The sequence below is a fragment of the Mus musculus genome, chromosome 8 (assembly GCF_000001635.26).
Source record: "Mus musculus strain C57BL/6J chromosome 8, GRCm38.p6 C57BL/6J".
Taxonomy (NCBI): Eukaryota; Metazoa; Chordata; class Mammalia; order Rodentia; family Muridae; genus Mus; species Mus musculus.
The window spans coordinates 123,703,874-123,770,689 of NC_000074.6; the positions used below are offsets into that span (position 1 = coordinate 123,703,874).

Sequence of the window (66,816 nt, forward strand, 5' to 3'; positions counted from 1 at the left end):
CTGTCAGTGAACTCGCTGATTTTGTTACGTTTCTGTTTTGGTTTATTTTTTCACCGCAGGCTTGTCATACTGTGATATACACTTCCTGACACGGTGCCCTCAAGGGCCAGGCTCAGTCAGTCGTTTCCAAGAGCCATGGGTGCTCTGCATGGCTCTACGTGGCTGAGCCTACCCAAGCATCTTCAGACAAAAAGCATCGAGCTATTAATAACGATTTTCCAGCATGAAGCTCTCAGGAGTCCCCTTGCTAGTGACTGAAGTTACTGAAGGTCCTTGCCAGGCCAGGGGGTACCTTCAATCAGCAAGTTCTCTTGCTTTTTGGCAGGGCGGGGTCCCTCCACGGTAGGACTGTCTGCATCGTAAGGCTTCCATCCATACAAAGGAGTATTTTATTTTATGTGTATGATTTTTTTTTTGCCTGTATGTGTCCATGTACCATGAGTGTGCAGTACCCACAAAAGTCAGTAAAGGGGGCTGGATCCCTGGAACTGGAAGAATATTGTCAGTTGCCCTGAGAGAGCTGGGAACTAAAACCAGGTCCTCTGTAAAAGTAACTCTTAGTAGCTGAGCCATCTCTCCAGCCCAATACGATAGGGGCTGGATCTTCTGAGTAAGGCTGAATTGCATGTGCTGTTCTGTCCTGTTGGGGCTAGCTTGTGTTTGCTTCTGGATACAACACTGCTCTTGGAAAAGGGGGGGGGGGGTCAACATCACCCCTCTCTCAAGACTCCTTTCACTAGTCCATCCCAGTTATTCATGGAAGGTCTGAGCAGTAAACAGGTTAAGCTAAGTCATGTTTTATAACTGTCTCACTAAAGCAGAGAGCATCAGGGTTCTTGGGTTGAGCCCCTCTCCCAACATAAGTCACATCAAGATGTTCCAGGCTGAGGAAAGGCTAAACCAATGCCCTGGCCTTTAATCTGGGGGAACGTGATATGTGAACTGGGAAAGTCTTATCAACAACGTGTACAATCCTAACCAAAAATACCAACCAACCGCAGGTTCTAGGCTGGGTGTATATGAGACTCATTTGTAGCATTTCGGAGGGCTTATTGTGGTAGGGTTTGATGTTTTCTAGATTGAGCCTGTTTGTGCAGGGCATGCGACTCAGGGGGAGGGCGGCACAGAGATGCAAGGCTGCAGTAGCAGAGGCAAGTAAGTGACATGAGACCCCAGGTCTGAAACACAGGCATCCAGGCCCGAGTTGCTGCGTGTATAATTTACTGCTAATCTAGGTGCTTTTGATTGGAAAATATTATTTATGATGATGACCCAGTCAGTCAGAAGTGGGAAGAGAAAAAATCGTGTTAGCTGGTCTGACTGGTTCTATTCAGTGAATAAAAACCTATTCTGTGTTACTCTGGGCTGTGACAGATGCTGGGAGCCAAAACTAGAACACCGGGCCCTGACGGCTCACAGTCTGGAGGAAGGAAGGAAGGACGGGTAAAATGTGCCCCAAGGACCTCCAGAGAGGGGAAGAGAGACCAAGCTGGCCCTTGGCAGAGAGGCCCTCACCTACATTGCCCTGAGTCTGAGTCTGGGCTGGGCTGCAGAGAGCAGGATCCACAGATGCAAGGTTGTGAGGTAAAGCAAGATCCGATTTCTGGGGCAAAGTGTGCAGACTCTGCAGGAAGGGGCCAGAAGCAGTGCAAGAGCCAGAGAAGCTGGACTCCTCGATGCTTTCCTCATACTCTCTAATGAATAACCTACTGCAACAGAGGCTGACAGATGACCTCACGGGCTTGGCAAGAAAATGTTTGCTCGCTCTGTCAGGTGACAACTTGGTTGGGTGGCACAGAAAACTCCTCTGGCTTCTGGGCATCCCTTTCCTACTTTGGGTTCTCCTAAGGATTTGATATTAAAAATAAAAGAGGAGGGGAAATGTTGTTTGACCAGAGGCGAGCAGATTCGGAAGGAGGAGAGGCTCACTCCAGATGGGCAGGAGCTGTACCCGTCAGTCATCCCCCGGTTAAGGGGACGTTTGGGTGAAGACAGTGAACACGTGCTTGAGAATCTTGGCAGAAAGGGCTGCTTAACGCTAAGCTAGGCAAGAAGAGTTGCCTTGTTCCACAGAGGGGCGGACAGATAGAAAGATACTCATGTTTCCACCTCTGTGTGACGGGTCCTCGCGTCAGGGAAGCTGACCCTGGGAAGCAGCTGAGAAGGCAGACTGGCTGTTCCTGTGTCTCAGGGAAGAGCATCTCTGTTCTGGAAACTGATAGCGAAGAAATCACAGTTAGCCAACAAATGCAGCCCCGAGAATAGAAATGTCGGGGGCGGGGAGCCTGTTTTGTTCAATCAGTTTGCTAGAAACAGGGAGACTGGTGTGTTCAATGAGGATATTCATTTGTCAATTATCTTGGCCAAATCTGGTGGCACATACCTGTGATCCCAGCTCCTGAGAAGCTGAGTTGGAAGGATCACTGTAGTTCCAGCGTAGGCACCATAATCAAACAAACCAAAACTAAGCACCAAAGAAAAAACTCATTATGTTGACCATATTCTACCAGTAAACACGCGGGTACTACAATGTATTCCTTTTTGCCTTAAAGCTGCTTCCGGGAGATTTCCAAGGACTTACTTCTCATTCCTTCTCCACTCCAAATAAAGGTATGCATTCACAGCAGGAGAATCGCTGACAATAATTGTGAATGACTTTGCAAGTTCTGGGGTCACAGATAGCTGGAGACAGAGAGATGAGAAAGCAGGGAGAAGGTTGCAGATGGCCTGATAACTTAGACCCAGCAAATGACATGCCGGCGATCTCCCAGACTGGCCAGTTTGTTCAGATTCTGGTTTGGGTTTTTTGGTTTTTTTTGTTTTTTGTTTTTTTTTTTTTTTGCCTTATAAACCCCACGCGTGGAACTGAAGCCAGCAATGTGGAAAAGCTCGTGAGTACAGACCAAAATATCCCCACCAGAAGCTCACTCTCTCAGTCAAAGGGCACGAGATGGTGATCGCCAAGGCTTAGTGATCTCACTGCCTTAGGCATGGAAGAGCGCTGTGGCCTCACCCCTCCCACAAGAGAAGCCAAGCAGGGCCTCTAGACCTCACCACAAACATGCTGCCATGGTCATCAGCTCAAGAACCCACAAGCCCCCAGAGTTCGCCTGAGCCTTTGTCCCCAGCATCAGGCAGGGCCTGAAATCTGGCTTCATGGAGTTTCCAGAGTGGTGACTGCCCAGGGCTGACAGCTGCTTGCTCCCCATGGCTTCTCCTTAGACTCTTGGGCCCTTCAGTCATCTTGCATCCTTCAGTGACTTTCTTAAACATGGACAGTGAGTTTTAAGGTTCGATCTCCAGCTTTTGAACAGGAGCCCAGCCTCTCCTCCGGTCCTCAGTGCTGAAAGCTGAGGACGGTTTCTCAGAGTTCACGGGACAGCATCAGGCACGAGGCCTTCGTATCAACAGCCCATCCCGCTATCACACATCCCACGAGATGGAAATTGTGTTAGAAGAAAGCGGTTAGCCATGCGGTGTGAGTGGGATGCTGCCTGGAACGTTGGCTCTGCCACTCACTAACGGGGTAACTCTGTGCTTTGTAAATCTCATCTGTAAAAGGAAGATGTCAGCGTACCCATTTAAAGGAGTTGTGAAGACAAAATGAGGTGACGCAGGTAAAGAGGGTAGTGTGGTACTGGACGCATAGTTCGCAAAGGCAAAGTTGACAGTCAGCATTTAATACCAGTGTTCTAAATAAATCTATGTGTAATCAAAATTTTGCTTAACCCATAGACACATTAAGCTTCTTCCTCCCTTTCTTTCTTCCTCCCTCCCTCCCTTTCTTTCTTTCTTTCTTTCTTTCTTTCTTTCTTTCTTTCTTTCTTTCTTTCTTTCTTCCTTTCTTTCTCTCTCTCTCTCTCTCTCTCTCTCTCTTTCTTTCTTTCTTTCTTTCTTTCTTTCTTTCTTTCTTCCCTTCTCTCTCTTTCCTCTTCCTCCTGCTTCTTTTGGTATGTGTATGTGTGCCTGTTTGTGAGAGGGTGGGTGTTTAAGAATGTGTATGTAGGGCTGGTGAGATGGCTCAGTGGTTAAGAGCACTGACTGCTCTTCCAGAGGTCCTGAGTTCAAATTCCAGCAACCACATGGTGGCTCACAACCATCCGTAATGAGAAACAAATAAAGAACCTATGGGCCAGAGCAAGTGGGGCAGAAAGGTAAGGGGGAAAAGAGAAAAATGAATGTATATATAGAGCTGGGTGGTAGCACATCTTTAATCCTCCCCCCCCCCCAACACACACACACACACAGGAGGCAGAGATCAGGACGATCTACAGGTCTACAGAGTGAGTTCTATGACATCTAGGACTACATCCTGGCTACACAGAGAAATCCTGTCTCAAATCCCACCCCCATTCCAAAAAGTGTGCATGTGTGGGTATATTATGTGTGAGTACCAAGGCCATGGCCAACTTCTAGTGTTATTTCTCGGGGAAACACCCAGCTGTATTTAGAGACAGTTTCTCATGGGCTGGAGCTTACTAGTTTAGCTAAGTTAGCTGGCTAGTGAGTCCCAAGGATCTGCCTGTCTGCCCCCCTCGTGCTGCAGTGACAAGCATGTACTGACTTCTTGTGTGCGTGCAAGGGACTGTGGCAGGCAGTTTACCAACTGAGCTGTCTCCAGCCCTTCTGTTGTCTGTCTTTTTGGTTTTAGCAGCGTCTTGGGCGCCCAGGCTGACCTTGAACTTCTACCTAGCTGAGGATGACCTTGTCCGTGTGTTCCTCCCGGATCTACCTCCCAGCTGCTTTATGTGGGACCGAGGATCGAACCCAGAACTTCATGCAGGCTAGGCAGGCATTCTACCAACCGAGCTCTGACTCCATCCCCTATTGGTCTATTTGTGGCTTGTAGGTCTGATTTTACTTCCACCAAAAAGCCCTCCATGTACCAGGCCCACTTCTCACTGAACCCCACAGCACCTTAAGGTCGGTTGTCATCAGTATATTTCCAGACAGACACAAGGCAGGCAGAGTATCACCTGTTGTCATAGCAACCAGTAAACTGTGCAGGAGGACACACCTGCTCAGAAGAAATCAAACAGAGCCGCGAAGAAGGGAGGCGCCCTGCAGACTGAGAAATCTGTGCGAGCACGGGTGTCATACAGTGGGACACACCTGGGCAAGGAAGAGAGTGTGCCTGTACCTGGGAGTGCTAGTCCTCTGGACTGTACTTGAGACTTTTACAGCTCTGTTCACAGAACAGTGATAACGGAGCCAGGCAGAGCGCCACTGGGGAAGAAAGTGTGATTAGGCTCTATCTGGCTCCTGTCTTCTCTGGTGGTAGATGGGGTGAATGGGAACGGAAAATCAAGCAAACCAAACTGAGACTGGCAGCCCTTCATTGCCTACCAATACCAACACAGGTGTCTGCATTCAGAGGACCACAAGGATTTAAGCTTGCAAACCCAGCATCTAGAAGCTTCAAGAGAAACATGGGGGTGGGGGAGGGTGGACAGAGGGCAGGGGGTTCAGAAGCAATCTCAGATCCTAGTTCCCAGTGGGCTGTTTTGTCCAATGGGGAATTGGCCTGTCGAGTTTACATCTTCATCTCTATAAGCTCAAAATAACAAGGGGTCAGGACACCGATTTTTCTATTACACCACAAATAGTCATGTGGAGGTCACTGAAGTGTAGCTACTGTTGTCTTTCAAGTAGCGAATGTATTTCATGGGAGCTGGGAAAACATCTGTAGGGTTTTTTTTTTTTTTAAAGCTTGCTTTACAGCAGATACCAAGTAGTCAATGCAGAGGGATGAATTAGAGAAATCACTTCCCTGAACTTCCTACAGCAACTATCATCAAGTGGTGACAAAAGGGGGACTGGAGTCGGGGAGAGCTGTCATTTGATCATTTACTCTAACGCCAGGCTTTGCTCGAAGAGCAGGGGCTATTGATTTTAGGGAATGACAGTCCATAAAGCGAGGTGTCCAGGTATGCAGACTCGCCATGGGAGGGGGAATCAAGAGGTTTTAAGGAAAGTGGTTACTGCCCAAGAGGCCCTGTAAGAGGCAGAATACACGTTGTGGCCTTAGAAAGTGGGATAAGAAAGTGGCAGGAAGCTTCAGGAAATTTGAAAGGAAAAGCCTGGGTAACATGGAGGGGGGCGGGCAGGCTGAGGAAGACAGGAAGCAGGGTATTAAGACACTGAGACCCAAGTCCATGGATGGGTCACTGGGCTGAGCCACTGGTCTCGATCAGCTTGGCCCCAGAACCTCTAGGCTGGTTGCTGTGCCCTGGTAGTTACCAGAGGATGGGCAACTACGCACATCCCTCTGGCTGAGGAGAAATCACAAAGACATGCTGCCTTGGGCTGCCTCCCACCATAGCAGGTCCTTCTGTCCATCCTGGCTCTGCCTCTTACCACGGAGCTCACATGACAGGAAACCTCCCAGTTAGATCCAGAATGCACAGACTTCATTGGAGAGTCCTGCACTCCTGCTCTGGGCCCTTACAAGAAAACCAACCGTGAGGAACTGTGTGACCCACCCTGTTGCGGGGGGCCTAGGAAAGTCAGTGGGGGACACTGTTGCCTCCTGGTACGGAGGAGGGAGGCCTGCAGCTCTTGGCACTGTCTGTCCATTGAGGGCAAGCCAGTTATGCTTGAGGTATGACCATGTTTGTCAGCTTGGAGCACAAAGGCCCTGCCCTGCTGGGTTTTGCAAATAGAAACCTAAATAAACACTGTGGGGTTGGGGCTGGGCGGAGCCCTGATTCTGAGTTAGTTCCCAGGTTCTGAGCTACAAGCCACTCCAGAGAATCTTAACTTTTGTACTGTTTGAGATTCGCCAGCCACCATTCTTCCACTTTGGGATTAGGCGAAGGAAACAGAGGATAGACTTAGTCCAGTCTAGAGTTCTAATCTCAGCCATCCAGGACCCATGACCAGCAGAAGGACTCCACAGCTTCCTGGGAAGCCAGGCCAGCCCTGGGACAGCTATCCTCTGTGGAGAACTCTGTCTCATGTCCTTGTCTGGGTTTTATGAGATTCCAGTTCAGAACACCCAGATTGTGGTTAGCAACCCAAGTTTTATTGGGTGAGAGGCGTGGGGCCCCCACCTCCTCTCTGTCTTGTAGCTCGGAAGTCTCATCACTATTAACTCTGTGCCTTTCCCTGAGGGCTGGGAAAGCTGCAGCTGGACACTCTGCCCTTTAATGTCAGACGCATCTCATCTCGCCACTCTGACCTTACTGTGACAGCAAAACCATTATTCCAGTGTTTAAGGTCTTTTCTGTAGCTGGGCCGTGGTGGTGCATACCTTTAATCCCAGCACTTGGGAGACAGGGGCAGGTGGATTTCTGAGTTCGAGGCCAGCCTGGTCTACAGAGTGAGTCCCAGGATGGCCAGGGCTACATAGAGAAACCCCGTCTTGAAAAAAACAAAAAACAAAAAAAAAACCTTTTCTGTAGATATAAAACTATTTCAGAGTTTCAGATTTACAGAAAGTTAAAGGCATCATATTTCACTTGCAATGATTTTGACCTCTCAAACAGAAAACACCAGTGACCACGTGGCCACACTGTTAACCATGAAGCCTACACAGTACAGGCCTCTGGATTCTTACCTCCCATCTTTACTGAATTCATCCTGTGTGAGTATCCACGGTCCGTCTTCATGATCTCACCACCTCATGTCCATTTTTAGGTCCTCACTACGCCCAGTGTCCATCTTCAGGTTGGCACCGTGTCCATTTCTATCCTCATCACATTATCCAGGGTTCATCCTGATGTCCTCTTTGTGTCCTGCATCTATCTTGGTGTCCTCACTGTGTTCAGGGTCCATCCTCATGTCCTCACTGTGTCCAGCGTCCATCTTCATGCCTTTACTGGGTCTCCTGTTCATCCTCAGGTCCTTACTGTGTCAGATCTCCATCACAAACACATTGAATTCGGCAGTCCTCAGGCCAGAGTCAGAGGCCTCCTCCCGTTCCTCACGCCATGAAAACTTCTCAAACTTTTTCTGGGTTTTGATTACCTGGCCCGGTTTGCTCCTTTCCCTTTCCCCTGCCCTCCTCTCCCCTCACTTCCCTCTGCCCCTTCCTTCCTTCCTTCCTTCCTTCCTTCCACCTTCTGCCCTCCTCTCTGTCTCTCTTTCAATTACATTATTCCGATCTGCATTTGTTTCTAGTGCTACAGCAGGCAGACACACAGGCAGCTCTGGTGAGCTCTCAGGAGGACCTGGAGGGCTGGGCCCCCCTCTCTTGCTGCAATACCAGGAGTCACACATCAGCTGGAAAAAGCTGAAACCTGCCCCAAAGCAGAGAAAGAAGGAAGCATTATCCTGGTCCTGCAAGCTCCTCTGTGTAAAATGTTTCTCCATTTTGGGTCTAATCTTGTTTGTACTTCTGTCCCTGGTTCCCCTGGGCACATTTGCAAGAGCAGGATCACAGCTGTCCGTCTACAGGGACCGATGCCTACAAGACTTCCTGAGGGCAGTTTGCACCACAGAGACTCAGTAGCTCAAGCCATTTTTGCACTGTATCAGGGCAGCTCACAAGTAGGCACGGCTCTGGGTGCCCATGGCTGGTTTTCTTCTTTGTATGCAGCTGGGTTCGCTTTTGGTTTTGTTTTTTCATTTTGTTCATTTGTTTTTGTTTTGTTTTGTTTTATCTTTCTTTATCTTTACATTTATTTATTTATTTATTTATTTATTTATCTATTTATTTGAATAGGGTACTTGAGGAAGGACAAAGACTGGACTGTCAGAACCACCAAACACCTAACAAGGCAGGAACAAACAGCATCCACCAGCATTCCCCAGAGCTAAAGCTTTAGGAAACAAGAGAGACATCCACTCCTGTGTAAAATATAAGGAGCAGCAAAACCTCAGAAATCCAGATTAAATACCATCTTAGTCCAATCTTTGAAAAGAAAATGCATTTTATAATAAAAGTCAAGTTCCTGATGAGCCCAATATTGAAGTTATCTTTAAATTTTTATTTTTATTTTTATTTTATGTGTATGTATGAGTGTCTGCATGTATGTTTGTATATTATGTGTGGATCTGGTTCCCGTGGAAACCAGAAAAGGGCCTAGGCTTTCCTGGATCTGTAGTTATAAATGGTTGTGAGCCACCATGTGGATTCTGGGAACTAAACACAGGTCTTCTACAAGAGTGGTACATGCTCATGACCATTGAGACACCGTTCCCTCCCCACAATATCAAAATCATAAAGAAAGACAGCCTTTGTTCTTTGTGGCACAGCCTGACTTACAACAGTCATTTTTCAATCAGGCAAGGGTCAGGCCATGTGACTATGTGTGATGGTTGATCTTGTCAATTTGATGGGATTTGGAATTGCATCGGAAACACACTCCTGTGTGTGTCTGTGACAGAATTTCCAGAGAGGTTTAGCTGAGTGGCATGGAGGCAGCTTCCTCTCATGCGCTGGGATCCTAACTGCAGAAAACAAGAGCTGATGAGCATCATCGGTTTCTCTCTGCTTCCTGAGTGGAGATGCTGTGGGACCAGGCTCCTCAGCTCCCACCATCCTGCCCCCCACCATGATGACATCACCACACAAGTGTGAGCCAAACACACCTTCCCTTCCTCTACTTGCTTTTGTCTTGCATTTTGTCAGAGCAGCGAAAACGGTAAGTAATGTTCCGTGCACATTTCGCCAGCAGACATGCAGGACTGTACGGGCAAACACCAGCTGTGCTGGCTTACCGGCCTGGGGTGGACTTATGCTTTCAGATTATCCAGCTTCCGTGAACTTTTTGCCCTAGCTCAGGATTTGAGGATGTTTCTGCAAGTTTGTCCTGCTTTTTAGCTCTTCAGAGTCGGTCTCTCAGCTCTTAGCCTGAGAATCTCAAGAGCACCAGTCATGGAGCTAGCTGGGCAGTTCAATATTCCCCAACACTCAAACCTCTAGTCATAGGCTATTGCTGTCCACACTGAAGAAAGGCCTTCCCTCTTCAGTCACTTTGCTCTGCAAGCTCACAGGCCCGAAGGTATCCCCATTAATGCCGTAGACGTTTATCAATCCAGTCAATGGGAATTAGCTGGCCCAGCCAACTCAACGCATACTGGCAGATAGATTACTTCCGTAGATGCTGCTGTACCTTCTGCCTACACCTCTGTCTCCGTTACTTCCTCGGTTGGGTTCAACACTAGCAGAACACTCACCTGCGTGAGGGCGTGTGCTTTTGTAGTAAGAATGTGCATGTTGTACATGTGCATGGGTGTGTTCAGACTGCAGGAGGATTCGAAAAAGAGAGAGCATGCTGCATGCTTCCTTGTGCTTACACAAGTGTATATAAAAGCATATGTACTCATACAAGCGGGTGTGTATGCATGCATGTGTGTGCATATGGCAAGACATTGCCCCCAAAGAAGTCAGAGACCGCTCTGGACCATTATGTTTGGCTTCTTTGTCTTCTGACTAGTGGGTCCTGACTTTGTCTTCTGACTAGTGGGTCTCATGCTGAGGCAGTACAGGGCTGCTCGAGGAATGACTTATGCTTCGGTATCAAGTGAAGACACAACCCATCCTACCTGTCCTCCTCCCCTGCTTCAGAAGGAGGCGCAGGACCTTTGCACATGACATAGCTGTTGCAACTCTGAGGCAGGAGGGATAAGCTTTGGTGTTGTTTTGGTAGAGCCTGGCTTGTATTTTCTGGAAGGAGATCCTGAAAGCCCGGCATATGTGCAGTGGAATTTCCAAGAGAGATGCTAGGATCGCTTCCAGGGACGGGTTACCTGAGATGACATCTCCCCAGCCCACACCCGGCATAGCCACCAGAGAAGCTGCTGGCCTGGCTTCAGTGCTGAACAGCTTAATGGAGGTCTCCAAGCCAGAAACTCTTGGCACTTTCCCAGCTTGTGTGCCTTAGACAACTTTACTTACAGAGTCCTAATGGGAAAGGACAAGGCTCTCCGTTGCTGGACAGTCTGTTATATTGTTGAGTTTCCTTCAGTGTACATGTTCATGGAGCCTACAAGACATTTTTGGGGGTATGTTGCTTCTTGACCAAAGATTTCTAGCACACAGCAGCTAAGCCAGGCGAGAGTGGCTGTGGTGTCCTGAGTATGGGGAGAAGCCAGTGTGAAGGTCGACACAAGGCTGCTCAGTAATGTGAGGGGGTTTAGTGGTCACCTCAGGTCAGGCCCTGGAGCTGCGCACATGGTCAGGGTGTGCTGATCCTCAGATGCTTTGGGAGAGTTTTGATGAGAGTGAAAATGTAGGCATACTTCAGAGAAGGAAGGCCCAGGAAGGCAGCTGGGGAGAGCGGTAGCCATAGCCTTTCAGGCCAGGCTTCTCGGAAGGTTCTAGAAGGTTCTGGATGGGTGTACATGCCTTTCCTTCAGCCAGCCATGCGGATTTCTGCGTCACTTCATTTTTAGCCTGCTGTAGTGACTGAAAGGGAGCTGACAATGATCAGCAACAATTTGGACCATGTTTACTTCGAACTTTCCGCTGGCCAAGTTTTATTGAACTTGATACAACAATGCCTGTCTTCTAATAGGAAGGACTACTTCCCTGCTTCGTTAGAGCACACCGTGCCTACTTCTGGTGTTTTAGGCCAATTTAACAGAACACAACACAAAAAAAGGTAAAATTCTGCAAGTTTCATGTCCTCTTCTTCCCTAAATAAAGTCCCGAGTCTTGCTAATGTTTGTATTCCCACTTCTAGGCTCTACGGTCCGACAAATCTTTCTATGCGAAGAGCCTCCAGGGCTGTTCCTGTAGGCTGCTGCTTAGATCCTGACTGTCCTTCAAAACCAACCCAAATTCCACACGCCAGTGATAACCTGGGACAGTGTCACTGCTACTGTAGGTTTGCCAAATCGCAGGTACGTGGTAGGGTGCGTGTTCCACGTGGCAAGACCTTGATACCCGACTTCCTTCCTGCCTGTTCAGTGAGGCTCCAGCCTCTTCCCAGGAGGCCTGTACCTGGTACGCACTGTTGAGGTTTCGGCTTTCCAATCTAACATCCCACACCCAAGCACTGGGGCTCGCTCGTGGGGCCTGTAGTGCCACAAGTCCCCACTACAATGCCTACCCAGCCATAACTCTGGATGTGAGTGTGTGGGACACGTGGAGCAGGAAGGTCAGGGTTCTGTACATTCCTCGCTAGGCTCAGCTTTGTCTGTCTCTTCCAGAAAAGGGAGACTCCCCAGGGGCAGTAATCCAGTCCATTGTTCCCTGTTCCTCCTCTCAGCTTCTGTCAGCTCAAAGGTCCTGATAAGCTGGGCGCCTTTTAATGACCTAGAGCCCAAGGCCCTGCCAGGCAGTAAGAATGGCCTGTATCCAGGCACACACTCACCCTTGGGTTTCGGTCTGCTTGATGAAGGCTTGGCAGGCTCAGCGCAGTTTCTCAGAGGCCCCTGGTGTTAACAGGAGCACACAGTTCCACGTGGTGGTGCGGCTAATGAGCACACGTGGTGTTTTATTGGGTAGTCACAGGTCATTTTGGCCTCCATTTGTTTTGGACTGGGGTGGGTGTCAGGACCACCCAGCAGCAGTGAGAAGCTCCCCTGCTGGGATCCCACATCGCTAGACGCCCCATGGCACAAACAGCATCAGCAGGAGGAGGGGCAAGGCGACAGCTGGGGACAACTGTGCTCTCCCGATTTCTTGGAGCTGCGTTTTGCTTTCCTGAATGGCTACATTCTGGAGGCTGAGGCCTACCTCACAATGGGTGTGGGAAGTGGAAGTTCCCATGGCAAAGGCCTTCAGCAGTGCTGAAGATGTGCGTTAAGAGACAGAGATTCCCATAAACCCTCACGTCAAAGAGAAGCCAACAGAATGCTGGTTTCGGGTCAACAGGTTACTTCCAGGACAATCTTGGCCTTTTGTTCAGTTGTCCTGTGGGGATCCTGGGAACTGGTTGTACCCTTCTGTGACGTGTGGGTCCTGTGAACCTTCAAGGGGTTCCAATGCTGGGAAAGATGCTCCTGCCAACAGAAGTTGGGTGCATGACAGGGCCTCTTCAGGGCAGGAGGCCTACGGGTTCTGACAGAGGGTACAGAAACCTGGCCTCCTAGCAAGATGTCCCTCATGCACGGTGGTGGGGGAATCAGGCTCCACAGGTGTCTCAGAGATGGGAAATCAGAGGGCTGGAAGGTTAACAGGGAGCTGAGGCTAGGCTGCTGCTCCTGCCTCTGGGCCTCATCTGCTGGGTGAAATGGACCTGCCTGTTAATCAGAGATAGGGATAGAATCATACATACAGGACCATGCTGAACCTCTGAGCCTCAGGAGAACCCAGGGGCCCGCACTTTAAAGAGTGAAGACTTTAATGCAAGGAGGGGGGGTTGGATGTGGGGCAGTTTTAGGTTCCCTGCAGATTTGCCCCTGCAAAGGAAGCAAGGTGGATAGAGAAATAATCGGTACAGGCACAAAGGAGAAGAAAGTCTTGGGGAATCTGCTGGTCACATTCCCTCTGCAAACCGCTGAGCACACTGGCCCAAGCATACAGTGAGGACCAGGCCTTAGTCTGTCACTGCTGACTGGGCCTGGCCAGGGGATGCCCACCCTGTCACTGGGCTGTCTCAGCAGCTTGGCTTTGCTCCTTCTCTTTCCTTTCACACATTCCTCCTCCCACCTCCCCCTCCCCTCCCCTCCCCTCCCCACCCCTCCCCTCCACCCTCTCTTGCTCCCCCTCCCCTCCCCTTCCCCTCCTCCTTCTCTTCCTCCTCCCCTTCTCCTCCCCACCCCCTCCCCTCCCCCTCCCCTTTCCCCTCCAACCTTCACTTCTCACCTGATACGCTGCTCAATGCCCTGTTTACTTTGAGTTGGAGCCAAAATGACCTCAGGGACTGGTGACTCACTGCTGGCCAGAGAACACAGCCCAGTGACCCTGATGTAAGGCATTCCTATCATCTGAGGGTAGGGCAGGGCCAAGCCAGTCCATTCTCCTCTTGTTAGAAACACTCTCTGTGGGTTTGTTTGGAGTCCTGGAGCTTAGGGTACTAGAACCCTGGGCAGAGAGAACCGGCTGCTTTTATCCTCAAGGCCGAGTGCTCCCCTGGGGTCACTCAGCTCCAACTGCACTGAGTGGAGACCATGGCCTCCTGCCCCCTCCACACAGGCCTGCCTACTCACTGTCCCTTCGGGACGTCAGCCTGCTCATGATGACAGCCATTACCAGACAGACACTCACTGGAAAAGATAGCTTGGGAGATCTGAGGTCTCTGTGTCTTCCTGGCTTCCTCCCAGTGTGGGACAGTCACTGCTCTAATGACCTGACCTGGCACAGGCAGGGGACAGGAGGTATCCAGGCCCCATTTTCTCCCAGTTCCATGGCTCAGTCTGTTCCACCCTGTGCTCTATTTCTTCTTACCTCTTCAGCCACAGGGTCAGGGATAAGGTATTCTCAGTTCCAGAGCATAGGTGAAGGCGCTGAATCTCAGGGCTTGAGCAACTTGATCGGGACGCATGCCACAGAGTCAGCAGAACAGGGCCCATGGCTCCCGTCTTACAGTGTGCTGGCTGCTCCAGTCCAGACCTCTGGCTATTCGCTGCTTGCATAGTGTGGGTCCAACACAGGAGCTGGGCCACGACGCTGGGCAGAGCTCAGTGCCCACGGTGGGAGGGGTCAGGATAGCCTCGTGAGTCCTCTCTTACCATGTCGAAGGGCTCAGGGCCAGTGAGTGGGCAAAAGGCACTTGAGAACCACCTGACCAAGTATGACTGACACGTCAGCCTGCAGGCCCAGTCGTAAGCAGAAAACGCCCAGCCCAAAGCCCCCCATGAAACTCTTCAAAGGCCCCTCAATCCAGAGCTACCTATGTAGAGGCTTGGATGTACATGCAAGCATGCACACGCATGCATGTGCCTGTATACATGTGTGCATGCCTACATGTGCACACATGTTTTTGCAATTCTATAATAATTTTTTAAAAATATATGTGTGGTCTACATTCTAGGCCCTGACACAGGGCTTCTGAGCCCTAGTCAGTTCCTGATTGATGAATGGAAGGCATGTCTTTTGTTCTGATGAAGCATGCTCACCCCACCCCCCTACACACACACACACACACACACACACACACACACACACACACACACACAGAGTACCATCAATGCTTTGGCCAAGCTGGTTGCCAAGGGAACCAACCATGGATCTGTAAGTTGGATTCCAACCCTAACCTATTAGTCACCGGTCCAAGGGGTGTTACCCATCCCAATGGCACAATGGAACTTCCATTAACATCCAAAAACAGGTTCCCGGTGCCTTCCATGGCTGGACAGTGGCAGTTTCCACCAGAAGGGGAGACTCCTTGGAATTCTGCTTCTTCTCTTTTACCTTGACCTCAGCATCTTTTCAGTAATATTCTTCATAATGCTCTTCTCTCCCCCCACACCCCAGAAAGGAATGAAAGTAAGCAAGGGCTTCTCTGAGTTCCCTATCAAATTAATCAAACCCAAGTTGAGGGTGTGACACCCCCCCCCTCCTTGCTTAGAGCTGCTGACCAGAAGCTCGGGCAAGACAGGAAACTTTCAACTGGTGTGTAAGGTGCTGTGGTCTAAGGGTGAGGGCACAGCCTGTGGGTCTCACACCACCTCCAGGTGGACAGAATCAGGACCGAACTGAACCAGAGAACACCAGCGGGTGTTCAGTGGAGAAGATGGAACGGCCTGTTGATTGGGTGAGCCCACAGAGGTGACCACAGACTCTGCTGTAGAGAAGAGTGACTGTATCTGATAGTGGCTGACAGGAAGTCATGGCCCATCAGACTTCGGCCTGCAGAGCTGGCCACAGCTGCCACTCCCCACAACTCTTCAAGCCTTGAGATTTTTCACTGTGCTGTCAAATTGAGATGACATCACTTGGGGGCGACTTTCAAAGATTCTTAGGATGATATTTCTCTCCATCACTGCTGATGCTACAACACCGGGAACAGGGGTGTGTGTGTGTGTGTGTGTGTGTGTGTGTGTGTGTGTGTCTTACTGACAAGTGAGTGTCTTCCTGAAAGTTGAGCCAGACAGCCTGCTTGACGAGGGTGTTTGCACCAATCATGGTGGTCCTTTATGGGGTTGTGCTTGTACCAATCACATGGCTCCTGTGGGACACAGGGTACACTCTCCCCTCATGGCCTGGTGAAAGGCTGCTGGAGCTCACACAGGCTATGGTGGCCGAGAGTTTCAGTACAGCTGCTTTGCAGAATGGCTGCCACAATGCTGTCAGCTGCTTTACAGAATGGTCGTGGCTGCAATGGTGCCATCTGGAGCTGGAGCTAGGTGTCTGTGGCAAGCAGCTAGGGTCAAGTGTAGCTTCCTTGAGGAATCCCTGCAACATTCAAAGCAACTGGGCTGCCCCATTGGCAGTCAGGCTGGCTGTGTGGCAGACTGACCTCTGCTTAAGGTGGCTGAGGTACCGGGTCTAACAGCGGTCAATTACAGAGTCAAATCTCTGTCTCCAACATCTTAGTATATATGTAAGTGGAAAAGAAACATTTATAGGGGTATTTACAGCAAAGTCTTGCCATTAACAGTACCACGACCTTAATAACATCCTGCTCTTAGTCAAATGCACTGGGGGAAACTGGGTCACTTCCTTTGTCTCAGAGTGGCATCTGTCCCTAAAATTATTTCTGTGGGTGCCTTTTTTCTATTTTAGAGACCATTGTGTTCAAATGAGCTTTAAAGTGTGTGGGGGTGGGAGGAGCCTCATTCCTCTGAAAACAAGTCTTTTTCACCCTGATGGGAAAATACAAAGGCGAGAAAATCGTTTTCGTCAGGAAGATGGAGCCGCCGTGAGCCCTTCCCACGCTCAGCTGCTCAGCCAGGCTCAGCTTGGCCAAGGTAGGAGCCCCGCTCCTGTTTCTTGTTCAAAGACACACGAGTGCAAAGGTCTCTTCTGCTTGATGGATTAAAGCAGGCAAGGAAGCAATCCCAAGACTGCTTAAAGCTGGGGAAGGGCAAAGGAGCTAAGGTCTCTCAGGAGCCAAAGTTTAGGAAAGAGCAGTGGAACCAGCAGAGCTGTCATGAGTGAGAACCATTGTCATCGATAACAGAAGCCCTGACCACACCCTTACTGGAGACTGAGAGTCGAAAAGGGTGTTAAAGGAGCTGGGGCTAGGCAGATACAAAGGCGCCTCCCTCTCCCACACAGCACCTCCCAGGAACCGCCCCTACAGGTTGGCCAGGAAAGAGCCCAGAGTACTTAGGGATTAGAGACAGCTGGAGAAGGAAGTAGTTTCTCTAACTGCTGGGGGATTGGCAAGGTCACATAAGGCTCTTCTTGCTGCCTAGAGTTCAGTTCCTTCTCACTCCCTTTCACATCTGAGCCTCTGGGAGGAGAGACCGGCTTTCTATGGGGCCATCCAATTTAAGGGTTTTTTCTCAGTAACACAGAGACCCCAAAGCTTTTAACTGACAGTCAGGGGCAGAGACAAGGGTCGAGTGCTCTGGGTAAGTCAGTGGGGGTCTGTTCTCCTGTCCTGTGGACACCCTGTCCCATAGCTCCTGGACTCTGCTGTCTTAGGGACCAAGATCTCGTAATTCATGGAAGACACCTGTTAGTTGTTTTTTTTTTTTCATTGTTGCCACAAAAATACCCAACAATGGCAACCTTAGGAGGAGAGGGCTAGTGGGGTTCACTATAGCCATGGGGTGATGGGAACAGGAGCCAGCGTGTTACATTGTATAACAGTGAGGAAGCAGAGGGAGAGATGAAAGTTTGTGTTCTTCCTAGCTCATTTTTACACACTCCAGGACCCAAGCCCACAGGACGGTGCCGTCCACAGTTAGGGTGGCTCAGTCCACCTCCATTAACTTACTCCATAATAATGGTTCTCAACCAGTGGGTTGTGACCCCCCCAGACCATCAGAGAGGAAAAAGATATTTACATCACAATTTATAACAGTAACAAAATTACAGTTTTGAAGCAACAATAAGAAATATGTTGAAGTGTTTCAGCATAGGAAGGTTGAGAACCACTGCTCTAGACACTCCCCCACGTGTCCCCCGTGGACATGCCCAGAGATTTGTCTCCTTGATGACTGGATCCCATCAAGTTGACTATGAACATTAGCCATGAGGTCGACTGTGCTGGTTTGTCTCGGCAGTCAACTCAACTGTGTTAAGAGATGCCTGGAGAGCAGGGGAGAGGGCTGGAGAGATGGCTCAGTGGTTTCGAGCACTGACTGCTCTTCCCAAGATCCTGAGTTCAAATTCCAGCAACCACCTGGTGGCTCACAACCATCTGTAATGGGATCGGATGCCCTCTTCTGGTGCTGTCTGAAGACAGTTACAGTGTACTTACATATAATTATAAATCTTCAGATTAGAGTGAGCAACCACATCAGTACAGCCACAGTGTGCCCATATACATAAAATAATAAATAAATCTTAAGAGAGAGTCAGAGAGAGAGAGTCAGAGAGAGAGAGAGAAAGAGAGAGAGAGGACCAGTGAGGCACACTGCTGCATGTATGTGGTTGTTTGCAGATGGTTCACTTGTGGGACAGTGATTAGAAACAAAGAAAGGTTCTCCCTGTATGCAGGAAGCACTCTAGATGGCCTGGAGGGAGGCGGCACCACCCTCCTGTGAGCTCCTTTGTTATCTGAGCATGTCTGCTGCTACTGGATCCACCTTCTACACCACACCCCTGCCTCAATCCAGACTCAACCCCAGTGACTCTCTAGGGACTTTCCAGGCCTTCAGCACTAGGTTAGGGCTGCTGAGGCATCCAGCTCCTTGCACTGCGTACAGGTTCTCAGGTTCTCTACCATGCAGAAAGCCACTGTCGCCCTACCCAGCACGTACCACGTAAGCCAATCTAGTGAATCCCCCTTACAATGGATGAACACATTCTATTGGTTCAGTTCCCCTTGAAAACCGTTATCGTCCTGTACTAGTCTTAAGGTTATTCAGTTCAGCTCATTCCTTAGACCATTTGGTCAGGTGACCTCTAATAGGACACAAGGAGGCCTTGGCCACTTGGATCACAGGAGCAAGGCAGTGGAATCAGGAAATCACCTCACACAGTGCGTCATCTTTGTAGAGAGATAGCCTGAGCTTCAGTCCTTCTGGGTCCTGAGGCCACTCTGTCCTCTTGACAGATCTGTCGTTCTTTAGTCAACAGCCTACGAGGACAGCAGCACTCTCTGTCCTGTTCAGGTAGCCCACAGATTTTCAGAGATGTAAGGATCCAGCACGTGCCCTGCTTAGCTGGCAAAATGAGTTCCTGAGACACCATGTTTCCCAGACGGTTTGTGAACAGACTCAACTTAAACAGCACAGAGTCCTATATATGTATGCAAGTCCTCTTGAGGTCCCTCTGTGTTAAGGAGCGCTTCACAATACGGAAACTGTGAGTCTGACTAGTCATGGGGGTTTATCACATCTTCTCAGTGGGCCTGGACACAGCATGCTGGGGAAGGATGGCAGTGACAATGGGGAGCTGACACTCAGCAGCTGCTTCCTGTGCTCCAGGGCTGTTGGGGACGATGTGTGTCATCCTACATAGGGTTCCAATGTAAATAGTCACACTTACTGACACTAGGGTCATCTTTCCTGAACTGCATTCTCACTTCAGTTGACCAAGACAACAACGTAGTGTACATTGTGACAAACTTAGAAAAAGCATGAACTACATAGCACATAACTTAGATGCATGTTCTGTTGGCATGTATGTGTGCACACGTGTTCACACTCAGGCCAGGGATGTACATGTAAAATTGAACAAAAATGTATGTGGACATGTTTCCCTTAATGAAAGAAAAATTACCTGGCCATGGTAGTGCACACCTAGAATCAGATGGCAGGAGGCAAGCATAAGAACACAAGCAACAGAAACCAAGGTTACTTGGCATCATCAGAACCCAATTCTTCCACCATAGCAAGTTCTGGATACACCATCACACGGGAAAAGCAAAATTCAGATCTAAAAATCACCTCTCATGACGGTGATAGAGGACTTTAAGAAGGACATAAATAATTCCCTTGAAGGCCTCAACAGATACAAGAAGACTGAAATAATCCCGTGCACCCTATCCGATCACCACGGACTGAGGCTGGTCTTAAATACCAACAGAAACAACGGGAAGCACACATACACACGGAAGCTGAACAACGCTCTACTCAATAATAACTTGGTCAAGGAAGAAATAAAGAAAGAAATTAAAGACTTTTTAGAATTTAATGAAAATGAAGACACATCATAAGAAAACTTATGGGACACAATGAAAGCAGTCCTAAGAGGAAAACTCATAGCTCTGAGTGCCTCCAAAAAGAAACTGAAGAGAGCTTTCACTAGCAGCCTGACAGTACACCCGAAAGCTCTAGAATAAAAAGAAGCAAATATACCCAAGAGAAGTAGACTGCAGGAAATCATCAAACCCAGGGCTGAAATCAACCAAATAGAAAGAAAAAGAACTAAACAAAGAATCAACCAAACCAGGAGCTGGTTCTTTGAGCAAATCAACAAGATAGATAGACTCTTAGCCAGACTAACCAGAGGACACAGAGACAGTGTCCAAATTAATAAAACCAGAAGTGAAGATGAAGACATAAAAATGAATATATCTTAAAATAATTATTCTGTTTGTTGAATATTAACTCAAAATGGAAGTCTTGTTCCAAATAGTTTCTTATATTGGAGCAGGCATCTCTCTTATGTTGGGGTCCATCCCAGGGGCACCTGATACCATAAAAGCTTAAGCACAGGTGCGGGGAGTACCGTTGGGTGGTTGCCTCTGCTGCGTGGTTGACTCAGGTCCAAGCTTAATGTGGGTAACTCTACAAAACGATTCTATTGACTTTTATCATGATTGGTTTCCAGCTGCACAGAAGATAAACAATTATGGCATTAGAAAATCTTCTACTAACAGCAGAAAGATAATGGCAAACTAGACAGGTAACTGTTACCTAGATCTTAACATTATTTTACCTAGGCCTTAACAAGATTGCTATGGGAGATTTCCATTCAAAATGGTGGAGACTAATCAGAAAATAAGGTCCAAACTAGCATCAGTATCGCCCCACCTTGACTCACAATCTTAAAAGCAACCAGAAGGCTTGCTGCTCTCTGTTTTGAGTTTCTATGGCTCTGCAGACAGTCTGCTCTCCTGTGAGCACGAGCATCTCTTCGTGACATATGTAGCTTTGTGCGGAGTGCAAAACAAATTTAGAGCCTAAGTTGTCTGCTGAGCTGGCTGGGGCCTTAGCCAGTGAAACACGCAAACTGCCATCCGTACATCCTCTTCTGCGCCGCCCCAAGGCCTGCAAGACAGCACAAGCACCAAGTCAGAAAGTTACGGTGCTCCATGTTTGAGATAGAAAACAGAAGCCACTTAAAGGCAAGTTGTTCGTCCAAGATGGCACAGCCAGCAAGCAACATGTAGTGGTATTTAAACAATCAGGGTTCCCTCCATCCTATCAGGCCACTCCAAATGACCCTCTACAATGCCAGGGCTGGTGACAGAATATCCTCCCTTGTCCAGCTGCACCTCCTGCCCTGCAGCTGTGCAGAGGAAGGTCACACAAAGGTGGAAATCTCGGTTTCTCCTTCTAGGAGTAACTAGACAAACACCATGCTATAACCTTCAAATCGATACTAACCTGATGCTTAGGCTCAGGTTTCCATAGCAACCCTACCGAGAAAGAACTTCATCCCTTCATGAGCAATGTCTCGGTACCTTCTAGCAATCCCCACTTGTGAAAGCTAGCTCACCATATCGAAACACCACCACCAGAGTTCCAAGTCTCTCCTGCATGCCACCCTCAGGAACACCAGGCATATGACCCCCACGCCATAGCTCTAGACAACTTCTTTTGTTTTTCCTTCTCTTTTCTTCTTTGTTCTTTTAACAATCGCCATCCTGATGGATGCCAGATACCAAAAGCTCTTTGTGCGTTTTGATTTGCATTTTCCAAATGATGCCTGGTGTTAAATATATTTTTTTCACGTGTTACTACATTCCTTCTTTGAGCTGTTAACTGTGTGAGTGTGTGATTTAATTTCCACAGATGTGTGAGCTTTCCAGTTTTTCTTCTGTTGCTGTTTCTAGCTTCATTGCAGACAAGACTCTTGTTAGGATATGGATCTTTTAAGAGTCTACTGGGGTTTCTCTTGTGACCTATATTGGTGTTGCTGGGCAGAGCCTCCTGTGTTGTAGTCTGTAGCTGGTTTGGTTTTTTGTTTGTTTGTTTGTTTGTTTGTTTGTGGTTTCCATGGGGTTACATTTTCCACCCCAAATGAAAACCTTGTACTGTGAATTTATAAGCATATACAAAATCCCCAGTTCACGCTACTATTGGGTGGTAGCTCCGCCAGCTCTAGCTGAGTATCTGTGGTTTCACAACTCGATTCCTTACTCCATCAATTGTTCCAGAACTTGTGGGGAGTTGGATAGTAAGGTCTCTGGGCTGTGGTGGCAGATGCCTTCAATCCCAGTACTCCAGAGGCAGAAGCAGGTGGATTGAGGCCAGCCTGATCTACAGAATGAGAGTTTCAAGACAGCCAACACTACACAGGAAAACCCTATCTCAAAAAGCCAAAAAGAGAAAGAGAAAGGAGTCTCCTCGTGCTTCTGTGCCATTGGCATGGAAGGAGGCATTTCCCTTCCACCTGAAGGGTTTTGCTTTTCTCATTTCTCATGGCCAGTTAGGTTCCTAGGCCCCTAGCTGTAACACCCACTTTCTGGATTGAACCTTTCACTAGTTTAAATGTCTTTATTGTCCCTATAATCCTTTTCAAACAAGATTTGGATTCAAAGACTTTCCTGAAGGACTCCCTCTGCCCATTCTGTTCATCCTTGCGAGCGAGGAACACCCTTTCCTGTTCCTTCACTTTAGCCCACAGCGTGGCCTTGGACCGTCAGTCGTTTGTAGGCAGCAAACAGTTGGACTCTGAGTTGCCTGTCCACTTTGCCAGTCTCTATTGTTTGATTGGATGATCTAATCCACTCACGTTTGAAGACCCCTGTCGAGGATGCAGGGACTTCTGACATTCTGCTCTCTGTCTCTCTGTCTTGCTGGGGTTTGGTGTCTCCTTTTCTACATTACAGTGGTATGAGGCTGATATTTTCCTACTGAGCCTCTTCAGTCCCTCTCATTTCCATATGTATATAGTCTGTAGCTATTTTTTGAGGTTTCCATGGGGATTACATTTTACACCCTAAAATGAAAACCCTGCACTGTGAATTTATACCAGCCCGACGCCAACTACACATAAAATCCTGGCTCCCAAAACAGTTCCAGTCTACCCAGTTTAGTTACTGATGTCTCAGAACTACATGTTTACACATCAAGTGTCCACAAACAGGCCATCGATCTCTTCACGCCTCATCTCCTCAGCCATGCGGGAAGCATCCGTGGGGGTCACAAACTAGGGTTCCAACTTTGTACCTCCTCACGCTCACCAGCACCCGAGACCTGTGACTCTCCTCACGGTTGCCGGTCTTTGTCCAGAACGCTTTCATTGATCTGAAGGTTTCTCTTTTACACAGGATTATTATCTGTTTATCCCTAGGAGTCTGTTACCTAGCAATGTCTGAGTCGTCTGCCCTCCCGCGCCTGTTCTGGAGGGCAGTGTGTAGTGAAAGACGAGAGAATGGCGGCTTGTGTTGTGACCCACCCTGGAAAGTTTTTCAAATTGAAGCTGGGAATTAAAACCTGGGTGATCAGAGAAGTAAACAATGGTAGAGTCAGGGTGTGGAAGACAGAGAACCTTCTAGAAGGAAAAAGAGTCTATCTATTGAAAGGTCTTGAGGAGGGACATCGTGAGTCCTTAAAGGCGGTGGAGCTGTGGAACAAACCTGAGAGAGCCCTGGACTCTGTGACAGGCAAGTGACAGGCCCAGTGGGAAGCTGCTGTAAGTGAGGGGGCTGCTGAGACCATCACAGGGGTCCAAGTGAGGGACGCAGGAAATGGAACTCTAACCATTTCTCCTCAGGGTTGAAGGTCCAGACCATTGGCTGGACAGATGTAAGAGCTCACCTGAGCAGCACATGGCCATGTTTCTAGCCCACACAACGGAAGACTCACCTTGTAAATGGTCCCCGATGAACTGTTTCTGCCTTGAGAATCGCCACTGTGGGCTGTACTAGAGGTGTGGGTAAAAGCAAGCCAACCACACAGCCTGCCTCGGTGTCTGGCCTCCGTCCATCACATATCTAGGCTGCAGGTAGGTATGGGCACCATGACCCTGACTCTTCCTCTGATGGCCTCCAGTGGCTCAGCAGCTCCCTTCTCAATACTGGCATCCTCTGAAGAAAGGAGCGGAAACCTTGCTTTGCAGTAAAAGGCACCAAGTCACAGAAGCACCTGTGCTCTCTCTAACCCAAGCTGCTTTTTGGTGAAGAACCAAAGAAAAGAGGAGAAGAAAGGAGGTTAAAAAAAAAAAAAAAAAAAAAAAACACTGGCAGCCACTCGGATGTTTGCATTTGCCATAGGGTGAGGTCTCAGCAGGTCTCAGCGGTACTTGGTAGGTGGTCTTGCAAAGGAAACTAAATGTTTAGGGAGGAGCCTGTGGGTCCGTGTGAGCGTGCATGTGTGCATTTGTATGTGTGTCAGTGTGTATGTGTCTGTGTGTCTATATGTATGTATGTGTCTGTATATGTCTATGTGTGTTTATGTGTCCTTATGTGTCTGTGTGTGTCTGTATCTCTGTGTGTGTGTATGTGTGTATATGTGTGTGTCTGTGTATGTCAGTGTGTGTGTTTATGTGTCTATATGTGTCTGCGTGTGTGTGTATGTGTTGGGAAGGGGGTTGTACCAGGCGCTGCTGTTGGGAGCAGTTAACAGTAATATTACTCATGAGTATACCCAGCTTGTGAGCATGCTGAACTTATTGTCCCTGGATGACATAGTTGAATACAGATTAACTCTTCACTTGGGGACTCCTGTTTGGAAATGAAGCTGGTGGACAGAGTGATAAACAGATAGACAGATAAGAATATCCAAACACGGTCAAAATGGATCCCTTCAGAGCATCTGCAGCCATACCATGAAGCAAACTTATCTGTAATGGCTCAGAACTATCTGTGTCTCCGTGCTTAGCAAATTAGGACTCATTAACTAACAGATCTATGGATAATTGAAAATATCTAAGCATGTTTATAACACCGTGCAAGTAGTCTGGGAAGAATGTATTACACAGTCTTAAAGACAAGATGAGCAATTACGGGGCGCATGTTGCAGGTGTATTGCATGGAGCGTTCATGTTATTGAAGAGAAGCAGTTATTGAATGCCCGCCAGTTTCCAGGTCTCTGCTGCTCGAGCTGGACAATTGCAACAAAGCCAAATTCCAGACTAAGCCCCTCGAGGGCCCTTGGGATGTCTCTGTGAAGGAGAGCAAGTGTGAGACTTGAGGGTGTATTGCACCCGTAGAAGCTGCTCTGAGCCAGATGCTAGGCGTCAGCGATCTGCACCTTCCTGAATCTGCCCACACGGATGGCATCTTTAGGGAGAGTGGAAGCTTTCGAAGCCGAGATGTGCCAGGCAAGCTGCGTCTTAAAATGAACTCATCGCTAAGCTTGAAGTAGGGGGAGAAGCGGAGGAAAGAGAAATTCCATTTCTGATTAACTCAGCTCTTAGGGAAGGGAGGGAGGCATGGAGGGATCGCCCACCCCCTCCTCTGGCCTCTCAGTTCTCATCAGTCACCAGATGCTGTCAATTCCCTCAGGAGCCTGGGCCTTCCTCGGTTTGTTTCTGTGTAGACCACAGAGCTCCGTGCCAGAGGTTATAAGCCCCAGGTTCCAGCTGATCAGTGAGCCCTGAACGGCACAATGAATCGAGCGCCCCACCGGCTGGCTGCTGGGAGTCAATGCTCAGTCTCTCAGCAGGGCTTTGCGCATCAGCTTAGAACCCCTCGTCCTAGCCACTGCCCACACTCCCCCAGCCTTACCACCCTTCACTGCCCAGGGCCTGGGACAGGCTGCGGCATTCTGGTCTACAGCCAAGCCACTTGACCAAAACAAAACCTGCCTGCTTTGTTTTTCTAACAGGCATCTGCTATGGTGGGTATTACACCAGGAAAGTCAAGAGAAACCTGATGATTCGTGTCGTTAAACACAATTGTGGTGCCTTTCTCTGCTGTGTTAAATAAAATGCCAGCTCTGTAGCTGGAAGGTGGCGTCCATCCAGCTCAAAGGGAACTGGGGATCCTGGCAAGTGACTTAATGCTGTTTCTGCCTCTTTCTCCCCATTAGCGAAATGAGAATACTAATAGATACTGACCTAACCCTCTCTGGGAGCCAGGCGCTGTTCCAAGAGCTTAGAAGTCTAACGTGTTTAAAACACTGTCACATTTGTCCTCTGAGAAAGGCACAACATAAGGGAAGCCTGCGCAGAGTTTCTCTCAGGTTGCCGGGAAGACTTAAGGAGCGACAGGATACGCTCAGGGCTCCGGGGCACAGGGCGGTTCCTGTAGGTCCGGTTCCTGTGCTGGCTGACAAGGACAAGTGACTAGGAGAAGGTGTCTTGTACTGTGTCTAGGACTGGTCCCATAACAGGAGCCACCCTCCACTGCCAGGGAGAACCAGATGTCAAGGCAGCAGAATATAGGAAGTAAAGCACACTGAGTCCCTGGGACAACCAGACAGTTTTTCATGCTATTTGTCTCTGGTGTCTGGTCTTGGCTGGAATAGTACAGAGTGATTCTAAATCTGTTCCCCCAAAGAAAGCTGACAGAACAATTCATTGAGCTTCTCTGAGAAGTGGCTTAAAGTGCAAATCCTGCGGCCCCATCTCAGACATAGTGACATCTCTAACAACAGTCTGGAGTCTACACTGGACCAGTTACCTGCACTCGAATGTGCTGAGAGCTGCTGCCCCTCAAGTCTCATCCTGCCTGGCAGTGGCCAGCTCTGAGCCCACAGGAGGGTAGAGCTGACTCCAGGCAGGGCTTGGGACAGCTTTCCAGGCAAGTGACACAGGGCACCCTCCCCACCTGGCTCCCCTTAGCACTGATGAGGACTTTCAAGAGTCAGAGCATCCAAGCTTCCTACCTCTATCACGGTAAAGGAAGTGATCAAAGAAATGATCGGAACGCCTGTGGGAACACATCAGCAAGGCAGCATGTCTGCCCCAGCTCTCCCAAACGTCCTGACTGCCCAAGTCTGAGATACTCTCTTATCCCAAGTTTCAGCTTCAGGAAGACTGGCAGAGCTTTTCATGTCTGAGAAGACTCTCAGTTGGAAACAGCGGTCCCCAGAGCCCGAACCATGAAGCCAGGCTGGGACACAGTGACACGGCGAGGGTCTCAAAAGCCAAGGGATTTTACTCTGCTCTGTGGCCTGGGCACGGGGCATGAGTGGTCATCTAGACATAACAAAGTCCAAGGGGACCCAGGAAGCAGGATCTGAGTGGTAGCTGGTTCCAAATCGGTAGGGCCAGTGTGGCCTTCACGTTGGAGCATCTTGTGGCTTATTTTAGCCATCCTTTTGAAAGGCCATGCGCTGTCTCAAAGATGAATCCCCTTTCACTCCTTCACAAGTCCCAGCAGAGAAGCCTGTGCCATGAGACATGTAATTAGACTTCCTGCAGGGTTCCTGGTTTTGCCTCTTCTGGGATTCTGAGAGTCACTGCTATTCTGGGATAGCCCTTGTGAGAGTCACTGCTATCCTGAGATAGCTCATGTGACTTTGTTAGCTCTAGAGAGCTCTGTCACCTGTAACCAAGAGAGCTGACCGCTCCAACCACTGAAATGCCTGCTGCTTATTAGCAAGGAGCTGCCAAACTGCATGTGAACCCCAAGTGTGCCCTTGAGAGAAGAACTAAACATAGCCCTGGCTTTTGCTATGCCTTGGTTTCCCCTTCACAACCCTCAAGGAAGGCCCAGCACTAGTTTTGAGACTCCGGCCTAGTGCCCTTGAATGGAATTTGCTTCAAAAGTTGAAGGTCTAGACTGTTGTGGTGTGAAGCACGGGTCGTGAGGCTCTCTCCAGTTTGTTGTGCTGGCATGGGTGAGCCTCATTTTCTGGAGGCGGGTCACAGGATTCCCTCCCAACCTGGTTTTAAGGGCTCTCGAAAGAGCCAAAACAGAAAAGGGAACCCTGTCCCTCTGTCCTTCCGCAAGTGGTGCCTTTGAGACAAGACATCTGGGTCTGTGGATGACAAGTTAGAAGAAAATGGAAGAAAAGAAAGAAGGAGAGAGAGAGAGAAAGAAAGGAAGAAGGAAGGAGGAAAGAAAGAAGGAAAGAAAGAAAGAGAGAGAGAGAAAGAAAGAAAGAAAGAAAGAAAGAAAGAAAGAAAGAAAGAAAGAAAGAAAGAAAGAAAGAAAAAAAGAAAGAAAGAAGAAAGAAAGGAAGGAAGGGAAAGAAGGAAGAAGGAAAAAAGAAAGGGAAGAAGGAGGAAGGGAGAGAGACAGGGAGAGAGACAGAGACAAAGAGAAAGAGAGAGAGAAAGAAAGAAAGGAAAGAAGAAAAGAAGGAAAAGAAGGAAGAAAGAAAAAAGAAAGGAAGGAAGGAGGAAGGGAGACAGGGAGAGAGAGAGAGACAGACAGAGACAGAGACAGAGACAAAGAGAGAGAGAGAGAGAGAGTGTGTTCTGGTGTCTCAACAGAACCAGAACATTAAATGGGTCTCAGCAACAGCATGTCAGCCTGCCCAGCTCTCTGTCACCTTAGCCCCAAACTTTAATGCTAAAATCAGCATTCAGCTCAGTTTTAATGTTCCTAGTTCTCTTAAAAACAAATGAGGATTTTCCTCCCAGTTTTGTTTAGACAGCTGTACAGATGGATCTGTGAACTGGGTGGTACAGAACAGCAGGCCGTTTCCCCGGCTGCTGATAAGGACGGTGGGAATGAACACAGCCCTGGTGCTGGGGAGTAGCTTTGTCTCTGCCTCTGCCTGGGGAGAAGGGAGTAGGGGGCACAGAGGAGAAACTAGAGTTCTGTAAAGCTGGGGACTGCTGACTGGAAATGCCACTCAGGAAAGCAGGTGACGTACATATCTGATATCTGGCACCCTGCGTGCTCAGATGCTGCCAGGGAGGGTCCAGGGCTGACCAGGAGAGGAGTGAGGCTTTGACTTGGCGTCACGTCATCCAAGATGTCTCCCCTTGTGAGGCATCTTTTGTCTTTCTTCTCTGGTCATTGTTCTTTTTTAAAAAAATTCACACACAAAAAGATTCAGTAGGAGAGTCACATGACGGTGGGATGCTACACATGTACGCTCTTCTGAGGATGTCCTTCAAGCTCTCCTCATGAAAATCTAAAGTTAAGAGACTCTCTTAGCTTTAACGCTCTCTGCATGACTCCAGAGAAGATAGCCAGTGCCTTGACTGAACCTGGCAGCCATCTGGGCCTATCATTCATGCTAGACCTAGGCCAACTCTGCCCTGCATGCACTTCACACTGGATCTCTCTCTAATTGAATCATAAACTCTGCGAAGGATACGCGGTCTGTTGGAAACTGCACACTTTGTTCCACACTGTTCATGGGGACCAGGCTCTGGGTAAAAGATGGAAGGACCCTTACAAATCTCAGCTGATGACCAGCAGTACCTTCAGTGACAGCTGGGGAAAACGAAAGCCGTGGGCTGGTGGCACCTGACAGTGTGCGAGCCTCGACGACTAAGGTGTAGTTCCGCTGGCAGTGTTCAAAGGACAAGGCCCTTCCTTGGTGTCATATCACCATGATGGAGCAGAGACCCATCTTGGGCAGAGCTTCTCAGACTGTAACATGCCCATCACCAGCCCACCTTGGGCTTGTATTGTTCTCACATACAGGCATAATCTTATGATGCAGCTAAAGTCAAAGGCAGAATGCACACCTGTCAACTAGATATTGGACTGAGGTGTTCCTCTCCAGCCTGACTGACACCAACCAGGAGACCTCCATGCTGAAGGGCTACCCAGTCAAGACTGGGCTTGGATCACAAGGGGCCAGGAGCCTGTCCTCTCTCATCAGTGTGGGCAGCCAGGGCATGAGGGAACATGGTTTTCATTAGATTAAACTGTTCATCCCTGTGGGCAGGATGAAACCAGGCTAAGGCTGAGAAGGGGGCCCCCTGGGGGATCCCCACATGCAGAAACAGGTAGAAGGGACTCCTCAAGATGTTTGTGGCTATCTTCTGGGTCTCTCAGTCCCTGAGGCTTTTTCTCAGGGGTGGAGTACCTGGGCTGTGGAGGATGTGGGACCAGGCTGCAGGAGGTCCCTGGGGCATCCCAAGCCATAGCTGCCACAGATAAGGACCAAGGACTGAGACTAGAGAAGGCTGGGAGGATCCTCCCTGCCTCCAGGCTAAGAGGACTGGACGTGGCTCTTCTGGCTTCTGGATTTGCGTGCTTTCCTATCCTGGCGCAGTGACTCTTGTGTCTTGTCAAAACTCCCAAGCAGAAATCCTAGTTCCACGAAGTAGTGTTAGGAGAGGGAGGGGGTGACGAGGTAGTAGGTGCAGCCTTGTGGATGCGTTAGTGTCTTTATAAAAGACCCCAGAAAGCTGCTACCCCTTTAGCCAGGTGAAGAGGTCACCGGTTAGCCAGAAACTGGCCTTGAGTAGACAGATTTACCAGTGCCTTTGCACCCTGGACCACAGGCATCACATTCTGTCTTTATAAACTACCAAGCCTCAGGCTTCTTGTTGCAGCAACACGAAAGGGTTGGCGGCAATTTGGTGAGAAGATGCCAGCTTTTCCCTGTGACACTGAACTATCCCTCTGATGTGACTGTCTACATTCCACTGTCCTGTAAGGACACTTGTCATAGGTGAGGGGAGCGAATCAGTGAGCTTTACCTTAACTCAGTGAACTTGGAAGACCCAGCCTCTAAGCTTTGTCCCATCTTAAATCCTAGGAACGAATGCATATATATCAACATCGGCATGCTGTGAGAATACAGCTAACCCCACAATAAGCCACTTCTCCATGCTTGTGTTCTTGCTGTTCCGAGTGAGGACAGTCTACTGGCCAGCTTCCCAAGGCCAGTGTCTCCTGTGGGACAGCGGCCTCAGGCTGGTCACAGGAAAACAAAGGTGGCCTTGTTCTAACAAGGTTCTAGCTCTTTCCTCAGCTTTTATCGTTTTGTTTGTTTGTTTGTTTTTGTTTTTCTGAAGCTCACAGGATCGTCCAAGCGGAGGAAGGCGGCCTTGCAGCTCAGAGGTCAGAGAAAGTGGCTGTGGCTGAGAAAGCCCGCTCACTCACCACAGCCAGGGCTAAGCCACAGCAGGACTCACCTGGACACCTCACCCAGCCCCGTGAGAGCGTGAGATGGGGAAGGCTCACCCTGCCCAGGGTGGAAGAGTCAGTATGCGGTCTGCTGTCTTTCAAGCACAATCATGGATCCAGGAGAGCTCCAGTGAGCACTTTCTCTTAAATACAGAATATTCTTTATGAATTTCTGTGATGTTTTCTGGGATCACTTGATGTAAGATGCCAGGCCAGTCCCGTGAATGATATGCAACAGAATAACAACCTCTGCCTTCACAGAGATTAGGGGTGAAGGCTCACACACATTAGAATTGCCTTAAAGACCGTGGAAAGCAGCTAGTGTATGCAGCTTTTAAAAGTATTTCTTTTTAAAATATGTATTTATTTTAATTTTATGTGTATGTGTAAGTACCTGCATGTTTGTATATATGCATGCATGTATGTATGTATATATGTATGTTTGTGTGTATAAATGTGTGTATGTGTGTGTATGTGTTCATGTGTATATGTATGTAGAGTGTATGTATGTATGTGTGCCTGTGTATATGTATGTAGTGTGTATGTGTATAATGTATATGTATGTAGTATGTATGTAGTGTGTATGTGTATATGTATGTATATGTGTGTATGTGTGCATATGTATATGTATGTAGTGTGTATGTGTGTATGTGTGTGTGTGTGTGTGTGTGTGTGTGTGTGTACCATATTCATACCTGGTGCCTGGTCAAAGGAAGACATTGGATCTCCCAGAACTGGAATTACACAGGGAGTTCTCAGGTCACTGAAGATATCACTCTGAATGACCCTTGACTCTCAAAGGCTCTGGGGAACTCTGTGTTTAAAGGCATTAGCTATGAAAGGTAGGGATTCCATAGGGCTGAGCTCCTTGACCTCAGAGCTACTAGCCATTCTGATCTGCAGAGATACCCAAAGGGAGGTGGCCTAGAGTTGTGAGGCACACCACCCAACATTCCAGAGTCTGCGCACGATCTGTGCTCTGGGATCCCTGCTCAGCTACTGAGTCAAGATAATAACAGCACAGGCTCAGGTGGCATCACTAGTCTGTGCACAGAGTCCGGGGGAACTCATGCATACAGCAGGCCACTCTCTAGCTATGGACTCTGGGCCATGATCCCTGCATAGGGATGGCTTTCTCCTTTCAGAGGAGGCCCCACTCTGTGGTCTTAGAAAGGTATTTGGGGTTAAAAAGTTATATGGCAGACAACAGTCCCTTGTATCTGCAGTGAGTTCTCCTGTGTCCAAAGGGACTTCAACTTTTAGACCTGCAGAAATCCCAGTTCTCAATATGTTAAATCTCTTTTGGTAGATCTGGAACCAAAAGCTACTTCTCAGCCTGTCTTATTTCTTCAGACATAGCAAGAATCATTGTCATAGCAGACCATCTTTGTCAACTCCAATATTTAACTAGGCATAATGGTGCTGGCTGTTTCTATAGGGTGTGTGTGTGTGTGTGTGTGTGTGTGTGTGTGTGTGTGTGTGTGTTTGTGTTGCCTTACTTGGGTATTTTTACTTTTTCACAGGGCTGCCCGTTGTTCACAGTCTGTTTCAAGGCATCATTGATCCACAAAGCTGTTTGTGGCTGATTCCCTAGGCCCCAGGTTTCACCTGCCTAGCATCCCAGGACACATGTACTTCTGGCTTTCCTGAGTTCCCTGGGCCTTGGTGATGTAATTTTATGGGTGAGTCAGCTGGTAAATTCAGCTTCTTAAGGGCTGCAGTGACAGTCAGCTGCAAGGTCCTCTCTGTGCCCCTACCTGGGTCAGTGCAGATCTTGATTTCTGGCCCTGGTCTCTGGTGCGCCCAGACTGCCAGAGGTCTCGGCAGCTAGGCCAGCTCTCCCTGAAGTTCCAGTCTCCTTGCTGTTTCTTTAGCTGTTTGCTTCTGTGAAGGAGTCATCCCGTGTGTTTAATCTAGAACTTTTAACAGTTTTTATGGCTGTGGTGGTGTCATGGGGGGAGGGGGCCAAATAAGTTCTCTAAAAACTTCTGGAGGAAAAATCTCTGCTTGTCATGATTGACATTTCTCTGCTCCCTGGAGCTTCCACGCAGTTCCCGGGGCTCTCACACACAAGAGCTGGCACTGGAGAAAGAGACTGGGCAGAGAGCTAGGAGTGTGACCTCACATGACAGGTGTCAAAGCAGGCCTCGGTGATCACCTGTCCTCTTGGCTTCCTGATGTCACGTGATCTCCCCTGGTCCTGTGACACTGGGTGTCAATTACAGTCCTGTGTCATTCAACAACAGTGAGAATCTCTGAGATAGTCATCACCGTGTGACTCCCCTGGAATGACTCACACACCTGGACAAGGCAGGTAGATCATTGGCCAGGACTCTGGCTGGATACAGCAGGAGGCGTGGGAAGAGGCCCAAGACCGCTGCTGGTGTAACCCGGCAACCTGTTTCCAGTAAGCCTGTTTTTATACGCTGGAGTTTGTGCTCATGATGGGAAAAACAGTATTGCGTAAACTGGCGGCAGCTGTCTGCTCTGAATGTCAACGAAAGGTACCAGACATCGCGGCAGGCAGGGCTTGCTCACAGCATCGTCTCCAGCAGGGTAAGCGGCACACTGCATGGCTGCTTTCCTGAGCTGTAGAGTCCGTCGGCTCTGTCATCATCCTAAGGCCACAGCTAAACATCGTTGAGTGTAGTTTGTTTGCTACCAAAGGCCATTTCTCTCAGTTTGGGGATACAGAACACTGCGAAACTTTTCTCTGGGCAGCCTTTGGTGTCTCTGGAACGTGACAGAACACCATCACATACGCACTCCCCATATCCTTCCCCCAGTCCTCCTGTGCTATGTGCATTCATAGCATGGGTTTTTATCATTCGCCTTTCTTTGTCTCTGATGGTGGGGATTGCAGCAGCTCCCCATGGCCACAGGGGACCAGCCTATGGAGGACAGGGAATCCCAGGGACATTGATGACAGACTGTCACCCTCACCTTGTGTTATCATCTCCCAATCGTCTGGTGCTGCCTCCCCCACTTTCTGTCCATGCATAACTGAGTCTCACCTTCTGGACTCCCAGGACACAGGCAGCATCCACACTGCTCCCCGAGGGATTGTGGGGAGCATGGAGGTTGACTGGGTCCCTAGGCCACGGGAAGAGAACATGGGTCTGTGGATTTTAGGAAAAACTAAACAAATTTGAGAATACAGGAGCAGCCCCCTGTTCCCAGCCGAGGCGGTTGCCTCCATTCTGTTTCGTGTTTGCAGAGAAAGTCTATGTTTTTATAAGTTTTCAGTTTATTTATCATTATTATTAAGTATGTGTGCATGAGTGTGTGTGTGTGTGTGTGTGTGTGTGTGCATGCATCAGTGCACACGTGGAGGTTAGGGAACAGTTTCAGAGACTGGATTCTCTCTGACCACCACATGGGGTCTGGGGATTGAACTCAGGTCGTTATGCTTGGCGGCAAGCACCTTTATCCACTGAGTCTTATCACCAGTCCTGAAAAGCCTGTTTTTAAAATGTCCAACAAACACTGGAGGGTGTAGTGTGTGTAGTAGTGTGTGTAGTAGTGTGTGTAGTAGTGTGTGTAGTAGTGTGTGTAGAAGACACAGGAGACTAACACACACTGGGAGAAAGTATTCTTCCCTCAGCTGATGATGTCCCCAAGTCCCCGGGAGGTCACTCAGCCCAGGACTTGCCAGTTATCTGGGAACTACATTGTCATCTGAGATGGTCCAACCTTCCACCCCTACCACTGCTAACCAAAGGAATGCTCTCGAACGGTGACATGAAGAACTCAAAGGCATCCAAAAGTCATATTTTTACATTTTCGCTGTGCGTGTGTGTGTGTACGCTCGAGCATGCTTGCATGTATGTGCACATGTGTGTATGTGCATGCATGTCACACGCACTTGTTTATGTGTGTGTGTTTGCGTGTATGTGCATGCATGTGTGTGTGTGCATGCGTTCATGTATGTGTGTGTGTGTGCATGTGTGTGTGTGTGCATGCGTTCATGTATGTGTGTGTGTGTGCATGTGTGTGTGCGTGTACGTGTGTGAGTGTGTATGTGCCAAGGTACGAATCTGGAAGTCAGAGGACTTCCTGGAAAAGTTGGTTCTTTCCCCACCATGTGGATCTTATTTGGAGATAAGCAGAGGTGGTGTGGCGCACCCAACCCACCCACCCATGAGAGTAAACAGCAGAGGACCGGCTGCCAGGAATGATGTCCGGCTGGGACAGACCCAGGTCAGAGTGGGGATCAGGCCTAGACAGCCCAGGGGATAGGCTCAATCATTCACTCTCGATTAGCAAATGGAGAGAGTGAGGGAGGCATTCTCCACCGGCCCCCGGAGAGACTTCTGTTTCCTATTTTTCAAACGCCCCAGACAGTACCTGGAGCGGACACTATCCCCTCTCATCCCCACATTCCTTCAGGCCCCATCACTTCCAAAGCATTCTAACACATTTCATCTCAAACTGTTTTCGCCATGTGGAACTTGCTATCTCACCTAAAAGGAATGTGGGTCTGTCCTTTTCAGGTTTTCCAAATGTGAACCGGGCTCCGAGAGGGGAAACACACCTCCACCCGATCTCCACGGGTCATTCAGGTTCCCTGGCTCTCTGCTTCTGGAGGAACCCTTCAAATGCCACGGCGGATGAGACAAATATAGCTGCCTGGGGTAGAGGGGCCAAGGCCTTTGGTATGTTAAGGCCAGGACCGCACAGGAGAGAGAGAGAGAGAAGGGATAAACAGGAACTCTCCTGCTCAGAGCCCCATTCTAGCCTGCTGCCTCGGCCAGGCAGCCCTTAAGAGCCCACGATAGCTTCTGTACACCCTGTTCTCCTATTACTGTCCTTCCCAGAGCCAGACCTGAGCTAGGAATTTGTCCTATGAGGAGAGAGGGGGCAGCCAGCCGGTAGGGAACCCCAGCCTTGAAATAAGCCCCTTTGTGTGGCTGCTGAGGGCAGAGCATAGGAGGGAGAGAGACATCCCCAGGCTGGTCTGGAACTCCACATTTAAACATTCGGAGTGTTTTTAAATAAAATCATTCACACAGCTATTGCGTTTTGCATGTGTGTAGTGGGAAGGGAGGGAAAGGGGATTAAGACAAAGAATTTATTAAATGTGGATATTGAAAACACATATTCTCAGTCAATCTGTCTCAGAGGGCTGTGTGTGCATGCAAGCATGTCTCGGTATGTGTGTGTGCGCACACGTGTTTATAAGCATGTGTGTGTTTGCATGTTTATTACTTTCTAAAAGGGCTCTGGGTTTAGATATTTAGATTCCTAGATGCTTGAGAAAGTATCCATTTCAGAGCTCCTGCCCTCTGAAAGCTGTTTATAAGTGAGTATTACCGTGTTTGTTTCTCTTTCTTCTCTGTCAAGGTAGAGATGCTGAAGACAGAGCCATGTTCAGGTGGGTGAGGGTCAAGGGAAGGCAATCTCAGGGCAGGTGGGGTGCAGGAAAGACAGAGCCGGGGAGACATCAACACTGGAGAACAGATGAAAGCCAGGAGCTTTCAGAACTGTATGAGGCACATTGTGTGATTGAGCTAAGAATGGTGTACACTGCCATCTGCCCGAGCTGAGGTGTCTGAAGCTAAACAAATGGCGAACCTCAGCCCCACCCTCCACAGACATCAAGTGGTTCCAACTGAACCTTTGTTCAGTTTGTTCTTTAGTATATTTTACACATTTTATTGCATGGATATGATGTGTGCCTGGGGGTGGGGGTGGGCGGGGGTAAGATAGCACCTACATGGTGGTCAAAAGACAACCTTCCAAAATAGATTCTCTCTTTCCAACGTAGAGTCCAAGGATCGTCTTGAGGTTGCCAGGTTTGCAAGGCAAGTGCCTTTGCACACAGACCCGGGTCTCTTTTTAAATGATAAGAGCTTTTATCAGTGATGACACAAGGCTAGCACAACATGACTTTCTCCAGCGCAAGTGTGTAGCCGTGGGCAGTTCCACAGTGAGCACACTGTTCAGGCCACCACGCAGATGTTCACAGAAACCAGTGCGTGCCAGGGCCCTCCCCACACCCTGCCTGGTCCCCTTCTTCCTCAGAGCGCACTTTTACCTCACTTCCATAGCCCTGAACAGGCTTGCCTTCATGAGAGCGAAGCCTCTTGATTTGCTCACCTGTGTCTGTGTGTTCACAACTGCTTAGGGACCCCTGAGGGAACTTTGCATCATAGCGCATCTGTCTGTCCCACCACAGAGACATTCAAGCATTGTCTGGGTTTGAGCTACTACAAAACAAACAAACAAGCGAACAAACAAAAAAACATTAACAGGGAGCCTTTTGTTGTGACCATGAAGAAGAGTAGACAGATCTGGGAACAGAACTGTGGGGTGAACGAGTCGGGCTCTTGGCTACCCAGCTGGGCTGACACTCAGACACCCCAGCTGTAGCTGAGCAAATCTGGACACTGCCACCTTGCTGGCCAGGTTCTCAGTCCTTTTCCCAGCCATGCTCAGCGCTGGTGAGGCATCTCACTGAGACCCTGATCCGCATTTCCATAATGGTTGCTCATTAGCCGTTTGAGCAGCTGCTTTCCCAAGTGCCCGCTCAGATCTCACGTGGCTGCCACAAGGCTGTCTGTCCTTTTGATGCCTATCTGTAGGAGATCTTGTGTCCTCTGTTACTGTAGCAGACATCTTTTCATTCTTCCAGTGGTGGGTTTCGATGAATAGAAACTATAAATTTTAATACGGCCCAGCATCTGCATCTGCTGGGCTCCCCTCGGCCACATGGGATGTTCTCCAGCAGTGTGTTCTGTGAGCCTGCATCTTCATCTTTACTTTTGATCTCCCATCCACCAATACTGCTTTCTGTGAGTAATAAAGGCCTAGATTTTTGCATTCGCTAAGAGAGGGAGTGCACCTGTGGTCCCGGCCCTGCCCCCAGCCCTGTCACAGAAGACTGAGGCAATAAGATTTTGTAGCCTGGGAGTTCAGGACTAGCCTCAGAACCCCATCTGAAAAACCGTTTTGTTTTTTGGAGTTTTTTTTTGTTTGTTTGTTTTTTGTTTTAATGAATCTGGGAGGATGGCTCAGTGGTGAGGTTCCTACACTCTGGCTTCTGCAGGCACTCATGTGCACATGACACACAAACAACATACACATAAATAAAATAGTAATAAAAATAAATACCTAAACTTTATTAATTTTATCATTTGTAGTTTTATTTTCTTCTGGATACCCAATAGACTCAGCATTATGTATCTTTTATAAACTATTTCCATCTGCATATTCTTGCTGCAGGACTACACTGTCTTAATTCCAGCTGCTAATGTACCAGAAGGAGGCATCAGATCCCATTACAGATGGTTGTGAGTCACCATGTGGCTGCTGGGAATTGAACTGAGGACCTCTGGAAGAGCAGTCAGTGCTCTTAACTGCTGAGCCATCTCTCCAGCCCCAGCAATCCTTGTCCTTTTACATTTCTGTATAAATTGTAGAATCGGCATGTCAGATTCCACAAGAAACCCCAGTGGGATATTGATTAGTGGTTCATTAAATCTGTTCAGATCATTTTGGAGGAAGCAATAACTGACCCATAAATATATAGGGGTTTCTTCCATCTATTCAATTTTTCAGTATCTCAGGAATGTTTAATAGATTACTTGTAGATTTTTTTTAACACATCTTTTGTTGAATTTATTCTCAGAGGCTTGAGCTAAATAAAATTGCTTTGCAGGACAGCAAGATAGCTCAGCAAACAAAAGCACTTGGCATTCGAGCCTGTCATGAGAGCAAGCCTGTCGTGCAAGCAAGGCTGTCATGGAGCCTGACAACCTGAGGTCAGTCCTGGGAACTCTGTGGAAGAAGAGAACTAATGGCTGAAAGCTGTCCTGTGATCTCCACACATCTCACACAAAATAATTTTTAAAATGTAATTAAAGAAGAAATTGCTTTTAACGTCATTTAGTAACTGCTGTGAAAATAGCAATCGTCCTCAAGTTCTTTTCAGCTAGGAAGACATGGTTTGTCTATATTGAAACTAGTGAGGATGTGTAACATGGAAAATTAGTATGTGTGCCAAGCGTGGTATGAACTGTGGCAGAGAGAAGAGGAAAGAGCACACAGTCGTCACCACCGGGGACGAAGAGCGGCCATTTCCACAGCTCAGGGATTACTCAAATACCATTCAAAGTATATCATGTGCAACGATACGCGGGTCGTTCACTAAAACTGAATGTGTGGATTGAGTTGAGAGCTCAGTCAGTGACCTTATGCAAGCCTGGAGTCCTGAATTCAGGTCCCTAGAACCCATGTTTAAAAGCCAGGTGTGGTGGCACACGCTTTAACCCCATTGCTGGGACAGGGGATAAGACACGGAGACAGGAGGATTCCTTAAGCTCACTGGCCGGCCAGCCTAACTGAGTGAAAGACCTTCAGGTTCAAAAGGACCTGTCTCAAAGAAAGCCAGAAAGACAGACCAGGGGTTGTGGAGAGGCAGGGGTGCAGCAACAGGGAAAGAGTGAGAAGGAAAGACAGCAGTCTGGCCTCCAGTCTCACACACAGACACACACGCACGCACGCACGCACGCACACACACACACACACACACACACACACGCATGTGCACACGCAAATAGGTAGCGCCACAGCCAAAACAAGGCCATTCTGTGAGCTCTCCCGAGATTCACCCTCCATGCTCAGAAACAAACAGTGAATTTATAGTTTGCAATTGGGAACTTTTTTTAAAAAAGTACTTTGTGTCTCTCTGTGTGTCAGAATCCAGTAAAGCCAGTCTTTCCAGCAAATAACTAATACCTATTCTACTTTACAACTAAATCATCAAATAGATACATTTTATACTTTTTTATAATTGTCAGAATTATTATAGTAGCTTCAGTAGGTTTCTATTTTATTCTATTCCCCTTAATGTAGTTCTTTTAAAATATATACGTTACACATGGTATGCACTCGCTGATAAGTGGATATTAGCCCAGAAGGTCGGAATACCCAAGATACAATTCACAGACCACATGAAGCTCAAGAAGGAGAAAGACCACAGTGTGAATACTTCAGTCCTTCTTAGAAAGGGGATCAAAATACACCTGAGAGGAGATACAGAGACAACATTTGGGGCAGAAACTGAAGGAAAGGCCATCCAGTGACTGTCCCACCTGGGGATCCATCCCATATACAGTCACCAAACCCAGACACTGTTGTGGATGCCAACAAGTGCTTGCTGACAGGAGCCTGATATAGCTGTCTCCTGAGAGGCTCTGCCAGTACCTGACAAATACAGAAGTAGATGTCCACAGCCATCTATTGGACTGAGCACAGGGTCCCCAATGGAGGAGCTAGAGAAAGGACCCAAGGAGCTGAAGGGGTTTGCAGCCCCATAGGAGGAACAACAATGTGAACCAACCAGTACCCCCAGAGCTCCCTGGGACTAAACCACCAACCAAAGAGGATTCAGCTTCAGCCACATATGTAGCAGAGGATGGCCTTGTGGGACATCAATGAGAGGAGAGGCCCTTGGCCTTGTGAAGGCTCTATGCCCCAGTGTAGGGGAATGTCAGGACAGGAAAGCAGGAGTCGGAGAGTTAATGAGACTGAGAGGGGGATGGGATAGGAGGGTTTTCAGAGGGGAAATGAGAAAAGGGGATAAAATTTGAAATGTAAATAAAGAAAATATCTAATAAAAAAGGGAAAAAATAAAATGTATACGTTACAATAATTTCAACAGTAGGAAATCTAAAATTATCCATTAAAGCTGACTATGGTGAAGAATGCTTTTAATCTGAGCACTGTAGAAGCAGAAGCAAGCAGATCACTGTGAGTCTGAGGCCAGCCTGCTCTATATAGAAAGTCCCCGGCCAGCCAGGACTACACAGTGAGATCCTGTTCCTGCAGGTCCAGAGCAGTCCCCAGTTGAGACTGAGATTCGGAGTCTCTAAAAAAGGAAGGAAGCCTGCCTCTCTCATCACCTGGACATCACAAAGCCTGAGGTACTTCAGTCTGTTTCATCCAGTGCTCTAGAGGGAAATGTTGGTTCTTGGTCCAGCGTGTTTCCACAAGAGGCTCCACGATGATCCACAGCTGTTTCTTCACTTTCCAGAAAAGGGTGTGGGAGACCCAAGTCACCCGCACTCCAACCATGGGTGAGAGTCTCACAGAAGCTGCTGCACGGGCACCGCTGTCTTTTCTATCTTAACTGAGAACCTGGAAGCCTTGGTAATTTAATGAATTCATCCCCATAGCTGACCATGTACGGATTAATGTGGCATGTGTGTGTGGCGGGGATAAATTTGGGAATCACGGTGGCTTGTTGATGCCTAAGTAACTCTTAATACATTTCTATGTTTGTTAGATGGTGTGTCTCACAGGCTACGACTTCTGAACAGATCTGTCTCATTCTCAACTTCTGATAGAGATCACTTTTACCACTTAATAAATGGTTTACTGTTATTTTTAAAGTCTCTCTTTTTGTGTGTGCATGTGCGTGTGCGTGTGTGATGTGAATGGAGGCCAGAAGTGGGCATCAGATGCCCTGGAATTATAGGTAGCTGTTAGTCACCCAACAAGGGTGCTGGGAACCAAACCTGGGTACTCTGGAAGAACAGAAACTCCCAATAGTCTGAGTCATCTTTCCACCCCTACGATAGCTTTAAAAAGATGAAATTCCATTTTAACTCTAGCTTCGGCTCCTCTTAAAATTAAGAGTATTTTATAGAACACTTAGCCTCTGTCCAGACTATTTTACCGTTCATCCCCTTTGACAACTTCCAAAGTAAAGCCAACCTTGCCGTGCGTCCTAATCTTGGTGGCTCCCCTTCCGTGGCTAGAGCTGGCACCCGCCTGCTGCAGGTCTCCAGAAAGGCTTTGAATCTGAAGGTGGCTGTCATTCTTTCTTTCCACAGTCAGACCATGAAGGTCGCCTCCACCCTCTGAGAGCCGATGTTAATGGCGTTTTAATAAGCGTTTTGCAGTTTTCTTTCACCCAGCTAGCTCCCAAATAATTGAGACTGGACTAATACATTTATGTATCAAGCTTTAAGGGCACAACAACTAAGCAGTATTACTTTATTTTAATCCTCTACACTAAGCTAGCTACCTCCCAGCCAAAAATCCCTGAAATAATAGCATTTCATGGCTTTCTTTGCTCCAGGTGTTTTTCCATGGCATCTTCCAGACTCTCCCCTGGTGGCAAATCCCCACCTCCTCCTCGTCCTCTCTCTCTCTCTCTCCCTCCCTCCCTCTCTCCTCTCTTCCCTGGATGGGAGGAAGCCCAGCCCTATTTTCTTCCCTGTTCAGCCATGGGGTGATCAGCTAGCTTTATTGACCATTCATGGAATAACTGGGGAGCAATGTTTACACAACACTGAGACAAGAAATTCTAAGAGTAAGGATTGCAACCAGATATGGGAGGGCACAGAAATCAGCATTTGAATAATACAAGGATAATCTTTACAGAGGGCACAATAACATTTCGCCTACAGGCAAAGAAGGTTCGATGCTTCCTGCTGCATGTTTGGGATCAATATACTACTCTTCCGCTCACCCTGCTATGGTTTCGGCCCCAAGATGTACAAAATTCATACACAGAACTAAAGAGCAGCACTACCGAGAGAAGTAAAAAACCTAAGTAATAGGAAAGCGTGCTGTCTTCGCAGTGGTCATTGCTTTCTCCCTAATGGCTAGAACTCTCCGGTCTTTCTCCTAAGAGTTAGGAATTCCACTCGACATCACATGTCCCTAACATCAGCTTTTGTGTACCTGTGCTAAAGAGTGCTGAGCCTTGCTGAACACCTTCACTCAGCACTACTGACTGTCCTCTGAGAGGTGTGGCCTATGGGTGTGTGGCCTATGGAGGGTGTGGCCTATGGGGTGTGCCCACAATTATAGGAACTCCTCTGATGTTCTTTGTCCTTCTGCATATTCTTTTTTTAGTTTGTCTTGTTTTGTTTTTTGGTGTGTTTTTTGTTTTTGTTTTTGTTTTTGAGACAGGGTTTCTCTGTATAGTCCTGGCTATCCTGGAACTCACTTTGTAGACCAGGCTGGCCTCGAACTCAAAAATCTGCCTGCCTCTGTCTCTCAAGTGCTGGGACTAAAGCATGCGCCACCACTGCCTGGTCCTTCTGCATATTCTTTTTTTTTTTTAATTAATTTATTTATTATATGTAAGTACACTGTAGCTTTCTTCAGACATCCCAGAAGAGGGCATCAGATCTCATTATAGATGATTGTGAGCCACCATGTAGTTGCTGGGATTTGAACTCAGGACCTTTGGAAGAGTAGTCAGTGCTCTTAACCGCTGAGCCATCTCTCCAGCTTCTGTATATTCTTACTGCCTTGAATAATATTCTCTGCCTCCAAACATGCCTTCACGGCGATTCTCTTTGCAGTGAAGCTTGTTGGCAGCCATCTTCTGCCAGCTTTGCTTGCGGGGTTGGGGCCCAGCAGCCTGTGAGAGGGCAGCTGCAGAGGAGACCTCTGCTTCACTGTCTGCCACGTGGAGCCTGTGGGTGACAGACAGAGGCCTGGTGGGAGGGTCTGAGTGTTAGGAGAGTTGGGCTCAGGCCTAGGCAACAACTGGCCATTGTTGGGGCCCAAATTTCTACTGATGGGTAGACTGAGTAAGTCTTAGAGTAGAATGAGCACCCATGCCACAGAGAAGGAGATTCTGGTGGCTGAGCAGGGGAGGCCAGAGTTTTGTTTTGTTTTGTTTTAAAATTAGTAAAGTAATACTTTGAATTTTTAACACAGGTTCTCACATAGTTCGGGATGGCTGGTAACCTTATGTAACCAAGGAAGGCTGCCTTGTTTACAGGGGGCTGAGGTTACAGGCATGCGCCACCATGCCCCAGCAAGAAGGAGCTCCAGGAAAAAAAAAAAGGCAAAACAAAGAACAAGGAGCCGAGTGGTCATTTCAGGAGTGCATTCCTTCTAAGGTGGGGACAGAAGGCAGAGCAACAGGACTCAGCAGTCCCTCCGCCTGGGGTTTCTTTAGCTTACCTTCTCCCCAATACATTGGGGGGGGGGGTACTTCAGCATCTTGCCAACTGGAACTGGCCTGCACGGGAAACTTGGCTGCCGTTCCTCGTTTCTGCTGTTTTCTTGGAAGGTCTGACCACAGCTCATGTTCTGTTTGGTGACATGGAACTTTGGCACAAGTGACACTGTTTTTATTTCAGTCAAAGCTCGTGCATGGGCCTGGGAGAACCCTCCCCCAACCCCCCCCCCCAGCTACCCCCCCCCTCCCTGCAAATCAATGTTCCCAGTGACTAAAAGCCCACAGTGACTCCCAGCAACCTACAGAGAGAACTTCCTTTTCTAAGCCCCGAGTTCCATACTCTCCTCTCCCCTCCCCACAACGCTGCCCCCCTGACACCGCCACAGCAATCTGGTCCTTGAGCTCACAAGACCACAGACATCACCTGCGTAGGGATGGCTGTGTCTCAGTGCCACTGAACAACTCGTAGGACAGATCTTTATGCTCACTTCTGCTCAGTGAAGCTACTCGCTGGCTGGAGGACACCCACATCTCATGTGCCCAGCAGCATACACTGGCTGATACAGATATTGTGGAAATATCACTCCTTTTAAGATCAGCTTTTGCAAAAAAACAAAGAGTGATGTAATATGTTTTCAATTCAAATATCTGTTTTTAATGACCTATCTTAGCCATGAGTATCCTGCTTATGTTGATGAGGCAAAGTTAGCCTAGAAAGTGGCAGAGGGAGACTGTCTCCTTGTGTCAACAGGTAATCTGGGGTCTGGGGAGAGGTTAGCTTGATTTCTGTTGTGAACCACTGGGCTCCAAGATCCAGGAGTGTCCAGTGGGCCTGAGGGCTGAGAATAACAGTGAGCTCAAAGCAGTGAGGTTAGGCAGCTAGGAAAGGTGAGGTGGGCTCTGGCCTCTCTGGCTCCCTAGGGGTCAGAGGTACAGCCACTGGGCAATACATGGAAGGAGGGAGAAGAGAATGGAAGAAATTTGTCCCCCCTCCCGCCCCCATCCTGCCAGGTACGGCAGGAGTGAAGAGGACCTCAGGCTCAGTGTGCAAGGAATGGGGACTCAGCACTCACTCACCAGGGCCATTGTTGTTGCTGTGTCCTGGACCCGGTGCCGTGAGACACTTAGTTCTCTATGGGCATCATGGCTAGGCAGAGTGCAAACACAAACATATGACTGCTGTCTGCCTGGATAGCAACCCCCGCCAGACACATGGGTATCCATGGAAGAAAGAGATCCTTGGCTCTATCCAGAGTTCGTTATAGAATCCTTACAAGAGGCAAGTTGTCCTTAGGAATCTGGCTTGTGCTGTCTGGGAGTTGGGTAGACAGGGTGAGCAGAGGCAGGTCCTGAGAATGATGTCCCTCTCAGCTCCAGACTCCAGCTCTAGAGTCATCTAAAGCCACAGGAGATGTTTATGCCTCATGCTGAGATGTCTGACGTCAGAGGGAGAGATGTCATAAGTCTGGCACCTCCTGAGGCCTCTCTCCTTTCCCCTAGGCTTGCAAATGCTGTCTTTCCCATCTCCCGACAAGGTGGGCCGTGTGTGTGTGTGTGTGTGTGTGTGTGTGTGTGTGTGTGTGTGTGCGCGCGCGCGCACGTGCCCATCTTCTCTTATAAGGAACCCAGTTACATTGGGCCAGACAAATGGGCAGTGTCACTCTGAGTTAATCACCTCTTCACAGACCCTGACAGGGTCACCACCTTATGAGGCGCTGACCAGGTTTGTGTGGCACAGAACACACTGAAGTGCTAAACCCCCCTGTGCTGCGTGCGACCCAGCAAGATGAGGTGTGGGAGACGCGGGCAGGGCCTCTGGACTCTGGCATGGTGTTGGGATTTTATTGGCTGGTGGAAGATCTCAGACCAGAAACCTATTCGGTAAGACTGAGACTTGCAAGGCAATCTGTGAGATGAAAGAGGGTGGGCTACTGCAAGGGGCAGAACTGATGGAGTGTGCTCTCTCTTTCTCCCTCTCTATCCATCCTCTCCCTCTCCCCACTCTGACCCCTACTCCCCCATGTGTGTACTTGAACACATACATGGACCTGTATATTGCTGGGTGGCTGCTTTCTGACAGGCTCCCCATTTTAACCCGAGACTACTCCTGGGACATCTTGGTGCCATCGCAAAGCTTAGACACCAGAGCAGGGGGTCATGGGATAGAGAGAGACTAGACAAAGCCGGCAACAAAGTGACAGTGTCCACACCTCAGGCTGGTGGGGAAGCAGGCAGGGGCTCACTGAATGTTACCAGTCTACAGGAAGGAAGAAAGCCAGGAGTTTGTCCCACATCCCTCTCCATGCTCCCTCATTTGTCCTTTTGCCACACTTGACCCAGACCCTGAGGTTTACAGGACAAGTGGCAGGAAGTGACGCCAGCCATGATGACAGAAGCAAGAAAAGAGGGCCTTCCAGAAACATGCCCTGGGTAGGCCCGACAAGAAGACATTGCACAGGACAAAATTCAAGGAATTGAAAACCCTTTGAGCACTGTGGGAACTGTTGCTCAATGTCTTCACAGCAACTGTGAGGAAAATCCAGGAAGGTGAAGAGAGGGACAACTTCCTGTTTCGTCGTCCCAGGCCAAGGGACAGAGCTAACATCCTAACAGGGAGGGGGTGGGGGAAGCAGCAGAGCTGCCTGGGTGTGGTTGGTCATGGTAGGGAAAATTGCATCCTCACTGCTTTGTGGTAAAAGTGCAAGTCAGCTCGGGAACTCCTGCTGCTCAGGCTACTGGATTCCTTACATAGGTAGGGCATTCTACCCATGTGTGCATGTGTGTTTATGTGTGCACTGGTGTGTGTGTGTGTCTATGTATGTATGGTTTGTATATGTATGTGTATGTATGTATGTATGCTGTATGTATATATGTATGTATGTATTGTGGTATATGTGTATGTATGAATGCATATGGATGTGTGAATGTGTGTGGTGTGTGTGTGTGCTGTGTGTCTATATACGTGTTTGTATGTGTATGTGGTCTGTGTGCATGCAGTGTGTGTGTATATATGTATGTATGTGTGTGTGCATGTATGTATGTGTGTGGCCTATGTGTATGTGGTGTGTGTGTATGTATGTATGGTATGTGTATGTATGTATGTATATATGTGTTGTGGTATATGTGTATGTATGAATGCATATGGATGTATTATGTGTGTGTGATATATGTTGTATGTGTGTGAGTGGTGTGTGTCTGTGTGTCTGTATATGTGTTTGTATGTGCATATGGCCTGTGTGCACATATGTATGTGTGTGTGTGCATGTATATGTGTGTGTGTATGTGGTCTGTGTATGGACATGTGTGTGTGTGTGTGTGTGTGATATATATGTGTATGGTATATGTGTGTGTGTTGCATGCATACATGTTCAGATGTGTGTAGGCACATGAGGGCAAACATGTACACTGAGTGTGGAAGCTGTAGACTGAGCTTGAGTGCCTTTCCCAATCCTTGTCATTTACTGAATCAGGGAATCTTGCTGAACCTGGAACTCACTGATTTGGATTGTCTAGCTACCCAGTTTGTCTGGGGCATCTAATCTAGAATGTACTAGTGGTCACACCACTGTGAATACACCAAGCATCACTGAGTTTGTACTTTAGATAGGTAGACTTCATAGTGGGCGAATTTCATCTCGTAAGGCCGTTTTAAAACAATGGGAGGGGCTCAAATCAACCAAGACTGTTCTTTCTTTTGGTGCCAATTGATTTTTGTAAACGTCACTCAAACCTAGGCATATTCCGGGAAGAGGAGCGTCAGCTGAGAAGGAGCTCTCGCTGCATGGCCTGTAGGCAAGTGTGTAGGGCAAGTTTAAAAAGTCAATGATCGGTGTGGGAATGCAGGCCTCTGTGGGTGTGCCACCCCCCCCCCCCCCGGCAGGAGTCCTGGGGGATGTGAGGAAGCTAAGCAAGCCAGCAAGCAGCATCCTACATGGCTGTGCTTTCCTTCTCGCCAGGTGCTTCTTGACTTGGCATCTCCTGATGGACTATGCCCTGGGTGGGACATGTACGCCGAATGAATAAATCCTTTCCTCCACAAGTTGATTTTGGTCAGTGTTTTATCACAGCACTAGAAACCTAAGGCAGGTACACACGTGAAATAAATGCATACGTGTGCACACACATGCACGCAAACACCACATGCATGCACACACACGAACGTGCATCATGTCTTCCCTCTGAGAGGAATTTACTCCTTTTGTCACCCATTCTGAAACTTGCTGTCAGTTGTGAAGGTGGATAGCCTTGGAGACCACAGGAACACTGACACCAAGGCGCACTCTCCTGGGTATTTCTCCCATGGGCACTTCCTCCAGAGTTCTCTCTCTCTTCCCCCACTCCCTCCTTTTCTCTCTCTCTCTCCCTCCCCGCCCTCTTTCTATTTTTATCTCAAGCACATAGTGACTATTAGTTCTCACTAAGTACTTCCGAACATAAGGCTTGATGGGCTTGCCTTGATAAGAAGAGATCCATTTAAAAGCAGTATCATGCAAAGTAAATATTTTCCTTTCCTCCTTTGAAACCTGACCAAGATGAACCTTCCGGAAAACATCTGCGCAGATGCTCTTTGGTCAGGCATCTCGACTGCTGTCATCCTTTGTCTTCACAACAGCCTTGCTCACATTGTCCCCTCCAAGTAATAGCAAATACTTCTGTGCTCTGGTCCCTGGGCTAAACAATTAACATTTTATTGATTATGTCACAGCACAATTCTGTGCTCAAATTCATTTCTTGTCAAAAGACATTGCTGCTGGCCCTGGTTTAGAGCTATAAACTATCCAACACGAGCCTTTTTTCTTTTTTCTTTTTTTTTTTTAAGATTTATTTATTTATTATATGCAAGTACACTGTAGCTGTCTTCAGACACACCAGAAGAGGGCGTCAGATCTCATTACGGATGATTGTGAGCCACCATGTGGTTGCTGGGATTCGAACTCAGGACCTTCGGAAGAGCAGTCAGTGCTCTTAACCGCTGAGCCATCTCATCCAACATAGGTTTTATTTCCTGGTTTCATTAAACCTTCCCATGGTTTTCACTAGACTGTGAACACTGACGTTCCTTCCAGTGTGTGGCAGGGCCCTGGAAGCCACCTGATGTGGGTGCACACACACCAGTGTGTACTGTGCTATGCTGTGCTGCAGCAGCGACAGGTAGAGATGCCTTCAGGTGGGACCTAAAAGCCAAGTGGCTTCTGCTGTCTCAGTAGCTCTGATTCATGTGGTTGAGGCAAAACTTCCTGGAGCTCCGATGCTGTGAGGCGACCCCAGGCCATGGAGAGACCCCACAGAAACACACTGAAGAGCAGCTGGTTCAGCTCAGCCTTGGCATCTCCCCAGCCTGATCGCCTGGCATGTAGTTGTCAGAGGGTCTCGGGTCCTGGCACCTAGCCAGTGGCATTCAAAACTGAGGCTTCACATGCTGATGCTGAGTCAGAGCCCAGCCATCCCCACTCCCGACCTTCCAAATTCCTGAGGCACAGAACTCATGGGGTCAACAAAGCAGCCATTGTATTAGACACTAAGTATGGAAGGACTTTGCCGGGCAGCGGGTAAGGACTGCTTCAGTATAGCGTGGATCAAATGATATGGGTGACCTTGTTAGCAGGCCAGCAACTGCCCCAGGGACCATCAAGGTCCAAGTGAAAACACAGCCTTCAAAATAGTATTCAGGCCCATTTGTCCCGAGGAAAAACCCTGGCTTCCTCCTAGAGTTATTTGTGTGTGTGCCTTTTAATTTTCAAGACGTTCTTAAATTATTTATTGAGGCTCCCATTTGTTTCTGGTTAGATTTTAGGCTCTTGGAAGCCAGACCACATCATACTGTGTTCTCCATACACAGGCATAGCACCAGGAGAACTTAGCACCTAGGCTCTGGTCAGCAGGACTCTGGGCCTTGACTACCTAGTTCTGTCACTGCACTCTTTCCTTCTGGCCTGGGAAACTTTGCCTAGGGGGGTTCCAGGAATGGACAGAGCCCAGATAGGTCAGGAGGCCTAGAGTAAAAGCAAGCTCTCAGCTCCCAACAGAGCCTTACCTTACCTAGGACCAGTGCCTTGGAGACTCATTTTAGCCCAAGAACACGACCCTAATCCATCCCAGCGCTGCTCTGAAGTTTCAAAGACAGAACGGCAGAAAAGGCTTTTGTACCTTTCACTCCGAAAATTCACTCCGCAAACGAGCACGCGGCGTTCCTACCTGCTGTGAGCTCCTCTGGAGGACTGCAGATAATAACAGTGATTATTTCCTGTCTGCGTTGCTGAGCCGCTCCCTCCCTAGCTGGTCTTCCTATTTCTATTTTTTGCGCCTTTAAAAGGCAGTCTTCACCCAGCAGCTGGGCAATCTTTTTAATATGCAAATCAGCCTCTCTCCTGTTCCTAATCCACCAGTGATTTCACACTGTGGTTAAAGACCGAGCCGCAGCTCAGGCCTGTGTAGCCGCCCTCTGCCCTTCACCCTCTTGACACACAGCTTCCGGGTCAGTCCTCCAACCTCACCGAGACTCTCACCTCCCCAAGGCGTTTTGCTCGCGCCATCTCTTGTGTAGATCTGTATCAAGTGCAGACCAGTGTATGCGTCAGCTCCCGAAAAGGATTCCTCACCTGGCTTCCTGTGCAGCCTCAGTTTACCACAGTGTCCGTCAATACAAATCCACCACAGACGGTGTGTCTACTCTCGGAGCAAAACAGCCACCACACGGTAGGCTCTCAGCAATCATTTGCTGAAGAATGAATGAATGAATGAATGAATGAATGAATGAATGAATGAGAAACACCCCACAGAGGATATGATGATGAGACGCTGTTGACAGACAGGTAAGGGCTTCTGGGGACCTGAGGCCACACCCTCTTCTCTGGGCGGAATGTTTCCCACGGAGTGAGACACAGCTGAGTGTGCCCGAGGCTTTCAGCCCTCTGGGGTCCTTGGCTGTGATGTCAGTGACTCCCTCAGCATCACATCTGCCTGGACCAGATCATTGTTCCTCTTCCTCTTGACATGCTTCCATGACAACTTACAATTAGGTCGGGCCCTGCCCTCAGAGAAGATTTTAGTAGAGTAAGTCACCACGGGACGAGGAAGAGATGCTGCAGGGCCTTCTACTGCAGCCCATCCCAAGCCAACCCTGTAGCCTGTGTCACTGTGAGAGCCACTCTGCCCGGTAAGGAGCTCAAAATGAATCACCATGACCGGGGCCCAGGTCTCCTCCACCAGCCCCAAAGACAAAGTGGGGCAGGGAAACCAGCCGAGTCTTTCTAAGTCTGTGTGTGACTCAGAGGTCAGGTGCTCCCCTACTGTAGGTCTGTTCTTTGTGGGCTGAGGGGGCTGAGAAAGATAATCTACACTCCAAGAGGACTGTAAGAAGCAGCAGGTGGTGGCTCCTGAGGTTGAAGGACAGGTTCTGGTTGCTCTTTGCTCCCCGATGGAGTCTAGCCACAGGAGGGCCATGAGCATTTGAGACAGCCCTCTGCCATAGATCTTGCTGCAGCTCTTTACCTTCTGCATGACTCCTTTTGTTCTGAGACACGGATCAAAGTTTCAGAGCCTTTCCCACAGGAACCCTGGAATGAACCCCTTGGTATGTTTATCCAAACTGGCATGTTGGGCTGGCGAGATAGCTCAGCGGTTAAGAGCACTGACTGTTCTTCCTAAGGTCCTGAGTTCAAATCCCGGCAACCACATGGTGGCTCACAACCATCCACAATGAGATCTGACGCCCTCTTCTGGTGTGTCTGAAGTCAGCTACAGTGTACATTATAATAATAAATAAATCTGGCTTTGAGCGAGTGGGGGCCCGACGAGAGGGAGCAAAGGCCCTAAAATTCAATGTACTCACATACATAAAATAAATAAATGGGGTAAAAGTAGATAAAGTAGCTGTCTGAAGTGGGTAGCTACCTGGACACAAAACACTAAGGAAAAAAAGACTCGGGGAAGGAGCTGGAAGCTCCCCTTTTCCTGAGACTCCAGAAGCAGGAACAAGAAGCACCACGGTGTACACAGCCTCCTCCCCAAGGGCCGGCTGGCTCCACTCAGTCCACAACCAGGCAGGCGGGTGGGTGGAATCATGACCTGGAATCTCCAGGATTTCCCATAGCAGGTAAGCTCTTGGTTCTGAACCATTCTATGTTCTAGAGTAGTGGTTCTCAACCTTCCTAATGTTGGGACCCACTCTTTAATATGTTGTAGTGAGCCCCAACAATAAAACTATCTTTGTTGCTACTTAATAACTGTAATTTTGCTATTGTTATGAATCATAATGTCAATCAATATCTGACGCGCAGGATAACTCATATGCAAAAGAGATCACCACCCACAGGTTGAGATCCACTGTTTTAGATTCTTAACAAGGTCCCTGGGAGGTAACCTGGTACAAGAAGGACCAGAGAGGCTCCCAAGGTTTGTTTGACCTTCTCCAAGTCCTGCCTGGGATCTGACTGAGAGGCAGGCTCTCATAGCAGGCTCATCTCTCTCTAAAGTTCACAGACCATCTTCTCCCTTTCTGTACAGTGGCCATGATGGTACAATCAGATCACCGCAGTAGGGGGCATACTGTGTCACCTGAGAGCCTAGGCCTCTCTCTTAGACCTGCCTGACCAGTCTCAGCCAAGATCTGCTCATTGAGCTGTCCCTACTTCAGCAGGAGAGATCAGACCCTCACCCAAGTCAACGCTTCCTGGCCAGGCTCTGACTCTCACTCGGGTTAGGCTCGGCCAACGGGAATCAGAAGGGAGCCGGCTCAGAGAGCAGGCGGGAAGGTTGAATAATCTGACGACGTCTGAGTATTGTTCTCATGCTTTTGGTGGTTTAACACTGCTAGCTCTGTGTGTTCAGAGCCGTAAGCTGCTGCTCTGCGAAGTTTTAAAAACTCTGTAAGTGGCTTCACACTGCAGTTAGCAGTTTATGGTCAGCTTCCCTTCTTAAAATTACATTTTGACATTTATTTATTTTTTTGACCGTGTAGTCTGTCTGAATTCATTATACTGCCACAGATTTAATCTAAAGCTTTCTAATACCCAGTTAGCAAGATGGTTCAACAGGGAAAGGTGCCCGAATCCTATTCCTAAGGCTCACGTGGTGGAAGGAGAAAACCAATTCCTGTAGGCTGTTCTCTGATCTGCACACTCGTGCGCTCAGGGGTGGGGGGTAGGGCAAACACACACACACACACACACACACACACACTAAAATGAGAGAGAGCGCGCATACCTGTTTTCCTTCTTAGGGGTGCAGCCTGGCAGTTTGGTTTGTTGATTCTTCCCTTCATTTGTGCAGTGAAGCAACTTACTGCTGGAGGCAGGCCAGGCAGCTTGTCCTGCAGTCACCTTCCTTTATCTGTGTGTGGTAAAATCACCTGCAATCCAGTAGATCTTTTCTATACAGTGCCCTACCTTTCACTCCAGACCCGGGGCTGAGCTAAGTCGACTCATCTCACCTGGCTGTAACTTTGTATCTTTGGAAGGAGCCTGGCTGCAACTTTGTATCCTTGGAAGGACATTGTCTCCTCCCCCCACCCCCCACCCCATGCCCTAAAAGAATGTGAATCCGATGGTTTGTGGTTTTAGTTCTATAGTAAGTATGAATACTGTTCCTACAGCACACCCCAGGTTATGCCAGCCCGTGTTCAAATTCACGGCAGCCTCAGGATCTCTCTCAGTAGACTCAGTCCTGCAAAGGTTTTCTTTAAATAAATTCACCAGAATTTGTACCAAGGCAAACAAACAAACAGATTGAAATGACAGCATTGAAGAGGTTGTTTGTTCTGAAGAGGTTGTTTGTTCTTACTACCGAATCTCTCAAAGGCATCAATGAGTCCCTAGGCCAGTGTGACCAGCACTGAATAGAGATACTCTGATGAATCATATACAGAGATACCAGAAAACACACAACTGAATGAAAAAGGTCAGACTAAGGGGCTGACTGAGCAATCACGTCATGCTGTATAAAATCTTCACAATAACCCAAGGTTTTCTTAAAGATCTATTTTTACACATATGTATATGTGAGTGTAGGCCTGCATGTGTTCGAGAGACCTTAGATTTCAAAATAAGCAGATCAGATCCCCTGTCGCTGGAGTTAGGGACAGGTGTCAGCCACCTGAAGTGGAAACCAAGTCCTCTGGAAGAGCAAAAGCCACCTCTACAGCCTCCAAATCATATTAATATTTCTTACCTCTGAGAAGGGCAATGGATTAATCCCATCTATCCTCCAGTGACACAGAGGGAATTATCAAGCCTGCAAAGGAAGTCTTTATTGGCGCTGCAGTGGTTCGAGAAATGAACAGTCGCCATAGTCATTTTGTGTTTCTAGACCGTTGCCACTCAGCAACCCAGTGCCCCTCTGCTCTTCCCCCAGACTCCTGGGCCCAATGCAGGCCCAGAACATCCACGACTCCTTTGAAGGGAACATTGTCATTGCCTCCTCTCAGCACACAGAAGGCAAGTCAGACCACACACACACACACACACACACACTCCCTCCCACAGTGTACCACCTACCAGGAGACGGCTGGGAGCATCCTCCTGAGTCTGTCCCCAGATCTCAGGTCTCCATGGAACAAGATTCTAAACAAGTCACTGAGTTCCCAAAGGGATCTTTCCATGAGGTTGTCCCACAGCCAGGTCTGTCTTCCTGAGGCTATCAACATTCTTCAAAGTCTGAGGGAGAGAGATGGGACCAGGGGAGGGGATGGCCGGGCTTGTAGTTTGTCCCATCCCAGCAGATAAGATCACGCCCTTGCTCTCAGTTCTGCCAGAAGGAAAGTTTCCAGCATCAGTGGACAAGAGAGGACAGTGCAGAGCAGCAGGTGCATGGCTCCAGTCATAAAAGAAAATTCCTCCAAGAGATGCTGAAGTATCATGGAGACAGGATCTGTAGATGGCTCTCCTACAAGACACAGAGACAGGTGCTACCAATGATAGCATAGGTTCTGCTCAAGAAAGCTCAGCTGTGTGTTTGACTCTGTGGCTTCCACACAGTTGGACCTTGATGGCTGCTTCTTCTTCTCCTTCTCCTTCTCCTTCTCCTTCTCCTCCTTCTCCTTCTTCTTCATTTTTGCTTTTGGTGTCTCTTTTCTGCTCTGTGAGGTGGAGAGATCAGTGATGGTGTGTATCAGAGAGAAGGTAGGTGGCCTTGATCAGAAGGAACCACCCTGTGCCACCTAGTGCCCTCACTTCCCATCATCTGAGGAGAGGAGACAAGGACAGGAGTGGAAGAAACAAAGCTGAGACAAACAGGCAGCAGGCAGCCTCAGGTTTAACCCAGATTGGCCTTGCTCAAGTCTGCCCCCACTTCTTACAGTGAGTCACACCAAGTGCTACCCATGAGCATTCACATCTCTGGTGAACCAAATGGAATACAGAGACAGCCGACAGTATAGCCATGAAGACCCACAGCCTCTGGCTCACCCCCACCTTCCTTCCTAGGACAAGAGATGTGGGGCTCAGAAATTCAACCCTAGAAGCACTGGCCTCATGCTGTTTTGTGATGTTGGCCTACTTTGTTTTCTCTTAGAAGAATTCATGGCTGGGTGTGATGATGTGTGCCTTGAGTCTTTGCTCTTGGCAGACAGGGGCAGGTGAATCTCTGTGAGTTTGAGGCTAGTAGCTGGGAATACATATAGAGACCCTGCCTCCAAAAAACAAAAGAAGAAAGGATGGAAGGAAGGAAGGAAGGAAGGAAGGAAGGAAGGAAGGAAGGAAGAAGGAAGGAAGGAAAAAGAGAATCCATTTACCACCTGCAAGCAAGTTTACTGTCATTGTGGGGACATTAATGAGTCAAGGGTATGGCTTGTTGTCACTGAAAGATTGGTGCTTAACTTCAGAAGCCAGGAGCTAGACAGGTATTGATCTGTTCTGGCCTGAGGAATAGTTACTTTCAAGCGTAAACCTTTCCAAAGAAAACTGATGGAGCCCTAATGAGGACAAGAGGGGTTCTTCTGCAGGCCAAGGGAGAATGGCCTTCTCCCAAGAGCAACCTTGTCAAGTGCAGTCACACGGCCCCCCAAAAGAGCCAAAGCCGGAGCTCCACCCTCAGACTCCTGTCCTGCTATCAGCACCATGGCATAGGGAAGGAAGGACTTTGTAAAAGCATGCACGGTTCAGCTCACATTGCAGACTTTGGGGCTTGCTGAGGGCTACGTAAGGGGCCTTAAGATGGCCTCGTGCAATTCCTCTCATCCTCCTAATGGTCTTTATTTGTAGATGAGAGCCCAGGCTTTTAGCTGTTTGTATTCTAATGCTAATTATGTTCCCTGCCCCCCCACTTGGTTCTGATTGGTAAATAAAGATGCCAACAACCAATAGCTGAGCAGGACAGACAGAGGCGGGACTTTAGGATTCCCGGGCTTGGGACCTTGAGGAAAGAAGGAAGGGATCCTCGGATGTGGGGAGAGTGCATTGGAGAGGAGAGTCGCCTGCCTGAGAGTGCATGCAGAAGAGGCATGGCCGCCATGTGAAGGGGCCAGGAGAGCGCGGCCCAGTTGGGCAGTCCTCTGGGTTCAGAGCAGCCAAGATAAGACATAGAATTAGTAAGTAATAACTCAAGATTAGCCACTTGGAGGTTAGGCAGTGGCCCACCTATTAAGTGCATAAGGCATATTAAAATATAAAGGCTGTGTGTGTGTGTGTGTGTGTGTGTGTGTGTGTGTCTGTGTCTATGTGTCTGTGTGTGTGTCTGTGTCTCTTTGTGTGTGTGTCTGTGTGTGTGTCTGTGTCTCTTTGTGTGTGTGTCTGTGTGTGTCTGTGTCTCTGTGTGTGTGTGTCTGTGTGTGTCTGTGTCTCTTTGTGTGTGTGTGTGTGTCTGTGTCTGTGTGTGTGTACCTTTCATTCAGGAACGTAAAGCATTGAGGTAGGTTGCAAACCCGCTGACAGGACTTATTAATTATTAACTATTTCTACACAGGCTCATCCCTGAAGCCCCATAAATCCCTTACACAGTCACGGAAAGTGCCCAGCAGTCAATCCCTCTGACCCAACAGTCACCCTGAAAGGCTCTGCCACAGCCTCCCTGGGGCCCCCAAATATGGATCAGGTGAACATACCACAGCACATGCCCTCCGAGGAAGGTGCCATTAGTGGCATCTGGACTCAGCTCACGGGATTTAGGATGCACCTGGACAAGCCCAGCGGGTTGGTTTATGTGCCTTGAATCCCTGTAGTTGGGAGGCAGAACTTAGAGACCAAGCTCTATTCTATCAAGTTCAAGACTCGCCTTATTAGTGAGTTCCAGAAGAGCCAGGGCTATGTAGAGACATCCTATCTCAAAAGTAAGTAAGTAAATATTCTAAAATGCAGCACGAATGGTATTACAACCCAGCCCTTGGTGCAGTGTCTCTATAAGTTGTCCATGGAATTAAGAATCTCACAAGGCCCCAAACTCCTGCAACCTACAGGCTTCAGAACTGTGGGCTCTCAGGCTGAGTCCTGCAACCGGAGCTTGCAGGGGGCGGGGGTGGGGGGCGGCTAGATTCCTGTAGCCGGAAGGAGGTACTGGTCAAATGTAGACGTTGAGTGTGTGCAGGACACCTAGGAAGGCAGATCCCACAAATGGGATAGGCTCCAGCCGATGCTACTTAAGGTTGCCTTACAGCCTGGGCCAGACCTGGACTGTGACTGTGGCATCTGCTCAGGGACAGCTTTGCAGACCTGCTGCCTCTTCAGTCTGCCTCTCATTGCTCAGATCATATCTATCCAGCTGTCCCTCTGCTGTGTTTGAACAGAACAGAAGCCAGCAGCAAATACCTGGGGATGCTAACTAGGACCAGCAGGCGTGGCTGGATGTCCCCAAGAGAGCTGCCCAAGCCCTAGGCTGGTTGACTGAATCTTTGGCAAGAGTCAAAACTGGGCTTTGCTTCCTCTCTGATCTGCCAGCCTGTGTTCCTGGCTGGGTCAGCCGTGCAGCCAAGACAAACACTGTGCGTGAGCTCACTGGCCTGAGGCCGTAGCTCGGATGTGCGATCTGAAATGTGGGCTTTGGATCAGAGTCCTGACTGGGGGAAAAAAAAAATAAGCATGAAATCTTAAAACAAAAACCAATGTTAACTCAAACCACTTCAGAGGTTACTTAAAGTTGTTCAGCTCCAAATGTTGCTAATGGTGAAACCAAGATTTAAATGGGCCCTCTGGGAGAGATAGGGAAGGGAGCGATTCCCAGAAAAGGAGGTTGGAGCTTGAATAGTACATTAACATTTTAAGAAGATAAAAGGTAAAATTCAGCCCCAGGGGAGGGTGCTGCTCTGACCTTCAACTTAGTGCTAGGAGCACACAGCCTCTCCCCCCACCCCATCCACCCCACCCCCACCCCCCACCCCCCACCCCCGCACCAGGGTTCAATCTCCCTTCAGTTACAGCCTTTGCCGACTGTCTCTTAGTTGCACCGGGCAATTTGAAGGTGGAGGCTTATGCTACAGAGAAAGGCTGGGAGAGTGTGCAGGACTGTGTGGTATCAACAAGGACAGCAAGCCAGGTGTCCCCAAAAGGTGGCCCATAAAAGTCAGCTGGCAGCCCAAGGCATCAGAGTCCCTGGTTTCAGGGAGGCTGCTGTGCCCTTGTTTCCCTGTGGGCCTTTTCAGACATGGAAGGCAGTGGCTATGGGTGCAGGTGTCAGAGCCAGAGACAAGACTGAGATCCACAAGGCAAACGGAGCTAGAGAGTGTGGAGATCCGCATGATGCTAGCACTCGCTCTGCTGGTAAATATCACACATGTGTCTTTGCCTCTTCTCAGGGACTTAGTACTTGAGAGATGGGCAACTTCAGATGTGGCTGCAGGAAACATCACTGAGCTCCCACACAGGAGGTGTGAGCTACTCTGATGCACAGAACCAGAACAGAACAGACTGTCTTTGGGAAGCCAGAAAGAATGTCCCTGATTTGGGGAGGGGCATGGGCTTGCTTCTGGAAACACTGAGTTCCAGAGCCTCTGTGGAGACCGATCATCAAGTGCAGAAGGAAGTAAAGACTTACTCAGCTACAGCAACCCAGATGCTAGAAAGAAACTGGGCATAATGAAATAGCCCTGTAATCCCAGCACTAAGAAAGACAGAAAGACCTCAAGCTCAGAGCCAGCCTTGGCCATATGGTAATCCCTTATCCCCAGTTTGATAAATACGTAGCCAAAGTGGAAATACCCTATCCATGCCTCATTCCCTCCCCTCTAACATGACATAATTATGGATACCTTCAGAGACCCTGAGTTTAATTAAACACAGACCTATGAAGCACCAGGACACACCTTTGTGTCCAGGAACCAAAGACTAAATACAAGCTGCTAGGCATCTTTTAACTTTAGCCCTAAACAAAGAAGTTATAGTGACTGGTGCCAGCAATCTGTGCCAGCACAACACAGCACAGCAGAGCTCCAGAGCCCACTCCAACCCTCTGAGATGCATGTGGGACCAGAGGAGGCTGAAAGGGTACTCTACTCTCAGACAGGTCCAACCAAGCCCTGTCGCCAGACAATCGAGCTGATACTGAGCCTCGGTCTCACCCGGAGGCTTGCTCTGGCCCAGAGACGTCCACGGGCATAACATTCTGGAAGCAGCCAGCCTTTCCAAGTGGGTCTTTCCAAATTGCATTTGAAGTAGATCTTGGCCCAGAAGGGAATCCCCGAGCTCTTCGCTGGGAAGTTTACACGATGCTTTTCCATGAGCATTTATGCAAAGATGACGGCCTCATAAACTCTAATGAGCTGTCTGGCTGCAGTCCAAGTGGATCTACTGAAGACCATTTCCTCATCCCCATGTTCTCAGATTAGTAAACTGCATGAGTCGCTACCAGGAAGCAGCTGCTAAGTGCTGTTACAGTCATTCTGTCTCCCACTGACCACTTAGTATTTCCTTTGTAACCCTTAAGAAATGCATCTCTAGGGCCTGTAAGATGGCTCAGTGGTTAAGAGCACTTGCTGCTAAGCCTGACTGCCTAAATCTGATCCCTGAGACCCATAGGATGTGAAGTTTTGCAAATCGACATTTGAACTCTACACATGCACCATGGAGCACACACAAAGTAGATAGAATTTTATTATTATTGCATGAGGAATGCATTTCTATAACTCAGCACTCTTACTTGAATCTCAAGCAGAAGATTGTACTTGGCATCAATTCATTCATTCTATATGTAACTACTGAGTCCCAGTGTGTGTCAGGAGCCCAGTCAGAGACTGAGGGCTTAGCAGTAAATATCCACACAACCTCCACCTTGGGGAAGAAGATCTTGGTCAGTGCCAAGTTTATCATAAGCCATTTGTCATGACAGGTCTTAGGTTAGGTGGAGCCATGCCTGTTACATCACTGCTACCCCTGCAAGCCCCTGCAGCATGGCACGTGACAACAGGTAGCACTAACCTGGAACTTAGCAAGGGTTTCAAGAAGGTACAGCAGGTAATAACTCAGCCTCTGTCCTCCTGGGCCTTACTGCCCATCCTCAGGCAAGGGTCCCTCTCAGACCCTGAATGCCCTGATCAGCTTCTTTGGACTCTACAATTCAGTGAATATTTAAAAGAAGGGTTCCAGACAGCAAAGGTGAGCCTACAAGATTCCCCAAATAAAGCAAAGGCTGGGTACATATGTGGTCTTCCGTTGCCAGGTTCAGCAGTGGGTAAAACCCCACCTGCAGGGTCTGTGGGTGTCACAGTGAATCCCTAAAGATTTTCCTCCGAGTCTTCTTCCTCTAGGCCCCGCTTCTCTAACCTGCATCCTGACCCCTTGTCCTGTTTATCCCAACAACTCATCTCTTTCTGGAAGAGACCATACTTACCTTGTCCTCGCCTATTTGCCACCCTGAGACGGAGGCCTAGAACCTGCTTCCTGCTAGGGTAGGGGACTGAGGTGAGAAAGAAATTCTGGCAAGCCAAAGTTTGAAAATGCCACGAACCATGAGCAACTGACAGGATCACAGACGACATGGATGGAATCCTGGAGAAAATTGATGTGCTTAGGGTCCTCAGCCAGCAGATGTCACTCCACTCACTGGACTGAGGACAGGCCTGGGAGCCACTTGGTTCATTCCGTTAGGATTCAAAGAGCTGAAAGAGTGTGCTGTGCCTTCCTTTCAAGGCCAGGCTGACATCTGCAGCTGTGGGAACTTGCCCCAGCAATTTACCACAGTTGCCAGTGGATACCTCCAGAGGTATCAGCCGGTCACCAATGCAGTGATGGATACACTGTATCTGTTTGAGTATAGATACATTGTATCTGCTTCTCACTCAGCCCAGATGGTCCCAGTCAGCATGTTCTGCCTTTTCCATGTCTTTCTCCCATAAACACCAAGGATACTTAGAAAGAATGAACCAAATCAAACCAAACCTCCCTTCATGATCCAAGTGAGTCTCTGTTGGCCTTTGTAAGGATGAACGCACATAAGAAGCAAAGATGTAGCCCAGCGCACATCCCTGTGACCTACTTTAGGCACAGGCTACCCACTTCTGCCTAGCTCCCGATCACAGTGGATACCCTGGTGGTTCTGAAAACACTGGGCATGGTGTTCACATCCACAGGTCTTACTGCTTTCTGCCCTCTTCCCTAGGGTCCCTTTCACCTGACTCCTACTGCGGCCCTGGGACTTCTGCATCCCCATCAGGACAAGATCATTGATGAAAACAAAAAGTGAGACAAGGGCTGGTGAGATGGCTCAGTGATTAAGAGCACTGACTGCTCTTCCAAAGGCCCTGAGTTCAAATCCCAGCAACCACATGGTGGTTCAAAACCATCTGTAACAAAAATCTGATGCCTTCTTCTGGAGTGTCTGAAGACAGCTACAGTGTACACACATATAATAAATAAATAAATAAATCTTAAAAGAAGAAGTGAGACAAGTTTGGGCTGTAGTTCGAACCAGATACAGAGAGCTCACAGGCTATAGAGAGCCAACTGCACTCGGCAGAAGGTGTCCACCCACAGCTTCTAGAAAGAGAGTATCGGAAACAAGGACCAGAGAGAGAACCCGGGGAAGTGGGAGCAAGAGCATCGCCTGTGGTTTCTATGGAAATATCAGGGGAAGAAAAGCAAGGGGCTTAGAGGACTACCTCTGGACCTCAAGGCAGTATGGCAAGGGCCTGAGTCAGAGCAGGAGGAGAGGAGCTAGTGGTGGTGGAGGGGAGGTGGAGTTGGGGTGGCTCGAGTTGGGGTGACTCTGCTTGGGAGTGATTGTTTGCCCAAGGAATGTGTTCTAAAGCCCCTTGGCCAACCGTTGGTCCCAGGTTCAGTTAGGCCTAGATAAAAACAATAGGAGACATGTTTCCTGAGCTGTATGTGACGCTGCTTCCCCTCGGAGCTCTGTCCCTTCTCCTTGCACTGGGGGCCTGGGAAGAAGAAGAAGCCTTTGATGTCCTCAGAGCTTAGGACCCAGGTAGAAAACCCCAGCTCCTCCTCAGGCCTAGGCCCTATCTGCCCCAGCCCTCTTGCTTTTTGTAGTGATCCCAGGGCTTGTGGGAGTTTCTCAGTTGTCCTTGGAGCTCCCCAGGGCTCCTCTTGATCCTCTTCCTACTGGCCAAACCCTCTCAGACACAGGCGACTAGACACTCCTTTATTTCGCCATACTCTACACCCTGTTCTTTACTCCACATCCCTCTCTACCCCTCACCCCTGCTCCCAACACCCACTTACACCCCACTCATCTGCCATTCACTCCACACACCTTGCACCTCACACCCTTCGCCTGGTTGCAGACACTACTCTCACACCAACCAGGTCCCCATGCCCCACCCAAGAGCAGGAGGGGCTGGTTATTTGGAGTCCATCCTGAAGACCTACAGAGCAAAAAGGTCCTAGCACTTTGGGCCACTCAGAGAAGAAACCAGTTTTCTGAGAACTGCACAGATACTAAACAGACTGGAGCCAGTTGAAACTGGAAAGAAGAGCTGGCTCTGACCCAGCGACAACCAGGCAGTATGTCCTGACTAGAAACCACTGGCTAGGTCTCCCTCCTGTAGGAGCAAGGGGAAAGGAAGTCATGGCTAGCCATCCCTCCTGCATACCACAGCTGCCCCGGTCCTGGGTACAGGGCTGCCGAGGGGTTCACTGTCTTTATTCATTGAGGTTTTCACAACTTAAGAAGAGACGTAGAAATGGCTGGGTGACCCAAGGACAGGATCACCTGTGTCTGTCCTAGGACTGTCGTAATTACCCTCAGCTCCTGGCAGAAGCCATTTAAAATTTATGAGTTGCCCAAATGCCAGATACTGAGACTGATGTGTGACCTCCAGGTACCTGGGAAGCAGGCAATGATTTGGGGGTTAGCCTGGCTGGACCTCACAGAGGCTATAGGACTAGGATTTGAGCCAAATTCACAAAGCTCCCTCTCTCTCTATGTCTCTCTCTCCCCCCCCCCCTCTCTCTCTCTCTCTCTCTGTGTGTGTGTGTGTGTGTGTGTGTGTGTGTGTGATATTCATTATATGCATTGTGTTGAGTTAGGATATACTCAGGGGTTGTCTGCACCACCCAAACTCTACTAATTTAAATGTCGATATTATAGAAACACCTTCCCAGATGCAGCTCTATAAGGCTTGGCCAAACATCTGGAGTTGGAGGCCAGCAAGGGACACATGTTACAGCTGTAGCCTTACCTTCAGCCCCCATGACCTTCTCGGCGTGAACCCTGAGCCCTGCTAAGGATGAGCAGGACCACAGGACGCATTCCCGAGTGATGAGTGATGCTTACCCAGCACCGCCAGGAGCCTGCTAAATCACAGATCAGATAGTATTAAATTTACTGTATTTTTCTTGTCTCTAGGTACCCGAAAGAGAAAACATGAAGAAAACCAAAACAGGCCCCCAGGCTAAAGCACAGGGTTCAGTGTTAGGTGTGGCATCTGCGTCTTGAGGCATCAAAGGCCAACTGGAAGGGCAGGACCAAGCTCTGCAGCCCAGATACGGTGAGTCTGTAGCTCTCCAAGACGGATTATCAGGATCAGATGGTGGCGTCTGCAGAGCTTGAAGTCCTGCTGACAAATTCTCTGCACGGGGAAACCGCTCACCCCTAGGCTCCTGTGAACAAGAACAGCATGAGGCACTGACTTAACCCTGCAGAAGGCTGCAGGAGAAGTTCAGCTGCAAAACGAAACTGAGCAAGAAAGATCAGGGTCTAAGATTTTCCTGGCCAAGTGCACACCAAGGCCTACATCGGTTCCCCTGATGATTCATTTCTTGCTAGCATTTCCCAAGTGATGTAGAACACAGAGCTTGTCCGTTGAGGTGATCTCTGGAGCTGTGCCTCCCTTGACCTTGGCTTTCTGGCCTCTGGCCCAAGGGAAATATAGAAGGTTTGATGCTGGGCCACTGTTTCTCGTTTCTATGTTAAGAGAGAAGACAGACACGGCGTGGCTCCCCAGCAAGGATAGTGAAGGCCCATGGTGCCGTTGAAATGCTTGTTTCCCTGGGAGGACGGTGGGGTAGGGAGAACCCAGGAGGCAGCTTGAGAGGAGCGTTTAGTCACTGGTGTTCCTTTGACAGGTAAGAGCATGCATAGGAGGGAAGCATGGGGTAGGTATGGGGAGAGTGTGGACTGGGCAGTCCTGATGAGCAGGGAGGCTGAAGGAAGCCAGCATGGGCAGCTCTGGACTGTACGGAAGGTGCCGAGGTATGACATACGGAAGGTGCTGGAGCCCAGGTCACCTTTGAAGGACTCAGCTCTGCAGTTTTGGTGCCGCTTAGATTCACTGTGTGTGAAGAGATCTCGTTTCTTCCCAAATGTTGATTCTAATTTTGAAATCTTTCTAACGAGACAGTAAACTACATAAAAGGAGAACAGACAGATTGCTCCACACACGGCCTGTGCTATGCTGTTCTAAAAGTGGGTGCTGGGTGGATGGGCGTTGGTCGCCTCAGCCGTGGGAGGCTACACCCCCCTTCCACTATCCTCGATCTTTATGCCTTTTGTGTCTACTCCCAAACTCTGTGAGCATCTGCCCTAGACCCGGAAGGAAGCCAAACAGCGGTGTCTTCAGACAGGAGGACCATGTGGCTCTCTCCTTTGATGACACACCACAGAAATCCCTGAACCCACAACTGAGCAGTAGCGGGGCAAGGAATCCTCACCAAGTGACTTGTCACCATGAGTAACAGTGGCCTTTCTGCCAGGTGGCAGCAAGCTCAGTAAAGCAGGGTAGCTGTAAGTGCCTGCCGGTGGGCTGCCTTTGAATTTGGCACGGATTGCCAAGTACACAAACAACAAAAGCAAAAATAGACAAACTCAAAAGCTGTGAAATTGTCAGTGGCCAAAGAACAGCCTGTGGAAAGATTGCTAACCACATACCTGATAAAGGGCTAATATCCAAGTGCATTAAAAACTGTCAAGCGGAGTCAGCTCCACACTGCCACCTGCATGGCAGCCTAGGAAACGCTGCTCAGAGACCACAGAGGAGCTGGGGTTCCCAACTCCACTGCAGAAAAGAATTTCAGAGCCAGTCAGTATGAAGCAGAGTTAGAGTTTAATCTTAGATTTAAGCTGGGGCAGGTGTGGAGCAGGGGTGGGGTATAGACAGAGACATTCGGAGAAAAGATCACACTTACCCAAGCCTGAGTCCCGGACTTCCCAAGAGAGAGCTGAACTTAACTGTCCTTACAAGAGCCACATAAAGGATTTGGGTGGCTGCTGAAGTTGCTTCTCAAAAGGCTGCCAAGGAACTTAAACAAAACTGTGGGGAGGTTTGTGAGATACACTGAGTAGGATTAAAGGTAGTCTGGTAAATATCTGGGCTGGAGAGATGGCTCAGCGGTTAAGAGCAATGACTGCTCTTCCAGAGGTCCTGAGTTCCATTCCCAGCAACCACACAATGGCTCACAACCATCTGTAATGGGATGCCCTCTTCCGGTGTGTCTGAAGAGAGCAACATTATATTCACATGCATAAAATAAATAAATCTTTATATATGGTAAAACCCCAGGTCATAAGGGTCACACGAGAGTGTTTGTTCTTATGGGGGCTCAGAGCTTCAGAGGACTCAAGTTCGGATCCCAGAACCCCTGTTGAGGAGTTCACAACAGAGGCGCCTGCCCTCATGTGCATACACACACACACACACACACACACACACACACACACCATACATACCCAGCAACTCTGATTCAAGATATGTGCCCAAAGACCTGCAATCAAGGTCTCCAGGAAACATCATCACCTGCACAGCAGTGGCTATCACAACTTCCACAGCAGCCAAGCATAGCTGAAAGGGTAGAAGAGATGAGGTGTCCACACAGAGGAGTGGTACCAGCCTTAAACAAAGCACATGCTATCACAAGCAACAAGGTAGGGCCGTGATTGGGAGCAAGACAGCCACAAAAGACAATTCCTAGGCTTGGAGAGATATGGCTCAGTGGGTTAAGGTGCTAACCACCAAGCCTGAAGACCTGGGTTCCCTCCCCAGGATCCACATGGTAGAAGAAAACCAACTCTCACAAGCTGTTTTCTGACCTACACATACATACACATGCACATGTGTACACACACACACATGCACATGCGCACACATACACACATGCACATGTGCACACACACATGCACGCAGTTTGTATACTACATTTATATATTAAATATATAAAATATATATAATTTAAAAATGATAATCCCAAGCCGGGCGTGGTGGCGCACGCCTTTAATCCCAGCACTCGGGAGGCAGAGGCAGGCGGACTTCTGAGTTCAAGGCCAGCCTGGTCTACAGAGTTAGTTCCAGGACAGCCAGGGCTGCACAGAGAAACCCTGTCTCGAAAAACCAAAAAATAAATAAATAAATAAATAAAATGATAATCCCTGTATGACCCACCCACAACAGGGAACTCATAGGCCCAGGGCAGCACCACAGAATACAAGAACTCTTGCTGACCTGGAGTTTTAGTCTGC

General features: G+C 48.7%; 5 long non-coding RNA genes across 8 annotated transcripts; 2 read left to right on the top strand and 3 right to left on the bottom strand.

The window, feature by feature from the left end:
* The first annotated feature begins 5,908 nt into the window (after positions 1 to 5,908).
* Gm39277 lies at positions 5,909 to 8,857 on the top strand. The gene is made up of 3 exons (XR_879319.1): positions 5,909 to 5,927; positions 7,488 to 7,585; positions 8,666 to 8,857. It is a non-coding gene; the product is annotated as a predicted gene, 39277 (long non-coding RNA).
* A 3,500-nt stretch (positions 8,858 to 12,357) lies between these two features.
* On the bottom strand, positions 12,358 to 14,573 carry Gm36059. 3 transcript variants are annotated; one of them, XR_388161.1, is made up of 3 exons: positions 14,282 to 14,573; positions 13,700 to 13,768; positions 12,358 to 13,134 (listed from the first exon to the last, which is right to left on the bottom strand). It is a non-coding gene; the product is annotated as a predicted gene, 36059 (long non-coding RNA). The 3 variants fall into 3 exon arrangements; XR_388160.1 differs by lacking the exon at positions 13,700 to 13,768 and having other exon boundaries at positions 12,358 to 12,894; XR_388162.1 differs by lacking the exon at positions 13,700 to 13,768.
* Positions 14,574 to 20,570: 5,997 nt separating this feature from the next.
* On the bottom strand, positions 20,571 to 21,817 carry Gm39278. Of its 2 annotated transcripts, none has more exons than XR_879322.1 (3): positions 21,620 to 21,817; positions 20,942 to 21,168; positions 20,571 to 20,728 (listed from the first exon to the last, which is right to left on the bottom strand). It is a non-coding gene; the product is annotated as a predicted gene, 39278 (long non-coding RNA). The 2 variants fall into 2 exon arrangements; XR_879321.1 differs by having other exon boundaries at positions 20,932 to 21,168.
* An 8,267-nt stretch (positions 21,818 to 30,084) lies between these two features.
* 6030466F02Rik (RIKEN cDNA 6030466F02 gene) lies at positions 30,085 to 36,068 on the top strand. The gene is made up of 4 exons (NR_040702.1): positions 30,085 to 30,600; positions 30,947 to 31,188; positions 32,582 to 32,740; positions 35,552 to 36,068. It is a non-coding gene; the product is annotated as an RIKEN cDNA 6030466F02 gene (long non-coding RNA).
* Positions 36,069 to 40,754: 4,686 nt separating this feature from the next.
* 4732419C18Rik (RIKEN cDNA 4732419C18 gene) lies at positions 40,755 to 50,355 on the bottom strand. The gene is made up of 3 exons (NR_166622.1): positions 50,185 to 50,355; positions 43,992 to 44,120; positions 40,755 to 43,495 (listed from the first exon to the last, which is right to left on the bottom strand). It is a non-coding gene; the product is annotated as an RIKEN cDNA 4732419C18 gene (long non-coding RNA).
* Between the last annotated feature and the right edge of the window lie 16,461 nt (positions 50,356 to 66,816).